A 72089-nucleotide genomic window follows, 5' to 3' on the forward strand; every position below is an offset into this window, starting at 1 on the left:
CATTTGATGTCGTTTGCACTAACACAGCACCGGGCTTCAGGACAAACCGCAGCTCTGCAGAGTAAAGGTCTGGCCCACTCTCCCTGCACCCCCACCCGCCGTGGCTTGGGTCTGCCCTTGTTGTCATGACCTGCCCAAGGTTTCATCATACTTTGTATTCAATAATAGCAAGATGCGAAGAGAGCTCTTCAGCAACGAGAGCCTGGAAGAGGGCCAGCGTATTGGTACTAAAGCGGTGCTGGCCCCAACACAGCTTGCTGGGCCAGACGTGGATGGCAAATGGCTGACAGCCGGATAAACAAGCAGCTCCCTTTTTGGTGAGCTTCAGAGGATGCAGGTGGACAGAATCAAGGCTTCAGGTACGCTTTTCAGAGGCTCTGCCGGGCTGTGGGAGGCTGTATAACAGCACTGGAGATGGTTGTGGTTCTACCCCAGAAAAAGGCACCAGCAAGGAGAATGGCAGATTAGCAAACACTGTGGGCGCACAGTGCAAGGCAGGGGAGAAGCTGTCGGGGTCACATCAACCTGTGAAAGGCAGCTGGTCAGGGACTCCTCGGTTCCCCATTGTCCTGCAGAGACATGGGGGGCAGTGTCCATGCCTCCCTCCCCCACCACCCAAGCTGATCCACAGGAAACTCAGCCCCACTGGGCAAGTAGAGGGAACCAAATGCCTCCAGATGGAGAAGAGCGGAAGGTCTAACTAGCAGTCCCGGGGAAGAGCAACACAGACAAGAGGTGTAGAATTAGCCGGGCAGGGTGTGTGGGCACTCCCGGTGCCGGCGTGCCCAGGAGGAAGTCATTTGTGGAGCTTGGTATAGGTTTTAAGGCAGTTTTGGTGTTTGAGGCTTAATTAGCACACATAAGTCCAAGGTAGCAGTAGAAAGAATGATAAACTTCACGTGACTTTTCAAAACAACCAAATGAGCCCAGTGTTGGCACACAGCAGTCAGCCGAGATAAGCGGCCATTCCAGGAGCAAAGGCCCTTGTGCCAGGAAACAAGAACAAGCACGAGCGAGAAGCAGGGAAATGCAATCCCCAAACACAGTTCATGCTTTACGGCTGTGAGACAATGCTTCTTTTGCTTGGACCTCAGGCTCTGCAAACTACGGCACAGAGGAGGGTAAGTGCAGTGGTCCCTAGAGAAGGGTGGTCAGTAGTAAAACTGCACCCCACGTTACTTGCCCCTTTGTGTTCCTGGGTCACTGCCAGGCCTGTCCCAATCCTGCAATACGTGGAAAGCCAGCGTGTTCAGATGGAATAGTAGGGGATGTGACCTAAAGGGATTACTAGTAAGATTTCCCAGAAAAAGAAAAATAGCTGTTTTAAGCATAAGCGCCGGGGGTAGGGGAGAAAGTTTCTTTGTTTCTAATTGGAAAGCTTTGCAAGCTATTGACTTATTGAGCAAAACCAGGACAATTGGGTACACAGCTTTGACTTGCGGGGATTTCTGACATTTTCCTCGAAAGCCTATTACCCCAAATTGAGAGTCCCAGGATTGGCTGTTTTACAGAAGCTCTTAGGTACTAAGGTCTTGTATGAACTGGACCCATGTAAGATGAGGAGGGGTGGCCGGGCACGGTGGCTCATGCCTATAATCCCAGCACTTTGGCAGGCCGAGGCAGGCGGATCACCTGAGGTCGGGAGTTGAAGACCAGCCTGACCAGCATGGAGAAACCCTGTCTCTACTAAAAATACAAAATTAGCCAGGTGTGGTGGTGCATGCCTGTAATCCCAGCTACTCGGGAGGCTGAGGCAGGAGAATCGCTCGAACCCAAAAGGCGGAGATTGTGGTGAGCCGAGACTGCACAATTGCACTCCAGCCTGGGCAACAAGGGCGAAACTCCGTCTCAGACAAAAGCAGAAACAAAACCGAAATAACAATAAAAAGATGGGGAGGGGTGACAAACACGTTGGCTCAACCTTAATTGCCAGATTATGATTCAAGGTCATTTGCTTAGAGATAGCGAGTCTTCAGAAAATCTTTTGAGTAAAGGCAAATGCAAGGCTTGGGTCTAAAAACAGGCTTCCAAAAGTGGAAATAGGACACAGGAAGTGGAGAGTTGAAAACAAAACAAAACAGATGAGCTGGAATGAAAAAGAGTAAGAGAGAAGTAGGAAGATGGGGAGAGACTCTAAGGAAAGCTGTGAAAGGAGAGGATTGTGGCCTCTTGGCTTTATTTTCAGTTAGTGCCTCGAACGATTTATTTTGCATGAGGTGAGGCTCCTGCACATTCTGCCCTGTTCTCCCCACTTATGGGGGTGGGGAGGTAAGTGAACTACACCCAGACTTCTTGCAGCTGTCACCTTAATATCAGGTATTTGTGAGGTGGGGCGAGAGGTGGGAGGATTGCTAAGGGGCTGTGTAATTACTGGGAACTCCAGCCAGTGTAACATGGGCCTATGTAGTTAGGTTTGACAATATTGATTGTGCCAGACCCTGAACTAAGCACTGGGGATGCCGAGATCAAGAAGGCATGATTCCCGCCCTTAGGAGTGCACCATCGAAGGAGGAGACAGATGAGTAAACTAAACATTTTGATTCAGCATGTTTTGGGATACAGGTAGGAACCAGGGCTGCAGGCCAGGGAAAGGGAGCTTCTCCCCCAGAGGTGAAGCTCCTTTGGGGAGCTTCAGTCCCACAGAACAGTTTATGAGACTCCTCCTCAGGTGCGGCCATCTCCAGCTGTCTCCTACATTGTCTCATTTTCTTACTGGCTCCTTCTATTCTAGGTCTCTCCAATCCCAAACACATCATTTCCAGCTCTGTTATGCCTTCAGGCTACTGGCTGAGCCTTTTTCTTTTACTGCCAAAGCATAGCATGCATTTTCCTACATCTCCTCCCTACCCTCTCATTTTTCACCCACCCCCTTGATGTCAAGTTCCTCTCTATACCACTTTATCATAATCTCCCTGTTGCAGAAGAGCCACCAGTGATTTCCTCGTTACTAAATCCAGTGACCCTCACTGATGTTATTGTACATAGAGCTGAATGGCAACTACCACGCTACAAGCTCAAACTCTCGCCTCTTTCAGCTTCTCAGGTCTCTCTGCCCTTGTTCTTCCTGAGATTCTCCTGTGCTTCCTTCCTTAGCACCAATTCCCTTCCCATCTCATAAGTGGGAGTGTGCCCCAGTAAACAGCCACAGGGAGCGCACCTGCATGCAGAGTTCCAGCTCTTCTCCATGCTGATGACACTCAACTTTATCTCTAGGTCCGATCCTTCACCTTATTTCTGGTTCAGAATTCCTAATTACATACTGGTCAGGTTCACATTCATGGTCATCTGTGTCCCTCAGGGTTCCGAGCACAGTGCATTGCATAGATATGGATATAATAATATTAGCTGAATGATAAGTGAATGAATGAATGAATAAAATATCCCAGTATCCTGCAGAAAATCCCACCTTGTCACTTCTGCCTTTCTTTCCTGACCTTGGTTTCTGGCTGATTATCTTCCAAGAGACAGACAATTTATTGTTATCTTCCTAGAGGAGGCTCATCCCCAAAGCCTGGAAATAGGGCTTTGTATTATCCATCTAAAGATGGGTATTGTTGTCTTTCACCCCTCCATTCTCTTGGCAATGTCTCATTTTCTTTCTTGGTGAAATAGAATGAAAGTGATCGGCCCTTGTGGCAAGTCATATTATTCATGGTAACATCGTTTTGTCTTGTAAGTGACGGACATCAGGACTGACCTATGAAGTGATTTATACCCCAATTTCAACATGCCCTTTCCCAGGATCTTTAACCCCAAAGCAACAGTAACAACTGTACTAACAGCACTTGTGATATGCCAGGCACTGTGCTGCGCTAAGTGCTTTACATGCATTCTTTTTCTGAATCTTTTCAAAAACCTTATAAGGGAGAAACCATTTCCAGAGAAGGAAACAGAGGCTTAGGGAAGTTGGCCTATCTGGCTCAAGGTAAGTGGTAGAGCCAGGGTTCAGGGAGACATGAAAACATCCCCCTTAACCCTTCACCACACAGCCTCTCATGTCCATTGGATTCAGTTACAGGGGGCGGCTTGAGTTGGTTCACGTCTACAAATAATTGAATTTCTGTTACATGCTCAGCATTGTGGGATACAAAGGTTTCAAAAGATCAAGTCCATGATCTCAAGGAGCTTACAGTCTAGAGGAAGAGCACCAAGATGAGACTGCTGCTTGTGAAGTGAAATGAGACTTTTGGATGAAAGGGTTACATTTGCACAAAGCATGCACAGTTCAGTATTACATGTCCCTGCCCTTGAAGAAGATCCCAGCTGCTAGAGTTTTGACTATGCAGTGTTTCAGATTTAGTTTCCCCTCCTCTTTGATCAGGCTCCTCTGTCTTTCTAAAGCTCATACTATACATATAATTTCCATTCAAATTCAAAATCTTTCCAATTATTGTAGTGAATGCAATGTTATTCAAGGATTTTTTTTCCTGAAAGAGCACCTATCTGACATGCATTTTTAATTTTATGTGCAATATGCAAATGTCATCACTGTAGTTGTTAACCGCAGTGCAGGATTGCAATTAACTATGGAGCTGTGCATTTTAGTTATATGCTAATGCTAATGAGATTTTCATAAAGCAAGTCCAATTACCAGCCCTATTTTTTAACTGCAAAAGCTAGTGCAAAGCAAAGGTGTTGACTTTCTTTAGAATAAATTACCCTTTGTCCTTGGCTCCTTCATCATATTCAATCATCCTAAAAAGTAACTCCTGCTACTTTGAATATTGTATCCTGCCTTCCTCTCCAGTACAATATTAATGGAGACTGTGGGCAAGATTGTTTAGAAACCAATTTACACTGCACAGGCAGTGGGAAAACGTCCTCCAAATGTAAACTGCTCCAGCAGAGGAGCAGAGCTTTGAATACTCAAAGTAAACAGGACCTAGAGGAGACTGAAGACCCAGACAGTAAGTTAGCAAAAATAAATCACAAGAGAGCATGTATGTGGTGTAACCTTGCACTGAGGAAACACAAGGGGTGAATGGGTATTTAAACTCAGATTTATGATCAGCTGTGTCACTGGTGGAAGATAAGCCCCTTAGAGGGCTATTCATTCATTCACTCATTTAAGAAACAGTTGTGGGGGCTTCTGTGTTCCAGACACTAAATTAGACTCTGAAGGTTCAAGTATGAATAATATAGGGGAGGAGAGACAGACTTTCATACTTTATTTCTGTACTAATGGATTCTTTTACAAAAAGAAAGTGTTTGTGAATTACTTGGGCAGTGAAAGAATGAATAAGCACAATGCCTGCCTTCAGTGAGCTTATGGTCAAGTAAAAGGATACAAATGTGTAAATTAATTTTAAAAGGATACAAACATGTAAAACGAAGTGTGACACATGAGGTATTTTTAGAAGGAGACAAAATGAAGGCAAAGGTCAGTAAGGTGATGGGGGAAAAAGCTTCTTAAAAGATAAGGAGATTCTTGCACTGAACCATGACGGTGGATGAGTGTTAGCTAGAACAAGGTGGGAGGTCAGTCCAGAAAAGAAGAACCTGAAGAAAGCACAGAAGTATGAAACAGCCAGGTGACTGCAGGCGGTCCAGGGTCCCTGGAAGCATAGGGTGCGTGGCAGAGCTGAGGTGAAAGGTAAAGTTGGAAAGGAGCCACTGAGACGTTTTCAGCAGGAGAATAAACAATCAGACTTGCCTCTTGGGCAGCAAAGTGGAACAGGGTGAAAGGTGAGTGGGTGGGGGCAAGTAAATCACCCACCCACAGGAACCACTTCTGTGTTCAACTCAGATCCCGAGACAAATGATCAGGTTGTATTTTCCCTCAAGATGTTTCCCGTGCCCCTATGGAAGGCTATAAAACAACAAAGTACACTTCTTTTTTTTTTTTTTTTTTTTTGAGACGGAGTCTTGTTTTGACGCCAGGCGCCAGGCTGGAGTGCAGTGGCGCAATCTCGGCTCACGGCATTCTCCGCCTCCTGGGTTCAAGCAATTCTCCTGCCTCAGCCTCTGGAGTAGCTAGGACTGCAGGCGCACGCCACAACGCCCAGCTGATTTTTTTGTACTTTTTAGTAGAGACGGGGTTTCACCATGTTGGCCAGGATAGTCTCGATCTCTTGACCTTGTGATCTGCCCACCTCGGCCTCCCAAAGTGCTGGGATTACAGGCGTGAGCCACCGCGCCCGGCCAGCACTCTTTATTTTTAAAATTTTCTTTTTCCAAAAGCAGAAAGAAAATATGGAAAAGAGGATAAAAAAATTTGATGATGTTGATATACAGCTTAAGTGTCTTTTCTACTCTGGATCAACTTCTAACCAAGGTGAAAGAAGCATAGAAGCAAAAGCACAAGAGAAGAAAAGACGAGACAAATAAGGGGAGAGAGGATGACAAAAATCGTACCGAAAATGAAGTAGAATTAGGTATGGGTGATGGGGATGCCTTTTGTCCTTTTCATACCAACCTGCCCCCCAAAGTCCGACCACCTCTGCCTGGGAGAGGAAAGCCAGGAATTGGGAAAGGAAAGTGGAACATGGAATCTTCTGGAGTTAAGTCAACAGAAGCAGACGCCCATTAGAGGTAGAAGTAGACAGAGTTCCACTTCGTTGCAACAAGGATGGAAGGTTAAAAGTCTCAGAACATAGGCAAATATATTTAGTGGTGGAAAGCTGAGGAGTTTCTCTCAGATGTCTTCTGTTTCAATTGTGAAATACGAAATAAAGTTATCTGCCCTGAGTAGAGAGGTGGGAATGAAGACACTGAAAATTTTGAGCAAGTAAACAGTGGAGTCCATCCAGAAGTGGGGTCCATCCAGAAGTGGGGTCCATCCAGAAGTGGGGTTCATCCAGAATTGGGGCCCATCCAGAAGTGGGGTTCATCCAGAAGTGGGGTTCATCCAGAAGTGGGGTTTTGCTAGATAACTTCACTGGAAGGATCAAGGTTCAAGGGAATTTAGAATATAAGTAATATGTTCTGAATAGGAGGACACTCAAGCTGAGAGTGGCCGGTGGATGGGAAGAAAGGAGAGAGGAGGAGTGATGGGAATGAACAGAGTCAGCTGGAGGGAGAGGAATGTAGCTGGAGGGCAGTTAGCTGTACTTGTTATTTCAGGGGGATGTCCAGGTCTGGGGTGAAGCTGTGAGAATGGAAGGTGGAGATGGAGTGTGGAAGGTCACTGGAAGATGAGGAGGTCAGAGAACTGAGTGGTCGGTGGTTATATAGGTCAGATAGAAAGAATATGAGACAAATGTCAGGCTTCAATGACTGAGGAGGAGTGAGCAGAAAACAAAAGAGAACAACGTCATGGAAGGGCAGTGGGGGCTTGACTGATGACCTGGGCCTTCAGGGAGCAGGAATCCTGAGCCCGATGCTGATGATGTTTAACCTCATCCTCTCATTGTTTTTCTTGCTGATAGAGCCTTCCTTCCCCCATGGAGGTCACATGTATGAGTTCATGATCCAACCCCAGCAATATGCTGGGGGCTTCTGAGAAAGATTTTCCTCCTTCTTAGGAAATTGTAGGTGAGGAGAAATTGCACTTTCCACCTTTTGACATTATAGTGGGTTGAATAATTCCCCTGCGAAATATCAGGTGCTAATCCTTGGAACCTGTAAATGTTACCTTGTATGGGAAAAGGGTCTTCGCTGATATGATTAGGATATCCTCCTTGAGTTGGAGAGGATATCCTGAATTGTCCAGGTGGGTCCTAAATGCAATCACAAAGTGATCTGATAAGAGAAGGGTAGAGGGAGATTTGATATAGACAGGAGAGAAGACACACACACACACACACACACACACACACACACACACACACACACACGAGAAGGTAATATGAAGATGGAGTCAGAGATTGGAGTGATGTGTCCATAAGCCAAAGGATGTTGGCAGCTATCAGAATCTGGAAGAGGCAAGAAACAGATTCTCCTCTAGAGCCTTCAGAGGGGGGATAGCCCTGTTAACACTCTGATGTCAGCCCAGTGACACATTGGACCTCTGGCTTCCAGACCAGTGAGAGAGTAAATTTTTGTTGTTTTAAGAACCAAGTTTGTGGTATTTGTTACAGAAGCCATAGGAAACTAATTCAGATTTAGCAGTGAGGGGTATAATGACTAGAGTGGCAGCAGCTATCTCAAAACCATGAGGACACAAACCTGAGGATAAAATTAAATTCAATATCCTGAAGAAGACAGAGTGGAAATATGGAAAGACCTGTTGAATTAGCCATATATCACTCAACCTTTTGACTTCTTATCATGTAAGATAATAAATGTCTTTATCCTTTGTGGCTCTTCTGGTTGGATATTCTGCTACCTGCAGCCACAAGCATTCTAACTGATACAGGCCTATCTAAAAGGGTGGGAGGGTCCTGGTTGGGAGGCAGCAGTGGATACTAAGGAAGGAATTTGAATCCACTTCCAACTCTGAGAAGAGTACATAAAATGAAAAATGAGCAGCTCCCATTTGAGTGAGGAGCAGAACAGGTAACTTGGGGAGAATCAGAAGGTTAAGAAAATGGTTGGGGAAAAGATTGTAGGGCAAGGGTCATTTGTTAATTATGCAACAGGCCTTTTCAAAGGCAGTAAAAGCTTAGGAAGAGGAGGATAATTGGGAGGTATTCTGAGAATCACTACACTGTATTATTGTGATGAAATTATATAGAGTATAGATGGAGTGGGGAATGAGGAGAGATTCACACTTTGGACAATGACCAAAAAAAAGAAAAGAAAAAAATAGATATAATGCTTGGTAGATTTAACCAGCCCCAGCATTGCCAAGAAAGCATTTCTACCAATGCCGGGACCAAAGTGGCTTTTAAACTTTAATGTTCGTAAGGTTCATGGAGTCTGTTAAAAATCTTAAACATTCCTAGGTCCCAGCACCAAGATCCTGACTCATAGCTCTCAGTAGGGCCCAGAAATTCTGCATTTCTGAGTATCCCAAGTGAATCAACTGAAATTGATTTGGGACCACATTTTGAAACACACTGTCCAGAACACTTGCCTTCACATGTTTTTGACTGAAATCTGCATTAAGAAACAGATGTTGTGGCATAAGCTACATGCATATACCCTCACATAGGTATGCACACACCTACACACACACACGTGTGCACAAAGTAGGTAAAACAATCTGGCTTAACCAAATAGACATTTATTTTTCATTTACACAAAATCCAAAGCTGATGTCCCTGATCAGGTGACTCCATTTGGGTGGCACTCATCCAAATGATGGCTCAGGGTCCAGGATGCTTCTACATGTGCCTCTGAGAGCATGTGGCTTCAAGATGGCCTTGGTATCATCTAGTGGCATATGGAAAGAAGAAAGGGCAGAAGAGCCTCTGTGGGAGGGTTTTCAGGGCCATATCTGACAGTGGAATATATCCCTCCAGACACACTCTATCAGCTGGGTCTCAGTCACATGGCCAGTTGCCGAGGCTGAGAGAGGTAGAGGAGCCCACAGGTCCGGGTAAGCACCATCAGACTCTCCACTGTAGATGACTGAGATGTCTGTATTTAATCAAGACTGAAGTTTCACAAAATAATACTCATCTCACTCCTATCAAATCTACTGATATTTTTCTCTTTTGTTCCATTTCACTGCTTTCTACTTTATTTTTCAAAACATCAGTCTTCACAACTAAATTGATCTCATGTTCAATGAAGCGCAACAATTCACAGTTTGGAAAGCATCATCCTGGAGGATGTTGCCATTTGGCCAATGGGGTAGGCGGCCTCACATTTTGAAGAGCTCTGTTTTCTTCGAATATATATTCAGATCCCCACAGTACGGCCCACTCAGTAATTGGTTACCAGCATTGCTCTCATGATGGTGGTGGTGAAAGATACAATGGCTTCCCCAGAGTTGGCAAATTTTTGTAATTAACAACATATGAAATAGCCTCCTTTTGGTTAAGACTTTAGAACTGAAACTTGCCAGTGGGGCAAGATGAAGGAGGCAAAGGAGCTGGAGGACGTGTGTCTACACTGAGGGCAGGATGGAATCCACGGAGCGCCTCTGCTGCTGTGCTTACCATTTGGTTCCCTTTGTCCCTGCACTTGGACCAGACACGCAAGATTCACCACACGTGCAACCCTTGCCCCATGAGAAAAACCAGAAACCAAAGCCATAGTAGACATTTCCATAGGGATTTCTTACCTCTTTTGGTCTGGACTGACCTGATGGTTAGTTATTGGATTTGACCCTCAGTTGTATTTCTGAAGCTCCAGGTTGGATATGAGGTGAGTAGGTGAGAGGGACCTACCTTGACTCTGGCTCCTCCCAACACCCAAACTCTTCCCGTCCTTCCCAGCGGTCTCAGACATGCGGGGAATGGGAAAGAGAATTAGGAAAAGGTGTGGAGACGGGAGAAGGAAGGGAGAAGAGTGAGAGAGAGGAGAAGGGAAAGCAGGGGACATACTCCAGAGCAGATTTTTACCAGATGACGAGTAAAAAAGATTAAAGGCTCTTTACCTTTCACTCCACCTTACGCAAGGATATAGGAGAATACAACTACAGGACACAGTTTTCGAGACTGTAGCTTCTGGAAGGATTCAGAATTCATTGAATTTCATGAAAAATGAAAAGTACCTGAGGAAAATACTAAATGTTATTCAAGAATCATAGAATAAGAACTGCGCACTTTGGACAGGTTAATGTGTGGCTCTTGGATAAAAATGTAGATGAGGCAGCTGTTTGGAAAGTCTGGGAGGGGCACTGAGCCAGAGGGAGACCTGGAGCGGCTCTCAGCCCAGCCTGACGCTGGAGTAACTTGAGCCCTCAGAGAGTCCGGGGGGTGAGGCTACAGTCCAGCATTCTAGTTTTAATTCACAGCGTGGAGATAAGGGTTAAATATAAAGCAGATTAAGACTTCCCTTAAATCTCCTCTACAAAAGGAAAACTGGAATTAATCTACAGGAGCACTCCATGGATGGCTCAATACCACCATTTTCTCAGAATAAAATTAGAAGCAGAAAACTGTGTCCTTATCCTTTTGACATCCAAGAATTATTGCCATCAAAGTACTACAGCCCATGAAATTACTTTCCAGGTTACACTCATTAGATTTAGCATTTTCATTCCATAGACCTGTGGTTTTAACAGAAAAGAAAAGAAAAAAAAAACTCCTCCCTTCATACTACAACTGTTCCCATATACTGGCCCGTTAATGGGATGCTAATGAATGCGGAAGTCATTGTAAAATCACAAATGCAGAACTGAGAAGCTGATTTCAAACAGTGATAGGCCTGGCCTTGTTTTGGAAATTTGGATCATGAGAACATGGGATTCAGGTAGAGCACTGCAGCCTATGTTCCCTGCACACCGCAGCTAAAGAGGCACTCAATTACTTGTTAATCACATTGTACAATCACCATTATGAGTTAGACATTAAACAGATGCTAACGTAGCTACCGCAGCCTTTGTCCCTGGATGCGTTAACCACGTAACACGGCAGCAGCAGAGTAAGGAGCTTAAGAGTTCAGGCTCTAGAGCAGTCGGTCAGGGTATGAACCCAAGCCCTACCAATTACTCACTGTGTGACCTTAGGCAAGTTGCTTAATCTCTCTGTGCTGGTGTTTCTACTTTTGTAAAAAGGAGATAATCATAGTCCGTGCCTCCAGTAAGGATTAGTTGAGAAAATGTATGCAAAGCACTAAATCAGTTCCTGGCACTGTAGTGTGTGCGCAACAGCAGTTGGTGGTTGTTAGTATTATGTTGTTGGAGACGTGGGAGAAATGAGTCTGAAACGGCTGTGCAATCCGGTGGCTGAGTTCAAGCCTGCTGAGGTGTCTGGTCTTCACGACCTCTCAGGCCTCAAGCTGCTGAGGAAGAGGAACCAGTCAGCTTTCTCTGACAGTCTTCTGTGTATCTGAATCCATTGCCATGCGCTGAGCCTTGCCTGGTGTGTAATGCCTTGGTGTGTGTATTACATCATTCCAGCGAGTCAGGATGCTTTTCTGAACAACTCTCTGTTTGCATGATGCCTTTAAATACACACAAGAATTACAAGGCAATCCTCTGCAACCTGCATGAAGACCAGTTGGAGAGATTTCAAACACCAAGAGATTCAGCACATTCATCATACGGCCTAATAGGAGAAGGAGCTGTATGTTTGAGGAGCTGCTAGGATGCAAAGATGAGTAAGAACTGACCTCTACTTTCAAGTCAACAGTGAGCTGAGGGGCACAGTTAAGACACGAGTGGACTGCCTTATGTGCTAGTCAAACAACACAAACCCACTGTTATGGAGTCTCCAAAGGGGAAACACCAAACAAGACACACTTTAGAAAGCAGCACAGCACTGACTCATTTCACAAATACCCACTGGGCATCATCATTTGCCAGGTTACTATTCCAGGTGCTGGGATAGAGCAGTGAACAAAACAGAGGTCCCTGCCCTTGCAGAGCTGACATTCTAGTGGGCAAAAAGACAATCAGTAGAAAAGCCCAAGAGTATATGTATATACACACACATGCACATGGGTAGTGTGTCAAGGGGTGCTAAGTGTGTGTTTGTTTGTTTGTTTGTTTGTTTGTTGAGATGGACTCTCCCTCTGTTGCCCAGGCTGGGTGCAGTGGTGCGATCTCGGCTCACCACAACCTCTGCCTCCCAGGTTCAAGTGATTCTCCTGCCTCAGCCTCCCGAGTAGCTGGGACTACAGGCCCACGCTACCATGCCCAGCTAATTTTTGTGTTTTTAGTAGAGATAAGGTTTCACTATGTTGGCCAGGCTGGTCTCGAACTCCTGACCTCGTAATCCACCCACCTCAGCTTCTCAAAGTGCTGGGATTACAGGCGTGAGCCATGACACCTGGCATAGGGGTGCTAAGTGTTAAAAAGAAAAACACAGACAGGGTAACAGGTTAGGGAGTGACAGGGAAAGCGGGGGCTGTATGACAAGCTGCTAATCATGAGGTAAAGAAAGTTAGAGAAAGAGAGAAACAGATGGGGACTAAGAGCGTCATGAGAAAATTCTGGGACCTGGGTGGGCAGGAAGGCCATGGTAGAAGGAGTGGGAGGGCAGGTTGTTCCAGGCATGGGATTTAGAGAGAGCAGAGAAAGGCCAGAGACAGGAGGAGGGCCAGAGGAGAGGCAGGCATCCCCAGGGTAGGCACAGCACCTGGTGTCCGGGTTACCCAGGGGCCTGAAGCCAGAGCCACACAGGTCATTAGGTGTAACTCTCAAGAGCGACTGCAAACTGCCTGCGGAAAACATAAGCAGTCCCAGGTTTTATTTCAGCTGGTGAACAGGAACCAGGGCCAAAGGACGGCACCTGCCTGGTAACACCAGACACTTTTTCTAACTCTCATTTTCACTTGTCATAAAGAACCTCCAATACTGCCCGCTCTCACATGTGGAATCTAAACAGGTTGAAATTCTAGAAGCAGAGCGTAGCACGGTGGTTGTTAGGGGCTGGGAGAAATGGGAGGTGTTAGTTAAGACGTGAAACGTCTCATCTATGTAGGATGAAAATGGTCTGCAGATCTAATGTATAGCATGGTGACTGCAGTTAACAATCCTGCATTGTATACTTTGAAATTTGCTGAGAGAGTAGATCCTAAGTGTTCTCATTCACACACACACACAAATATGGTAACTTTGTGAAGTGATGGAGATGTTAGTTGACCATGGTAATCATTACACAAAGTGTATGTATATCAAAACATCGCATTGTACATCTTACATGCATAATATTTTTATTTTAAGAAAAAAGGCCGGGCACACTGGCTCACGCCTATAATCCCAACACTTTGGGAGGCCGAGGTGGGCTGATCACTTGAGGTCAGGAGTTTGATACCAGCCTGACCAACGTGGAGAAACCCTGTCTCTACTAAAACTACAAAATTAGCCAGGCATGGTGGCGCATGCCTGTGGTCCCAGCTACTCCGGAGACTGAGGCAGGAGAATCGCTCAAACCAAGAAGGCAGAGGTTGCCGAGAGCCACGATCATGCCACTGCACTCCAGCCTGGGTAACAAGAGCAAGACTCTGTCTCAAAAAAAAAAAAAAAAAAAGAAGAAGCAGCAGCAAAGAAAAACAAGAACCTGTCTCTCTCTGTGTGCTAGAGAAAGAGCTTTCTGCAGCCACACATTCCCTGTTCCAACCTGGTCACATCTTGGAGCCTCTCCTAGCTCGTGCTCCCCTGTCTCAAGGAAGGCTGCGCATCACTTCTCCGCTCACTCCCGTCGTGGCTGGGCTTGAGGGCGTTATGCGTGGAGTGATGATACCAGAGCCACATGGAGAAGGAGCAGCGTGGCCTCCAAAGGAAAGGAAGCTGGGCTAGGGCAACCGTCCGCCATACGTGGTTGCATGTGTGCGTGAGTTTTGCTGCCCCTTCTTTCAGCAGCATCCAGAAGCCGTCACCTCTCTTGCAGCCTGAGTGCTCACCTCACAGCCTTCTGGGGTTTGCTGCCTCGAACCTCTGTGATCAGGAGACCAAACACATAGGCCTTTTAAAAATACATGGTATATAAGCACAGAACGAGAGCTGAAAGAGGGCCACTCACACCTTGGGCTTTTGCGGGCGTTCTCAGAGACCATTTCTCAGAATTGTGTCTGTGTTTCTGTGGGTTGAAGTGGCTGAAATTCTAATGGGCACCACAAAATGCTCTGTATGAAGTAAAAGTAATTCTTTAATGTGAAATAGAATGGCTGAACATCACGGGAGTGTGCCTGCCTTGCAGACTCACAGGAGGCAGTCCAATCAACAGAATGTACGAGATATGCTTTTCTTTTGTAATCAGGTTAGCTTACAAGTCAGTATCTCTGATACTCAGACTCTACAACAAGCAGCTCCTGTGGAAGCCCACTAGCTTTGCTCAAATTGAACTATTTCATTTCAATAACCAGTACATTCTATGTCTCATTGATAGAAATTGCTGTTTGGAGGTTTGTTAATTTGCTTATTCATTTTTTTTCAGGAAATACGTTGAGCACGTAATATGTGCTAAGTACAACGTTACATGCTAGAGGTTCAAAGGAAGATGGGACAGGTAGGTCCTTGTCCACCCACAGGTGTACGCTACATCTTCTCGGGCTTCTTAAATGGGTTTTTAAAACTCCAGCAAAAAAACTCCTCTGCTTCTGGCAATGCTGTAAGAATTTTGTTTTCATTAGTTCTCTTTTAGACACTGTACCTTATTTTAACAATCAAATCACTGAGCACAGAGTAGAAAAAAAAACAGCAGAAAAAAGTTATATGGAGTTATTCTTTGAAAGGCCTAGATTACAAAATCAGAATATAAGCTGGAAATCATGAATAAGCAAAGCAGCTTTGAAGTTCCCTCATTCAGGTTCCATGATGGAAACAAACACAGACCATGTGTGGGTGACCAAACCCAGTTTGGTTAGGCACTAGATTAAATGGTTGACTTGCATTTAGAGGCAATATTGTTGATAAAAACATACCTTTAAAATGCTAGGATTGCATTCAGTGTCTAATAAACTGGGTCAGAATGACAGTACAACAGACTGATGTGTAGAATATTCCGAGATAGTCACTGATGAATTAAGTTTGCATCTATTCTAATGGCCTTGCAGCTCCGAACCATTATATCAAAGGCATCCATTGCACCCCATGAGGATGGGCCTGAAAGCTACCATCTGCCCTCCTACTCCCTCCTTGTAGAGGAGAAAGGTAGCTGAGGGTTCCTGAGCCCTGCAAGGAGGATTCAGACATCTTGAAGGGACCACTAGACCAGAAGAGGCCTGGGTTGGGTCAGGGTTGGCCAATGTGTAAACTGTGGACTTGGAGCCTGAATTGCCAACCATCAGCAGTGGGATGGTGTCACAGTGCCCACAAACTAGGAAGGAGGAGTCCCGCCTCAACTGAGGTCAGCACAGAAAAGGGAGAGCACGCAGAGCTCAACAGGTGCCTTGAGTCTCCCCTGTGAAGAAAAGCAGGAGGGTGGTGAGGGGAAGAAATCTGTAGTGCTCAAATGTGTACCCAAAGAGACGAAATATTAAACTAGAATGCTTGAGTTATTTTGAAATAATATTTTTACATTGTCTACCAGAAGTAGGGGCTTGGGAGCTAAGCTGTGTTCAGCTATAGAAAAACAAAGCCGCATTTCTACTCATGTATAGTGCTGTATGTTGTAAACCCGATACATATCCCAAACATACCCTTAGTGAGTGAAACGGCAGAATCACCAGCACAATTAAACGAGTTCTCCTTGTGTGCTGAGAGAAATATATATTGAATTTTCATAGCTTAAATGCATATAGAGTATCATCTCCTATCGTCTGGGATCCTACATTCCTATGCCACATACAGCACTAAGCTCAGAGAACATAATAGTTTGCTTGGATATGTAACATATATAGCGTATATCCACTAATACTCACACCCATCACAACTCACCAAAAGCGCAGGAGAAATGAGAAGTCTTGTTTCTTAACTTTGTGCTTAACATCCTTTGGGGTTTTTCTGTTTGTTTTGTTTTGAGATAAGGTCTCACTCTGTCGCCCAGGCTGGAGTGCAGTGGCACAATCTCAGCTCACTGCAATCTCTGCCTCCTGGGCTCAGGTGATTCTTCCACCTCAGCACCCACTCTACCCAGTAGCTGGGACTACAGGTCTGGTAGCTAATTTTTGTTTTTTAATACAGACAGGGTTTCGCCATGTTGCCCAGGCTTATGTCAAACTCCTAGGCTCAAGCAAGTGATTCTCCCACCGTGGCCTCTCAGAGTGCTGGGATTACAGGCTTGACTGGGTTTTAATGAGACTGAATATTTTGTCATTTAGGTTTTAGGCATTTCCAACTCTAAAAACAACTCTAGAATCATATTACATTCTATCTTGTTATCCAATATTAAATGGGGCACAGATGTTCAGTAAATTTTTGTTGATTAATAGATTAAAAGACTATGTTTATAAACTGGATTGGTCGGCAGGAACTGGGGCAGGTTATATATTAATATCTTAATGTGAACTAATATACAGAAATTTATTAGGACAATGTGATATTGACATCCTACCCAACCCTGAAATCCCATGATCTCCAGTTCAAAGTACCTAGCATAACAGTAGTTTATCTTTAGGGATAAAAGACTATTGATTCTCTTGTGGAGAAGCAGCATTCTCTTTTACCATCCTCAATCTAGTTCTCCAAATGCTATTTTTAAGAAGCCCCAGCTAAAAAGGCAAACAGCACAGTGGGTTAGACTTGGTGTTGGAAAGGTGGAAATAGATATCTTTCTTCCACCTTGTTGAGAACTACTCAATTAGGTAGAATAGGAGACAAAAACCATTTGTGCTGCCCAGGGCAGAGCTAAGTGAGGCTGTTAAAGGTAGAAACAGAAAACAAATCTATCATAGAACCTCAATTAGCTTTAGGGGGCAGGGTCTCAGAGCCATCTCCATGGAGAGGAGACCACTTCTCTCAGTGACCAAGACACAATCTCACAGCTGCTTGGGCCTTGAGGGCCTAAGGGGACAAAGTGAGCAGAGGGGAGATCATGTTCTGCAGAGATCTTGGTGCCAGCCAAAGCGCCCCTGTCCTCACACGCTGGCAGGCTGCCTGGAAGGAACCAGCCCAGCTGTTGGGTCTGGTCGCAGTCTATTTAACCTGACGATCCTAGGAGCAAAATCCCGGCTCTCCTGTTAGTGAGGCATTTTCCAGGTGAAAGCTCTTATATTAATTTGGTTCAATGATTATTTGCATATCAGGAAGGGCTGAGAGAAAGGCTGGTAGATAGATCCATCCTTTCAAGGAAGATACACCACCCTTTCAAGGAAGAAAGTTGAATGTTTTATGGCTAGAGACACTATGATACTTGCAATTAGAGTCATAGCTGACAACTAAGACCCTCTAAATCATAATTATCATAAAATTCTAGAGCTGAAAGAGACTTTGGAGATGGTCTAGTTTTCGGAAAGAATCAGGAGCCCAGAGATAAAGAAACTTGTTGAAAATTACACAACTGGCTGGGTGTGGTGGCTCACGCTTGTAATCCCAGCACTTTGGGAGGCCAAGGCGGGAGGCTCACCTGAAGTCAGGAGTTCGAGACCAGCCTGTCCAACATGGTGAAACCGCCTCTACTAAAAATACAAAAATTAGCCAGGCGTGGTGGTGGGTGCCTGTAATCCCAGCTACTTGGGAGGCTCAGTCAGGAGAATCGCTTGATCCCGGGAGGAGGAGGTTGCAGTGAGCCAAAATCGCGTCATTGCGCTCCAGCCTGGGGAACAAGAGCAAGATTCCATCTCAAATTAAAAAAAAAAAAAAAAAAAAAAAAAGACACAGCTATTTCATGGCAAAACCAGGACAGAAACCAAAGTGGACTAACTGCTAATCCAGAGATTTTTCCATCACACCTAACAGCTTTTTTGAGAACATACAGGACAGCTCTCCCTTGCTCACTGCTCTGTCTTCATATCCCTCTTCCCCTAGTGTCTGAAAAGGGTGTGTGGTGGGTAAATACCTGGAGAGCCTCTGCAAATTTTGTTTAGAAGGCCTTTGTTTGCGGTCAACATTCTTCCAGCATTTTGTGACATTTTCCTAAATATATTAATTTTTCTAATTTTTAAGATTTAAAAAATAACTCAGATGATATAGAAATAAAAAATAGAAGTTCTCATAATTTTAAACCTTTGGAGATATCTACATTGAAGATTAGGTGTACATTCTTCCAGATCTTTATGTATATAAAGATTTTACACACACACACACCCCATATGATATGATGTATGAGTTGTTAACAATTTATGAGGCTTTCGCTATTTTAGAAGAAGCATGCTGTTCATTCTTGGTGGATGGGAGATGAGCTATTGAATATCTATTAAGACTGAGATTTCTTACCCAGAAAGTCTTTGGTAATGAAGTCTACCCTTCATTCACCACCCTCTTGTACCCTCATCCTTCACTACCCCACTGTTAACATATTCTTTTGTTTTTCAGCCCCGAAGATGAGAATTTAAGCTGGGTCTTCTAGAGGAGTTGGGATCAAGGCTATATACTTGGAGGATAAGAGAGAAGGACCCAGCCGGGCTCCATGGCTCATGCCCGTAATCCCAGCACTTTGGGAGGCTGAGGTGGGTGGATCACCTGAGATTATGAGCTCCAGACTAGCCTGGCCAACATGGCAAAACCCCATCTCTACTAAAAATACAAAAAATTAGCTGGGTGTGGTGGTGTGTGCCTGTAGTCCCAGCTACTCAGGAGGCTGAGGCAGGAGAATCACTTTAACTTAGGAGGCAGAGGTTGCAGTGAGCTGAGATTGCACCACTGCACTCCAGCCTGGGTGACAGAGCAAGACTCCATCTCAAAAGAGAGAGAAAGAGAGAGAGAGAAAGAGAAACCCAACCTTTGGGACAGGGAGGAGGAGACTTTGTTTCCAGAAGACAGTAGGATGGGATTGAAGCATTTACCCAAAGCCCAGGAGCTGGTAGGAATGCCAATAGCTATGGTTCTGCCTGAACCCAGGCAGGCCAGGAACTCAGCATCCCGAGTGGGATTCTCAGTGAAGATAACACTGCCAAAACCTGGCCATGGAGAACGTAAACACTGCCAGAGCAGTTGCCCATCACAAACGGATTACATGGTCAGGAAGTCCAAGTTCTCCAAAATAAACCCAACTAACTGATAACCAAGGACTTTATCCCCATTATCTTTGACCACTAGGCCCTAGAGTTCTTGTATAATTCCACATGGGTGAGAGGAGCTTCCTGACAAAATGACAGATTGGATTTCTCAGCAACCCTGATGGAGGGGACAGAGTGTATTTGAAATGAATTTAGAAGAATAAAAGCATGTGATAACTCTCTTACCTATGAGCTGTGGAACAAATCAAACATGCAACATATGCATTGCAATATGATGTGATAGGGTTTTATTTACATATCAGGGTGTCCAATGATACAAAAATTGTTTCTTTCTATTTCCACATCTGCCTCACAATAAATAGAAAAATTTAAGAGAGATTAAATATTCAAAAGTAAACAAAGCAAGCAAACAGAATCTCAGAAGAAATTTTAGAATATATGTATAAGTTAGGGATCAGAGAGACTTTTACATGCATTATATCAAAGCAAGAAACTTAGTCCAGGCATAATGGCTCACACCTGTAATCTCAACACTTTGAGAAGCTAAAGCAGGAGGATCACTTGAGTTCAGGAGTTCCAGACCAGCCTGGGCAACATACCAAGTACCCTGTCTCTACAAAAAGTAAAAAAAATAGCCGGGCGTGTAGTCCCAGCTTCTTGGGGGGCTTAGGTGGGAGGATCACTTGAGTCTGGGAGGTCGAGGCTGCAGTGAGCCGTGATTGTGCTGCTGCATTACAGCCTGGGCAAAAGAGTGAGACCCTGTACCAGCCAAAAAGTCCAAACAAACAAACAAAAGAAACTTAAAAGTAATAGAAGAATACGTGGACATATTTGACATATAAAAATGTAAATTTGTTAGTATGGAAAGACATACTGTTGTTCAAGGTAATATACAAATGCTAGATTAGGGAAAAACTGCCATGGATGTGTCATATGAGGCGTTACTATCAGTAAGATGCAAATAACTCCCACAAATTAGTAAGAAATGGATAGACAATGCAACAAACATAATAGCAAATAATATAGATAGAAAATTCACAGATGGGCAAGTCTAAATGTGATTAAACTCATAAAAAGATGCTCTATTTTACTAATTGTCAAGGGAATGTAAATTAAAATAATGATATTTATTCTCATTCATCAGCTAGACAGTTTTTTTGCAAAAGATATTCTCACACATTGGTGTTGGAAATTTAAGTAAGATTGAAATGCACACACATGTGTTTTGTAATCTAGAACTCCTATTTCTAAGAAATCAGTACCATAGAAATATGAAGTCATCTCCTCAAGATATAGGGGTAGGAAAAAGCTCCTTAAAGAAAACAGAGAAGGCCAGGAATGGTGGCTCACGCCTTTAATCCCAGCACTTTGGGAGGCCGAGGAGGGCGAATCACAAGGTCAGGAGTTTGAGACCAGCCTGGCCAACATGGTGAAACCCCGTCTCTACTAAAAATACAAAAAATTAGCTGGGCATAGTGGCTGGTGCCTGCAGTCTCAGCTACTCAGGAGGCTGAGGCAGGAGAATTGCTTGAACCCAGGAGGCAAAGGTTGCAGTGAGCCAAGATTGCACCAGTGCACTCCAGCCCGGGTGACAGAGTAAGACTGACTCAAAAAAAAAAAAAAAAAAAAAAAAAGAGAGAAAACATGAACCATAAAGGAAAATGTTGATAAAAAATTGGCGATATTAGTATTTATTTCTACATGCCAAAATATGTCATAAACACATTAATTTTTTATTTTTTTATTTTTATTTTTTTGAGATGGAGTTTCACTCTTGTTGCCCAGGCTGGGGTGCAATGGCACAATCTCGGCTCACTGCAACCTCTGCCTCCTGGGCTCAAGCGATTCTCCTCTCTCAGCTTCCTGAATAGCTGGGATTACAGGTGCATGCCACCACGTCCAGCTAAGTTTTTATATTTTTAGGAAAGACGGGTTTTCACCATGTTGGTGAGGCTGGTCTCGAACTCCTGACCTCAGGTGATCCACCCAGGTCAGCCTCCCAAAGTGTTGGGATTACAGTTGTGAGCCACCGCTCCCGACTCCATAACACATTTAAAAGAGAAGTCATAAACAGGCAGAAGATAGCTGCTACTCATAAAATGATCAGAATATTAATATCCAGAAATACTTGTTTTTATCTATATGAAATTGCCAATATTCAACAATTTTTGGCCCACAAAAAAGACATCTGACTAAACCTAATACACAAAATGTTTCCATATTCAATAAGAAAAAGACAACCTAAGAGAAAGAAATGGACAAAGCGCATGAATTCACAGACGAGGAAAACCAAATGGCCAACAAACCTTTGAAACTATGCTTAACTCACCAGAAATCTGGGAAATGAAATAGAAGCTATAATGAGATGGCATTTCATCTCATAAGGCTGGCAAAGATTGAAGAGCACTGGTAATAATGTGGGGAAGTGGGAATTCTTATTTATCGTAGAAGTGCATCTAGGTACAAATTTGGCAATACCATGTGAAGTTCATGATCAACACATGATTTAACTCACCTACTTCACTACTGGGTATATGTACCAAAGAACCTCAAGGAGACATGTGTAGCAAGGATTTTTGAAGCATCATTTGTATAGCAATTGGCACCATATGAATGACATTATATTTTCTAGGTAAATATGAGATAGATTTACATCTGTCAAAATTAAAGACTTTACATATGTCGATGTGGTAAGTCTTTAAAAAATATAATGTTATAAACAATAAAAAACAAACTGCAGGAAAATACTTAGAGCATGAGCTCAGTTATGTACATCTTTAAGTTACACAGGACTTTATATCCATAGTAAAATGTGAATGGAGACAATATATAGTTGATATAAGATAATAATTAGAGAAGGAAAGACATGAAATGGAAGCAAAATAAAGAGATCTTTAACTATAATTCCAATCTTTTTTAAAAAAAATTAATATGGCAAAATATTAACAATTGTTTTAAAAAAAAATGTTCCACACTTCTGTATTTTTCAGTTATCGTTTGTTCTTTATGTTTGAAATACTGATACTTTTTAAAAAAAGAAACAAAAGTTCTAATATGTAAGATTCCATGAACGAGGGTGTTTGTTGCTGCGTTCTTTCTAGAAGTAGGAGCCGTCTTAGGGAGTAATGGAAGAAACCGTGGTACATCCATACCATCTGTGGCTTGCGATAGATTGAATTAGGCTTTTGTTTAGTTCATTAAAAACAATTTGGCCGGGCGCGGTGGCTCACGCCTGTAATCCCAGCACTTTGGGAGGCCGAGGCGGGTGGATCACGAGGTCATGAGATCGAGACCATCCCGGTCAACATGGTGAAACCCCGTCTCTACTAAAAATACAAAAAATTAGCTGGACACAGTGGTGCGTGCCTGTAATCCCAGCTACTCAGGAGGCTGAGGCAGGAGAATTGCCTGAACCCAGGAGGCAGAGGTTGCGGTGAGCCGAGATCGCGCCATTGCACTCCAGCCTGGGTAACAAGAGCGAAACTCTGTCTCAAAAAAAAAAAAAATTGACATTAATTTAGTATCTCACATTGTTAAGTAATGAAAAATGGGACGCACAGTGTTCTGAGAGTGGGTATATAATATTTCATCATATAGAAGCAGGTGACATCATAGGTGAATGTTTGCCCACTTGCTCACCCTGTTTACTAATGATACATTTCCTTCCCTCTGCCCCTCTTATGTCTTTGAAGCTTTTGAGTCAGAGCATCATTTACCAACCTCCAACGCCTCTGTGGTTGTGGCTGGAACCTCTGATCACACAATTTTGCAAGAGAATAAATTATGACACCAGGGTCTTTTGGTTTGATTTCTAATCAAATAAAAAGGCCCTTAATAACAAACGCTCTCATCAGTTTATGTGAGTGGCAAATGTCAGGGAGCACCTTGGGATTTCAGCTTTCTTCTTTCCCATCATCATGGAACGTGTCACTCCTCTGACTTATACCTCTCTGTCCACAGCATCTTTCTTCAAGAGCTCAGTTAACCTGTCACTGCACTCCTGAACTCTTAGGTGATGCCAGGCAGAAGACTAAGTTACAGGCATTCTTTTTTTTTTTTTTTGAGATGGAGTCTCGCTCTCTCACCAGGCTGGAGTGCAGTGGCGTAATCTCAGCTCACTGCAACCTCCACCTCCTGGGTTCAAGTGATTCTCCTGCCTCAGCCTCCCAAGCAGCTGAGACTACAGGTGCACGCCACCAGGCCCAGCTAATTTTTTTTTTTTAATTTTCTGTAGAGACGGGGTTTTACCATGTTGGCCAGGATGGTCTCCATCTCTTGACCTTGTGATTCACCTGCCTCGGTCTCCCAAAGTGTCGGGGTTACAGGCGTGAGCCACTGCGCCCAGCCGTTACAGGCATTCTTAAATCATTTCTGCTGAATATCCAGGGGGCTGGAGGAAAAGTGGATAACTTGTGCAGGGCAACGCTAACAATACTAATAATAGAACAATGGCTAACAAAGCGCTCTGCATCGCCAGACCCCCCGTGCTGTCTTCATGAGCTCAGTTCCTTATAAATACAGCTCGTGAAGATTGTTGCTGTATCACAGAGGTTACACCATTATTTGAAAGAATCAATAACATTCACACAGTTCCTTAAAGACATTCTGTTCTCTAAATTCTTCCTTTAGCAGGTATTTTAAGAGCTGCCTCTATACTTTGGATGTGTCGTCTACTGATGTTCAACAGCTATGAAAGGGTCACTCATTACCACACCATGGCCTTCCAAAGCCCTTGTCATCCAGAAATAAAATTTCATTTCTTAGGAGGAAAATGAAAGTTTTGGGGTTTTTTTCCCCTTGTAATGTTGAGAGCTTCTTCTCACCACAGCAAATTGGATCAAAATCTCCCAAAGGGGCACAGAGACAAAGGGAAATGATCTGAAGCTTCCTGGTGAAAGCAGGTCACATTATCCCCTCTTCCTCGCCTTTCCCGTCAACACCTCTGCAGGAGGTGCGCCTTCAGAAGGCCGTGCTGAGGGACTGCACACGCAGGCTTCTCCAGCCTGGGAAATGGGAGTCAAATGGATAACTACCATCAACATGTTAGCCATTTGCAAACTACTTCCCCTCGAGTGTTTAAAAGCATTTTTTGGTCACTTGAGGACAAAGAAAATGCCCTTTTCTGTGCTGGAAGAAAACAAGTTAGTGACTTCAATTGCTTCCCTTGCTGTGGCTAGCTGATTTCCAAAGCCTCCTTTACCCATCATGGTTTGGATGCGAGGGCAGTCTTACTGTGATGCTGACATATCTAGACAGTAGAGCGCTAGTGTCGCACCGTGGGTAGCTAGGGGGCATGGACTTTGCCGAGGGATCTGTGAGACTGAGAATCCAGTTCCCAGAGACAGAATAACATTAAATGTCAAATGCGGCACATTGAAGCAAGTGTTTTTGTTTTAAATTACGTCCAATACATAGCACTAATGCCTATCCAAATATTAAAATTATCCCCCAAGTGGAACACATTTGCTGTTCTTTAAGATGAATTTTTAAACTGCCACTCTATAATAATTCTGGCCTTTTACAGAGTCCAGAAGTCCAAGACCATACATTCTCCTCATCAGCATTCACTGGAGAGGGCCTGTAACCTTTCAGATGAGGAAGCACTACTTTATATTTTTCTCATGCTTTTAGATAAGTCTGCTAAAAGATGTGGTCTCACCTGAGACTGGGGCATATTGACCCCAAAGAATGGGGAAAGGCGACTTCTATGCTACTAAGGACTGAGTTGTATTCCCCCATGCCTCCACCTTCGAAATTCATATGTTGAACCTTAACCCTTAAGGCATGCTTGTCTAACCCACGGCGCACAGGATGCATGAGGCCCAGGACAGCTTTGAATGGGGCCTAACACAAATTTGTAAACTTTCTTATAAGGCCAGCATGGTGGCTCATGCTTGTAATCCCAACACTTTGGGAGGCTGAGGCGGGTGGATCACTTGAGGTCAGGAGTTCAAGACCAACCAAGCCAACACGGTGAAACTGTGTTTCTACTAAAAACACAAAAATTAGCTGGGTGTCGCTGCACATGCCTGTAATCCCAGCTACTCGGGAGGCTGAGGCAGGAGAATTGACTGATCCTGAAAGGCAGAGATTTCAGTGAGCTGAGATGGCACCACTGCGCTACAGCCTGGGCTACAGAATAAGGCCCTGTCTCAAAAAACAAAACGCAAACGAAAAAGGATGAGATTTTCTTTGGCAATTTTTAAATTTTTAGCTCATCAGCTATTGTTAGTGCATTTTATGAGTGGCCCAAGACAATTCTTCTTCTTTCAATGTGGCCCAGGGAAGCCAAAAGATTGGGCACCCCTGCCTTAAGGTGAGCAGAGATAAGACCTATAAGGAAGTGGTAAAGGCTACCTGAGGTGACAAGGGTGGGGCTGTGACATGGTAGGATTAGCATCCCTATAAAAAGAGTCGACAGAGATCTTGTTCTCAAGGACATGTGAGCACAACGTGAGAAAGTGGCCACCTACAAGCCAAAAGAAGAGGCCTGAGAATGAAACCTATCTTTCCAGCACCTTGATATTGAACTTCCTAGCCTCCAGCACTGTGAGAAATAAACATGCGGTCTGTGTTACTTTGTTATGGCAACCCATGCTGACTAATACAGGGACATACCTTCAGACACGTTCACATTTCAATTTAAAATGGCACTGTGGGTGGGCACAGTGGCTCATGCCTGTAATCCCAGCACTTTGGGAGGCCGAGGTGGGCGGATTACCTGAGGTCAGGAGTTCGAGATCAGCCCGGCCAACATGGTGAATCCCCATCTCCACTAAACGTACAAAAAAATTAGCTGGGCATTGTGGTGGGTGCCTGTAATCCTAACTACTCCAGAGGCTGAGACGGGAGAATTGCTTGAACCCCGGTAGGCAAAGGTTGCAGTGAGCCGAGATTGCGCTATTGCAGTCCAGCCTGGGCAACAAGACCAAGACTCCATCTCAAAAAAAAAAAAAAAAAAAAAAAAAGCCACTGTGGCAGTATCTGAGACTTCTTTTTGAATTAGGTTGAAGGAGTTCAGGACATGGCACCCCAAAATATGCCACTTTGGTATATTGATCATTTTGAGCTCAAGGCATTTGAAAAACAGCAAATGCAGAAGCTCTCGCCAAGCTCTTATTACCTGCCTAAAGACAGATCCTCCAAGAGGAACTCAATTGTCATAAATTCCTTCCCCAGGAGTTTCATCAGCCAGGAAAGATTGATTCTTAATCACAGGAGAGGAGACCAGAAGCTGCCACCACACCCAGACACACTTTGTCACAAACCATTATATCTCTCAGCTCTTCTTCTAAGGGTCCATTCATCTTTTCTAAAAATCATTTACTCTCCCCTAAGTGGTCTACATCCTCTCTCTGCTTCTTTTAAGACAGTGTGTATAAGCTCTCAAACCTCACCACTTGTTGGTGTATTCACTTTTTTCCTATGATGCTTCCATGCATGTAATATTAAAAAATACATTAAAAATACTTTATTATTTAAAACATTAGATCATAGATACTTTAAAATATTTAAAATTATAATGAAAAACTTGTATTCCTTTTTTGTTGTTAATCCTCCTGTTAACAGTTTATTTTGTGGACTCAATTACCAAACCTAGGAAGCTAACAAGATTTATTTTACCTAGGAGGGTTACCGGGTTCTGGCTTCAGGATCCGCTCATAGCCTGAGAACCAGGGGCCCTAAGGTATGAGTCTCTTTCTCCTTGAAATTCTCCTACAAGCTTAAAATACATCAGTGCTTTCTGATTTGGTTTTACAGCCTCTCTGATTGTGTTTGGGGAGGCAGAAAATGGAAAGGGTTGGGCACCGAAGATAAAGAGGACGGGTCAAGATTCTCTGAAGGTCATTGTCACAGGTGCTGTGGAGACTTTGTGTGCACCTTGCTTCTCTTTTAGGGGTATCTGTTTCTTACATTCCTTAGACTTTGCCATGGTTCATACTAATCATGCTATCCAGGCATTCGGCCATTTTGCTAGCCTGGACATAACTGACTCGTAACTCAACTGCCCAGGATGACATCAATTTGTGATTTTGTTTATTCAGCACTTTTTTTGTGGAGTAGAGGGAAAAGGAGTCTCTCTAGAAAGTGAGCAGACTCTTATCATCAATTTTCCTGGTAGGCTCTGGTATTCCTTGTTCATTAAAGATAAGTACAAATTGGACTTCCAATCATTAACAAAAATATTTTGGCAGCTTATTCTGATCTTGAATAACAAGAGTTAATTGCACATCCTTGAACTTTTTCTTCCCAATTCCTGGAATTTATGTAAAATTTGTAGAGAAACCCAATACCATGATGCATTCTACTAGAGAGTGTTAGAGCTCAAGACTTTCAGGAATTAAACCAAGTCAGCCACTCTATTCTGTTATCCTCAGACTCCTCACCGAGGGTGGTGGGGAGCCAGGCGTGGGGCTCTTAATACAACAGGAGGACACCAACGGGGGAAATGCCTACTGCCCCCTGCTGGTGAAAAAAGGTCCACAGTTTTATCTTGCATAGCCCTAAAAGGCCTCCTTTAAACATTGTATTGAAACCATGGTATCAGCTTCAAAATGACTTTAAAATAATTTTAAATATTTACCTTTTTTTTTTTCTCTGAGATGGAGTCTTGCTATGTAGCCTAGGCTGGAGTGCAGTGGCGCGATCTCAGCTCACTGCAATCTCCGCCTCCAGGGTCCCAATTCAAGCTATTCTCCTACCTCAGCCTCCCAAGTAGCTAGGATTACAGGCACGAGCCACCATGCCCAGCTAATTTTTATATTTTTTTTAGTAGAGACAGGGCTGCACCATGTGGGCAAGTCTGGTCTTGAACTCCTGACCTCATGATCCACCCACCTTGGCCTCCCAAAGTGCTGGGATTACAGGCATGAGCCACCGTGCCCGGCCAATATTTAGCTTTTTTAAAATAAAACTGAGCAGTAAAAATCTACTGCTTGGTTTTTCTTGAATTATCCTCCATCTTTTCAGTTTCCTTTACAATACGTAGATCATATGTCATTAAATTCTAGGGCATTCTGCACCAAACAATGATTGACCTGTCTTAGGTACCAAACTCCCTTTAATTTGTGATGATACAACTTTTCTTTAAGTGTTCCTTTGAGAACGTAGCTCAAAAGTATTAATAATTACCTGGAAGGTAACTGTGGCTGTAGCAAGTGCTGGAACTTGAGTCGTAAGTTATCATTCTAGTATCAGTTCTGAAACTGATGTAGCTGTAACATTTAGGCAAGTCACCTAATCTCATAGACCTCATTTATGAAAATATAATGATAATAATACATCACACACAGGGTTGTTATGGGGATTAAATGAGATTATTACAATGTAAGTGTTACTCTCAGAGTTATAAAATTGGAAGGTATTACAGCTAAGGGAGTAGGTAACTGCGGGGTTGCCCACTTAACCATTAGCAGACAGGCATTTGGAGTCAAACGCCCTATAGCATAGTGAGGATTAAACATTAAACTACAGATACCTGTAATTGAGATTAGCATTATTACCATGGTTTAATATTTAATTCTCACTGTTCCCTAGGGGACCAGATGGACTCTGTGGAGAATGTAGATTTAGACATTCCTGACTATTTGAATTCCAAACTAAAGTCCATACAAAATAAAAGCACCTCGTAGACGTAACAGAAGAGTCACTCCATGAGGCATTCTAAGAATGCACTTTCTTCATGGTGACTAGTTTTTAACCGGTCAAGTGGATAGGCTCTCAGCAATCTTGCTCCTCTGGGAATAATGAAAACATTACACTGAAGGTTTTGTCTGTGGGTTGTGCTTCTGGGCCTAAGTTTTTCTGCTATAAGGGGTGTATCATTAACAAAACAAACCCAACCAAAAAATTGAAATTCGTGGAAATTCACCAAAATTGCCTGGCTGCTTCAGCCCAACAATTCTTTATTTCTTTTCAATCATCTTTATTTGGATTTAGTTGGGTTCCTTGGTCTTTAATCCAATTTTGAGCATTACACTGTCCCTAATTAAGGCATAAGGAATAGTTTGGAATTTTAAAAGAGCCACAGAATGTCAAACCCAAGATCCTAGTTTTTGGTCTTGTTTGTTTGTAAGGGTGGAAGGATTTTACATCTTATTCTGTACTTACTCTGTTCCCAGCAGCTTTTGCTTTGCTCACATCTCACACAGAGCATACTTAATTCAGCGAATTGATTTGGGTGTATGGCAAGCACTGAGGAGAAGCTAAGAAAAAATGTCACGATTGGGAAGGTGAAAAAGGTCTTCCAAGTATGCACTGAAACTTGCATATACTCTGGGGCCTCTGAGTTTTCTGGGAAAAAACAAAAGCAAAACAGTGGCTGGGAAACTAGCTTAGTACATAGGTACAAAGGATGGAACAGCTTCTTTTGACCATTTTAAGAGAAAGCCATAAAGCACAAGTTCTTGGACTGATGCCAGCGAAAAGTGTAACCCTTTTATTTATAGGTGGCATTCATTAGAACTGGGCCTTTGTGAGCCTATCCCAGACTGTGGTCACTTGGTTTAGTCAACTGCTGGCTCCTCTGGGAGAACACATCCCCTTTTAGCAGAAATAAGGAGCAAGGAGAACCACTGGGTAGCAGCTATCACAGTGATTCCCAGTAGAAACCAACCCTCAAAAGCCCTGTAAAGAATAGCCCTGCTGTATTCCACGCCAGTGAGTAAGACTTACACACAGCTCGGGTGAGGCAACATGGATCCACAAACAGCTGGTTTACTTACGTTGGCCATGACGGTGCCCTCGGGACAAACTGCAGACAGAGATCTGCCCAGGGAATTCCTGGGTTCACAGGCTCACCGTGTCCTTCGATCCCCGCCCAGCCATTTCTGTACGACCGCTGTTGTTGTCCCAGCTGAACCCCATTTCTTCCCTCTCTTCTGTGGTTGTAAGAATGAAAAACTTGACTTCTTCCTCTTCATCGTGGCTACTTCTCAAAGTGTCTTGGTGACCACGTCATTATTGCCTGATTCTACTGATCTAATAAAGTCTATTTCTATCAACAAAATATAACTATGTGTGACCAGGTATTTAGACCTTTTCACAAATGAAACTTCTTAAAAATAGATTTCCCATCTAGATTAATTTATCAAGTAAAATTTCCCTGTATTTTAATAAAATAAGTTTTCCTAATCTTAGCAGATGTTAGTCACAAACATACATCACACGTAGGAAAGGATTACAGTAAAGTTCATTAGTGCTGTTTATTTACCTTTCAAATGCTATTGAATTTTTATATGAGTTTGTCTATAAGTTTATTAGTTGTTCTTAAGAAATAAATATATGATTGAATTTTCCAAATATAGTTGAATTTCATAGTTTAGCATTTCATACGAGAGAAACAATCAGCCAATGTTTTGCCTACTGTTTCCATGAAGATTTTATTTATCTTAGAGGTGATTAATAGAGTGACTATAAATAATATAAGTTTAAATAGAATAGTTTATACATTATTTATTTTTCCTATGTTGTTTGTTAGGCTTTACATGTCGGGGAACAAAAAACAAAACAAAAACTGTAACAATCCTCTCAGCCTGGAATTTTTCTTTACCAAACTTTTCTTCCATTTTCAGAAAGGAACCAATTATCCAGAGGCTTTTAGATTAGTCATTTTTTTTTTTTTTTTTTTTTTTTTTGAGGCGGAGTTTTGCTCTTGTTGCCCAGGCTGGAGTGCAATGGCACAACCTCAGCTCACCGCAACCTCTGCCTCCCAGGTTCAAGCGATTCTCCTGCCTCAGCTTCCCGAGTAGCTGAGATTGCAGGCACATGTCACCACGCCCAGCTAATCTTGTATTTTTAGTAGAGACAGGGTTTCTCCATTCTCATCAGGCCAGTCTCAAACTCTTGATCTCAGGTGATCCGCCTGCCTCAGCCTCCCAAAGTGCTGGGATTACAGGCATGAGCCACTGCGCCCGGCTTAGATTAGTCACTTCTTAAGAAGTTAGATCGAAGCCGGGCGTGGTAGCTCAAGCCTGTAATCCCAGCACTTTGGGAGGCCGAGGCGGGTGGATCACGAGGTCAAGAGATCGAGACCATCCTGGTCAACATGGTGAAACCCCGTCTCTACTAAAAATACAAAAAATTAGCTGGGCATGGTGGCGCATGCCTGTAATCCCAGCTACTCGGGAGGCTGAGGCAGGAGAATTGCTTGAACCCAGGAGGCAGAGGTTGCGGTGAGCCGAGATCGCGCCATTGCACTCCAGCCTGGGTAACAAGAGGGAAACTCCGTCTCAAAAAAAAAAAAAAAAGAAGCTAGATCATCCAGTACTGCATCTTAGCCAACTGTCCAAGGTCCGCAAAATACTGTGGCATGTTCTGTTTGATGGCCCAGGCAGAAAGTCACAGCATTCTCACTATTAATATCTTCTGACCTGTCAACTTACAAATAGAAGCATCCTCGTGGCCTTTTTTTTTTTTTTGTATATTCCTGAAAAACTAAGGATCTAAGGTTTGAGATGAGAAATATTTAATTCATTTTAAACCACAATCCTGGGCTTTTATATAAAAATGCACTGTTTATTTATTTCTTTTTTCTTTTTGAGACAGGATCTCACTCTGTCACTCAGGCTGGAGCACAACGGTGCAATCTGGGCTCACTGCAACCTCTGCATCCTAAGCTCAAATAATCCTCCTGCCTCAATATCCCAAGCAGCAGGGACTACAGGCATGCACCACCATGCCTGGCTAATTGTTGTATTTTGTGTAAAGACAGCGTTTCACCATGTTCCCCAGGCTGGTCTCGAACTCATGACTCAAATGACCCACCCGCCCTAGCCTCTCAAAGTGCTGGGATTACAGACGTGAGGTATCATGCTCGGCCACTGTTTATTTATTTCATAAAATTTTCTTAAACACCAATTATGTGCAAGTTACCAGCCCAGGCCTCTGGGAAACAAAGATGAATCAGTCAGATGTACCCTCAAGGAGCTTATGGTCTAACTGGAGAGAAGATATATAGTAAAATGCTATAACATATGGCAAAAAGCAAGAAATACCACAAGAGACGCATAGACAAGATGATTTGGGGGTTCCAAAAAATAGATTATTAAATTCTGTGGGCTGGAAGCAGAGGGGAGGGAATTGGTAATTAATCTGAGAAGACGACATTTGAGCTTGCCCTTAATGGACAGAATTTACAATGTAGAGAGGAGACGTAAGTGCAGACATTTCAGATTGAGAGAAGAGCATAATTAGGGCATGGAGGTCAGAAAATATGGGGTAATAAAAAAAGATTCAAGTAGTTCAGTTTAGTTAGAGAACAGGGTACATGAATTAAAAAAGCATTGAAACTGAAATCAGAAAATTAGTTTGAGACCAAATCTAGAGAACTATTAATAGCAGATGATAGAATATAGGCTCTATTTTACAGACAGCGGGAGCCCGCTGAAGGGGAATGCCACATTGGACTTGTGCTTCAGTGTTGGACTACGCCAGAAAGGGGGTGGTGACTGTGAGTGAGACCACCAACCCATCAGGCATGCTCTGTAACAGTCTAGAAAGATACGGCTTCGGGTTTCTTGGGAAAAAGAAAAGCCTGAAGCAAGGATTAAAGTGCTGATATTTTATAGGGGAACCACAAGCCCGGGTCAGAGAGGCTGTAGAAAAAGGAAAAGGGGGAAGTGAGTATAGGAAACAATGCGAAGTCACGCCTTGCACAGCTGGCTTCTGCTTCGGGATGAGCCGTCAGAGATGAGGCACGGGAGGCTCAGCAGGTCTGTTCTTTTGGCTTACGGGATATCTTGCAATGGATGCAGAGAGGGACCATGTCTCTAGCGTTCTCTGGGAAGAATAAGGGAGAAGTCTGTCTTCCCACCTACTTCCCGTTGCCTGTTTCTCATTGGTCAAAACTTGTCCCTCTAGGAATTAACTCCCTCACATTTCCAAGTTTACATCATATGACTACTCCAGTTACAAGGGATGCCAAACCCCAGACCTGATGTATGTATGGTGTTCCTGCCTCATTCAGGTCTGGAAGTGAGGGGAAGAGCCAGAATCTCTAGGTGAGTACTAGGTGGTTTGGCTGTGTGTGTGTGTGTGTGTGTGTGTGTGTGTGTGTGTGTGTTTGTGTGTGTCTGTGGTTGAGGGGTGGAGAGTTAAGGGGACCTCTAAGGCAAGTCCCCAGGCAGCCCCAGCCAGTTGAACTGTGCTGGCCATGGTGTCTAAGGAGGCACAGAAGATTTGTGTTGAGATAATGATTCAAGAGAAAAGAAAGACCCTTCATACTTCGGTTAGTGAAGAATTCTTTTGGTGGGCAATCATGCACTTGGGGTTAACTTGTCTTCTCTGCAACGTTATTTAGAAAATCACCTCCCTCTCAACTATGAAGACTGAGCACCACTGGCTTCCAGATATTTCTGTATATTATCTGAGTTCGTAGGGTTTGAGTATCACATTTCTTTCCTTCCAATTCTATGATTTATCATCATAAAGTTCTGGCATATGCAGCCCGGTCTTTGGAAGAGGGGTTGAGAACTGTGTAATATCAGGTTTAGCATTATAAAGTAACATCTACCATCTGAGGATGGGACTATAAACACCAGTCTGGACACAATAGAGCATGCTTAGACCACTCGTTTGGAACTGCGAGGAAAACAAGGTCATACAAAAGAGCCCTCTGCCCTTAAGAAAGAGTTTGCAACTGCAAATCACTTCTGAGTACCAGCGGGGAAATGCAATCATTTATTCTCAAGACTGAAAAGAGAAAAGAGACCTTTTTACCACTTTATGTGTGTGGATGCCGTGTGTGTGAGAGAGAGAGAGAGAAAGAGAGAGAGCAAGAGAGTGTGAGAGAGAAATGTGTGTTTTACCTACCTAAAGCTAATGGTAGCCAAATTTACCCTTTTTTTCTTGGAATTTTTTTCTTAATCTGAAACAGGCTTGGTGCTCTGGAAAAAGAATTAGAATTGCATTCAAATAGTCAGGCTTCAAGTTGCTTCTGCCTCTGTGTAAAGCAAATAGTAACAACTCACTTCGAAACTCAGGCTCCTGGACTGTAAATGCAGATAATGATACTCACCCTACCAACCTCAGGGACTGTTCTAAGAATGAAATGAAATGAGATTGAGCTCTGAAAATGCTTAAATGCTTTTCAAAGTAGAGTGATTGTGCTTTCTGTAGCATCAAAGACAGTCCTCTGTAACTGGGCAAAGTCAAGGCATGGACCGGATCTGACAGCAGAGACTGGCTTGGGGGCTGGAAAAAGAAGAAAATGTCCCGAATCTCTGCTTCCCTTACAGTGTAGAAGCCGCCCCATAGCACACTGCACCAGGTAGGGTTAAATTGATCCCAAATGTCTCAGGAATTTTTAATGCCTTTCGAAGAGACTCAGCCAGTTCTTTATCTGCCGAAAGTAATGCTGCTAACCTACTATCTGTCAGTTTCCTCAGTGCTTTGAAGATTTCTCTAAAGTCATTTGACTTGGTTTCCCTTTGATTTCAAATTCCTGCTTAACCACTTATTATATGTATGACCTTGAGCCTTTTTAACTCATCTGAGCCTCTCAGTTTCCTCATCTATAAATTGTGAATAAAAAGATGTTACTGTAGGATTATTAGAAATTTTAGAAATAATACTTCTAATACTAGCACAGTGCCTGATCCATAGGCATCCAGGAAATGCCAGCTAAGATCACTAATTATTGTCGTCATTTTTAGCATCAGACACTAGACCAGACAATCCCACATTTAAATCTGCTCTGTCACTTATGAAAAGTGTAACCCTGAACGGCTTAAGAAAACTTTTTGAAGTTCAATTTTGAGATAATGATGGATGCTTTCAGAATTCGTGAGAATTTCAGAGGTATCGGCAGTAGGTGGAAATGGCGAACCCTCCAAAAGATATATCTGTTCCAAACTCAGAACCTGTGAATGTGACATTATTTGGGAAAAGGGGGTTTTGCAGATATAATTAAGTTAAGGATCCTGAGATGAGATCATCCTAGATTATCTAGATGGGGCCCAAATCCAATAACGAGTGTCTAAGACAGAGGAAGATACAAAGAAGAGGAGAAGGGAATGTGGCCGCAGGCAGCGACCGGAACAACACAGCTGCGAGCCAAGGAATGCCTGGAGCCACCAGAAGCTGGAAGAGGAAAGGAAGGATTTTTCTTTCCCCTAGAGCCTTGGGAGGGAGCATGGCCCTGATGACAACTTCATTTCCGACTTCTAGATTCCAGAATTATCAGAGAATAAATTTGTATTGTTTTAAACCACTATGTTTGTGGGAATTTGTTCTAGCAGCCCTAGAAAGCCAGTGTAGTATTTAATACAGAGTGCCGGGTACCATGTTGACATGTGACAAGAACTCAGCACATGGTAGTTGCATAGTGGCTTCCCCACCTGTCCTCACCACCTCCTCAATGAGTAAATGCCTGGATAATCCATAGGCAGCCACCTGAGAGTCTGACTCCGGGGAGCACGGGGTACGGTTAGCCTCAGTCCATGCTAAGGGAGAAGCCTGACCTTAGTTTGGTTAACGTCACACTCTACCACAGGCAATTGACACCGGGGCTCTCCCATTTTATAATAGCACAGTCTCATTATGCATTAAAGAGTTCCTTCTCCTGAAACTCTTACTGCCCTTAAAGGTTTGGAATTTAAAAATAACACATCAACAAATCTCTGTTCAAAAAAAATGAGTAATATACTGAAAGGTTCTTCTTGTAACAATAGCCCGCCTCTTCCTGAAGTGCTATAAAAATTCAGGGAGCAACTTCACCCACTTGTGAGAGATAAAAGAATAGCCACTAAAACAGGCAGTCAGACCAAGGCAGGGGGCAGCCTGTTGTCTCTGGGCTGAAAACCACCCTGAATGCTAAAAGAAATCACTCTAAAGAGGGGTGTGTGGGTGCATATTGACAGACTTCAGAAGCTGAGGTTTCTGAGCTTAGCCTCTTGAATGAAGCAGGACTTTTGACACACTACCCCCTGGGGCCTCTGCCTTAGGTGTGATGCCATCAGAGCCAAGTGTCTGTCTGTGACAGGGTCCAAAATTTACACACCATGGATAAGATGGAGCAAACACAGGAGCTTTTTTTTTTTTTTTAGGTTTCTATAACAGATTCCAGCTTCCTTGTGAATCCACATCCTGTAGGGCAATTGTTAAAGCGAACCTTTATACAGTGATTGCTGTGTGTCCCGGGCACTCTTTTCAGTGCTTGAGATATATTAACCATTTAATCCTCACGCTTCCTAGGAGGACGTACTATCAGGATCCCCATTTAGCAGAGGAGCAGCCAGTGACAGAGATTTAACTTGTTTGCCCAAGGCCACATAGCTAGCAAACGGTGCCAATTCAAGAGCAGGTCATCTGACTCAAGACTTTATGCTCTTTGTCACTATACTAAACTGTGAGAAATAAAATTAAACTTGCCAGTTAAAACGATCTGCCCATCTCGGATGTACACTTTCAAATGAAATCAATTTCTTTTGAGTAAATGCACGGTCCAGTCCTCTCACCTATGGGAGCGGGACTTCTGGTGGCCGTGCTGGTCCCCGGACGGTGAGTGGACATCCACTGCTGGCAAGCCCTGTGCCTGTTCTCCGTTGCTCTCTTTCCCTGGCTGGTCTCTGACTGGGCACCATCCTGCCTCTGGCTGCCTCATGCCATGAGAGGGTGGTCATGAGTGTCCATCAGGGTCCCTCTTCCACAGGCATTGGGCAAACCTCCACAGGTCCCCTTCTGCTGGCATTGGGGGTCCTGCGGAGGCATGTCCACACTTCACCCCAGCCATCCTCTCCCTCAGCTTTGGCACTCAGTACCTTCAGCTGGCTGAGCAGGTTTTTTGTCTTCCTTCCAGGACCACTGGAAACCTAGGAGTCCTTCCAAAGCCAACCTTGGCTCCCAGGAGAAGGAAAGGACTACCTTTATCCTTTGCCACCTCACATCATCCTCTCTGGACTCTCCTCAGGGCTACCAAGCCATTCCCAAACTACCACAGACACTGCCCCGCAGGGGTGTGCAGTTTTCTCAGTCTACCCTCAGGGAGGTTGAAATGTAAACATTCCAACTCAAATGTGCAAAAAAAAAAAAATGTAGCTCTTTCTTTCTTCTCTTTTTTTTTTTTTTTTTTGAGACGGAGTCTCGCTCTTACTGCCCAGGCTGGAGTGCAGTGGCGCAATCTCGGTTCACTGCAACCTCCGCCTCCCGGGTTCAAGCGATTCTCCTGCCTCAGCCTCCTGAGTAGCTGGGATTACAGGCATGTGCCACCACGCCTGGCTAATTTTTGTATTTTTAGTAGAGACGGGGTTTCACCATGTTGGTCAGGCTGGTCTTGAACTCCTGACCTCAAGTGATCCACCCGCCTCCACCTCCCAAAGTGCTGGGATTACAGGCGTGAACCACTGCACCCAGCCAGCTCTTTCTTATTTTCTATTATGTAACCCAACTTGCTATGGGGCCCCATTCCCAGTCAGTAGCAGAAACATTTAAAAAAAGACTTAAACCTCAGTCTCTTCTTTTAGGAAAGTCTCTTTCAGTTTAACTCATTCTTTTGGGGGGTAAATATTCAACCAATTCAAAATTAAATTCCTTCTTAGTGCGGATTTTTTCAGATTTTTTTAAGGGGGCCCTTTTTCCCTCTTCCTTTCCAAGACGGCCTCTCAGGAGTGAGGGAGGTTGAGAGTGGGCACATTAGTTCTCTAGAGACGAGGTCTTCAGTGGTCTGGTCTGGTCTCTCATGCCCTCTGCTGGTATCCGCCAAGGTGTGTCTAGTCTTCCCTGGTCCACTGGTGGACTCGGGGGTCCCTGCCATTGCCTCAAGATGTGAAGCCTTCACCCTTTGTGACCACCTTGACTTGTCCCTAGGCCTCTGCACAGTCACTGTTTCAACAAAACTTCTGTGAACCCCTTTCAGGTTCATGTGAAACCCTGGGTTGTCCTACATACCGTTTGGACTGTGGACATACCATTTGGCTAGGAACAAGTGCTAAAGAAAAGTTACCCAGACACTTGTTAAAATGGTAAGACTTTATTCAAGACTGTTGTGGTAGAGATGATGTCTATTGCAATAGGAGAAAGAGATTGGGTTCAACTCTGAATACAGTAGAGACCGCTGAGGATTTATAGTCAATGAGCAGAGTGAAGAAGTTGGTGGGTTAAAAATTACTAAGAAGAGATATTAAGCGTAGGGGGATTTTTGCTAAACTGGCCTTACAGCGTTCTTGCTAAAGGCAGGCTAAGGACTACACATCAAAGTGAGAGATGAGGAACTTGATCAGATATCTAGGGTGGGGAATGATTTAGCAAGATCCTTCATTAAGACTGGGCTAGAGGCCGGGTGCGGTGGCTCACACATGTAATCCCAGCATTTTGGGAGGCCGAGGCAGGTGGATCACCTGAGGTCAGGAGTTCGAGACCAGCCTAACCAACATGGAGAAACCCCATCTCTACTAAAAATACAAAATTAGCTGGGCATGGTGGAGCATGCCTGTAGTCTCAGCTACTCAGGAGGCTGAGGCAGAAGAATTGCTTGAACTCAGGAGGTGGAGGTTGTGCAGTGAGCGAGATTGCACCACTACACTCCAGCCTGGGCAGCAAGAGCAAGACTTTGTCTCAAAAAAAAAAAAAAAATGACTGGGCTAGGGAACTTAAAGTCAGGATGAGACCAAGGTCAAGGCCTAGTCACGAACAGGACTCAGAAGAGCCTGACCAAAATTTGGTCAAAGAGAAAATCTTTATTACCAGACAGTATCTCAGGCAAGTCTATCTGAACATCTATCAGCCTAGACGTTCTCAGACGCTTTTGCACCCACACTATCTGTGGTTTCTATCACCCACCTCTTCTTCACCCTTTGATTAAAATCTGGAGGGTTGGAGGTGCCTTTCCAGGGACCCAAACAGCACCCCACCCTGAGTGAATTCCCTCCAATCTCTCTGCTTTCTACTGCTTCTTTCTTTCTTGCATCTTCCTTTCTCTCTATCCTGTGCTCATAGTAAAACTCTAATCCAAGCTGGATTTTCATATGTAAAAGAGAGGTCTGAGAATAAAAAATAACTCCTTTTCTCTCTCAGTATAGGCTAGCTGAGACAATATTATTGTCTTTCTTTGGATTAAATCCAACTTGGAAAGTCAAAAACCAAACGCTGACACTTTCTTTTCCTTTGTACTTCAACAATATTGATCATTCCTGACATAATAAACACTTCTAACTGGATGAGGAACGTCACACAAAAGGAAGTTCAAAAAAGAAATACATATGAATATATTTCAAAACTACTTTATTCCCATGCAAATCTATAGGAGCTTCCTACGTCCACAGTCTGTGCCTTCCCTTCCTATTCGCCCTGCAGAGCTATGATGATGTATATTTTTCTGATAGTTTGAAAGACATTTGGAGAATTCCACTTTTCTTTCTCCACAATACAGTGATGGACATTGAGGAAGATACTGCACATTTGTTTCCTCAGCACTCATTCCAACCTCTCCCAGTCTGCCTTTCTGTCTACTACAGGCTGGAAGGTAAAAGCACTGTATTTCCCATACTGTCCTGTGCTTAGGATCTGCATGTGACTTAAGCTCTACACCCACTCCCAGCCCACCCCAGTGAGATGCGTGGAGGTGGAAGTGAGTAACCAGCTTGAGGGAATGGCTGAATTCTCAGTGAGGCAGACTTTTCCAATAACCACAGTGAAAGCAGCATGTGGGCTTCCCTGGGGTAGCTGTGGAAGCATATCTGCCATCCAGTCCCTAAGAACAATCCCCTGGTTTAGTCAGTCAGGTCTTCTGGATGTGTTATACTTGGCTGCTCTGTTTGTGGTCATGGAGCTTCTGAGAATGTTTCTGTTCGGAGATTCCGTGAACTATCTAATAGTCTTTAACCTATCCTTTTCTGCTTAGACTGACTCTAGTGGAGCCTATTGTCTGCAACTCAGAAGCCTGACCAATGCAGCAACCCTCTCTCCATTATCCCTGCTCCCCCCTCTTCTCACAACAGAAACAAAAGTGTAAGCATGGAAATAACAATTAAAACAACAACAACCACAACAGGAGGGTGCTTTGTCTTACTCAAAGCTATCTTGGTTTTAAATCAGAGACATCAACTTGAGCTGTCTTTACCTAAAAGGGAAATTCATTAAAAGGATGCCAAGGGCTATGTAGTGCTCTGGAGACTAGAAAACCCTCAGGGGACAAGCAAGCATCTGTCTTTTCTTCTCTCTCTCTTTTTTTTTTACCCTCCATGCAAAATTCCTGAGTTTATATCAAGTTTCAACGACAAGGGCAAACTATTCTCAGTGCCAATTCCAAATTCTTGAAATAAAGATCAAGCCTAGAAGTCAAGTTGTCCACCCCAAGCTAATCACTTCTGGCCAGAGAACTGCATCACACAAAAATATGGCTGTGGAGTGGAGGTGAGTACTCAGAAAATTAGGATAAGATGACAGACACTCCAAACTGTTACCCCTTAGATATCTGTATTTAGAAAACTCACCAGAACTCAAAAATTTCTAGGGTTTAATAATGCTTGAGTGGTAATCAGGTAGTAACAATATAGCGCAATGTACTTTGAAGCTGCTGAAGCCTCCGCAAGGCTTCCCTGACACTTTTGGGAAACCTGTGGACGGGGAATTTTGTGAAACCAGTAGAGACCAGTGGCTTTGCCCTTAATGGCTATAGTGGCCATTATCCTGACTTCCCGGGAGCTTGTCTCATTCACACCACCTTCTTTAATACTTTACTACTAAGTCCATGTGACACGCAGCTTGCCTGGGAGAAAGTCCAAGCCCAAGGGTATTGTTGTGATTTTGCTTTTCGAAATTTTGAAGAAGATCCCAAACATGCCATCGTGCTGTATTATTATTATTATTATTATTTTTGAGACGGAGTTTTGCACTGTTGCCCAGGCTGGAGTGCAGTGTGCATCTCGGCTTACTGCAACCTCCACCTCCTGGGTTCAAGTGATTCTCTACCACAACCTCCCAAGTAGCTGGGATTACAGGCACCCACCACCACACCCAGCTAATTTTTTGTATTTTTTTTTTCAGTAGAGATGGGGTTTCACTATTTGGAAGGATGGTCTCAAACTCCTGACCTCGTGATCTGCCCGCCTTGGCCTCTCGAGGTGCTAGGATCGCAGGCCCAGTTACCGCACCCAGCCCGTGGTGCTATATTCTAAATCCTTAGATCTTATAAAGAGGGTACCAGAAATCTCAAGTCAAACATACAACCAGTTTTATCCAACTACAGTTCTCATCAGACAACTCTATCATGGTAGAATTCAGGTCCTCAGTAGGGCTCGGATTGACTGGCTTAAGTGATGTTGAGAGTTCCTCAATGAGGCTAAGAACTATGAAAACACAAGGGCTCAACCATGCACAGAACAAGAGGGGATGCTCCCTACCATCTTAGAATTTTGACTAAAAGCCCCAAACCTGGGGATGATAAGTACTAAATACTCACACAAAATCTAAAAGACCGAATAACACATGGCAAAAGCAGTCTGACCATTATCATTCTGTCTAGACTATATAAAACTAGAAATTTAAAAATAAGATTATTTGAAGAAACTATGTAGGTATAGAGAAGTCTTTGATACTTTATTTCCAGAGACACATTGATAGGGACAAACAAGCCTGCAATAAAAAGAGTTGGTCATCTTACTCCTTATCTGGGTATTTGCAAAGCTTCTCAAACTCACAGGTCTATCCTCTACTTTCCGGTAGAACAGACTTGGTAATCCAGGGACCCTATAACTATAAAACTATTAGATCATCGACAAAATAAAATTTAAACGACATGGATAGACTCAAATGAAATAGGGAAGAGAGCACCTAGGGTGAAAAACAAAGCCTAACTAAAACAAAACTCTTGATTCGAAACCACAGCAAGTGAATGTGCACAGGTGAAAGATAGAATGCCCCTGAAGGCAGGGGCTACAGATGGTCCAGGCTGGAGAGCAGCTTAGATTCCAAGATAGAGCAGGGCAAAAGGAGCCCAGGCTGAAAGGGTCACAGGTAATAGCCACAGCCTAGGGCCCCGGGAGAGCTCCAAGGATACAGAGATGGAGATTAGAACAAGACTGACAGGTAAGAGGCATTTCCTAATCCCTCCTCCCTGGTGTCACATAGAGAAGGAAGAGAGAACCAGGGGCAACAAATGAGGAACAAGGAAAGAAAAAACAAAAACAAGGAGAGACTGCGCTGCCCTTCCCGACTATGAGGCTGAAGCTGTGGGTGAAGCCTGATATGGGAGCAGGGAGATTTAACTCAGGCAGACCTTAGTACTGCACTTAAAAGCAACTGCAAAATCATGAATGAGGAAGAGAGAGACCCAAGACCATAATTGCAAGCAATGACAGAGGAAGAATAAACTTCGTTGACTTCTGGCCAATCAGTAAACAAGTTACTTCAGACATAATTGTCTCACATGATTGCCTGTAAACTTTGGTGAGATTCCATGAAGATGCCCTAAAAATTAGGCTGGGACAAGGAACTCAGGAAATCTGTTCTCCAAACAAAGGGAAAGCAAATCTCACAGTCTGTGTTTATGTATACTTGTAGATTTCACAACCCAAATCATACCCATAGGAAACATGCTTTAAAAGATGTCTGATGTGACCTATTCAAAGCAAAAGATGCTTCTTCTTTTTTTTTTTTTTTTTTGTCATAAAGAAAATGGCTCTGCTATATTTCCTCCATTTCTGGTAGATTTTTATCTTTATTGATAAGACAATGTATATCTGAACCTCAATAATTTGGAAGCACTGAAAGAAGGGGTGAAGGGCAAGTGAGGAGTTTAACAGAACAATGCAATTATGAGAGAGCTAGTTATAGAATTAGGGGAGTGGGCCGGGCGCGGTGGCTCACGCCTGTAATCCTAGCACTTTGGGAGGCCGAGGTGGGCGGATCACAAGGTCAAGAGATCAAGACTATCCTGGCAACATGATGAAACCCCGTCTCTACTGAAAATACAAAAATTAGCTGGATGTAATGGTGCACACCTGTAGTCCCAGCTACTCAGGAGGCTAAGCCAGGAGAATCGCTTCAACAGGGAGGCAGTGGCTGCAGTGAGCCAAGACCACGCCACTGCACTCTGGCCTGGTGACAGAGCAAGACTCTGTCTCAATTAAAAAAAAAGAATGAGGGGAATGAATCATTTATGTCGTTACTTCTGTGTGATCACAAATGTCAAACAATCCAGCCCATATTTAAAGGAAGGATCAAAACTAAGATTAATGTGAATGAAATGAATAAAACCAATCACAAGTCAGTGGGCCTCAGGATGTGCATAGTAATATGTCATAAGTGCAATATTTTATTTTCTTGGTAGAATTAGATGCTAAACCTAGACGATGAAGCTATTTTCATGAAATCATTTCTGAACTACTGATTTTAGGCAAAATTCCTCTTATAAGTACTTACCATTCTTAAAATAAATCTTCAGGTTGAAGTTATTCTGTAAGAATATGTGCTCACATCTAAATTACCACAAACTTTACGTTTTTTTAAGAAAGATGGGTCTCACTCTGTTGCCTAGGCTGGAATGCAGTGGCATGATCATGGCTCACTGTGCCCTAGAGCTCCTGGGCTCAAGCAACCCACCTGCCTCAGCCTCCCAAGTGGCTGGAACTACAGGCATGTGCTGCCAGGTCTGGCTCATTTATTTTTAAATTTTTTAGAGATAGGGTCTTGCTGTGTTTCTCAAGCTGGTCTTGACCTGGGCTCAAGCAATCCTCCTTCCTCGGCCTCTGGAGTAGGTCAGATTGGATTACAGGCATGAGACACTGTGCCCAACTCACTAACTTTATTTTTATTTATTTATTTTTTTGAGACGGAGTCTTGCCCTGTCACCAGGCTGGACTGCAGTGGCACAATCTCGGCTCACTGCAACCTCCGCCTCCTGGGTTCAAGTGATTCTTCCGCCCCAGCCTCCCGAGTAGCTGGGACCACAGACGCGTGCCACCACGCCTGGCTAATTTTTTTTGTATTATTAGTAGAGACGAGGTTTCACCATGTTGGCCAGGATGGTCTCGATCTCTTGACCTCGTGATCCGCCCACCTCAGCCTCCCAAAGTGCTGGGATTACAGGCGTGACCCATCACGCCCGGCCACTAACTTTATATTCTTAAGGCTTCACATAATGAGGCTAAAAGGTTCTTGTATTTTCTCAGTCACTTGAGAAGAGACAGAGGGAGTTGGCTGAAGGAAAGAGTTCCTCTTACCCTGAAACCTTCATTACAAGCAGACAAAATTCTGGCGTCTTCAGGCTTCCACAGACATCTTACATTTACGTAGCATCTGGCAGTGTTCAAAGGGCTTCAGCAATGGTGCAAGAGCTACAGCCTTGAATCAACTGAGGAGGCAGAATCAACCGGCTCCCAGACTATTACAGACAAGCCTGTGGCCTCCAGCGAGCCATGCAGTCTCTCTGAGCTTTAAGCTCCTCATTTATAAAACAAGGACATTACATATACCATCTCAACATTCTTTCTAGGCCTAGGATTCAGCGGTCTTGCCCTCCTAGCAACGGAGTGATACAATGCCGCCGCTCTGGCAACGGAGCAGAGGTTGGGGAGTTTGGCAAGCTGAAGGACGTGTTTATGAGCTCAGAGCATGGTTAAGGCTGACGCGAGAGTCGTTCAGACAAAGCAGAAAGAAAACCACTTTCAGAATACTCTTTGTGATGTGTATGCAATTTACTTCCTAAAAAAAGACAGAGTATTTTCACGGCTGATGTGAGTCCAAACTTGCCATAGTCTCAGGCAATGCGTCTGGCTATTTTAAAGTGCTGAGAAGTTTAGTGACAAGTGCCCTTCCGCTTTATCTTTCACAGAATTATTAGGCTTTAGGGGTGAGAAGAAGATGCGGGGGAGGGGAAGCTTGAGTAATCCTTTCAGGGGCTGCTTCGTACTTTGCCACACGGATAGTTCTCAAGAGGAAAGAAGATTTTTTTTCAACCATGTAGTTTTCCATGAACAGGAAATTCAGAGCAAAACATTTCCCTTTGTTTTGAGGTAGTCACAAGACCACAACACCCAAGGGCCCTCCCTGAGAGAGTCATCTGTAGATCTTTGCATTTTAGCCAGCATTCCTTGCCATATTGTTTATATAAAACACACACACACCCCTAAACTCATACATCTAAATTCACACACATGCAGGAAACTTAAGTGCAAATATTTTTTCACATACCTCTATATGTATACTAAAAGCAGGTTTATATAACAAGATTAGCCACAAATATGTAATATAAAAATTCTGACCTTGTTTAAGGTACCCTAAGAATGTAGTACCATGACTGTCAGCTAGGGTTCTGGGCACTTTGGTATGTCTGAGAAAGCTCTGTAAGTGTGCTAACAAATTCTGAACAACATGCAAAATTTATCTTGGTGACTTCTGAGTATGAAGCTTGTTCTTACAATGTCCATCAGATGGACCACAGGGCTCAGTGAGCAGAGGCAACATGATGTAGAACAAAGGGGCAACTTCTGGGAATGGGACATAGGTGGTGGACACATCAAACCTTAAGAAAAAGGTGTTTACTGGAACGAGGGGGAACGTTGCCTTCAGAGGCCTGGGGAAAATAAGTAAGATCAATACATTGTTCTATTCAACAGTAGCAAAGATGATCACTTTGATAAAACTGATAAAATTTATTGATGAAAGTGATAATGCTGTTATAGAAATGATTGTTTTATTTTTAATTTTTCTTTTTTTGAGACAGAGTCTCGCTCTATCACTCAGGCTAGAGTGCAGTGGTGTGATCTTGGCTTGCTGCAACCTCTGCCTCCCAGGCTCAATCAATTCTCATGCCTCAGCCTCCCAAGTAGCTAGGACTACAGATATGCATCACCACACCCAGCTAATTTTTGTATTTTTAGTAGAGATGGGGGTTTTGCCATGTTGCCCAGGCTGGTCTCGAACTCCTGGTCTCAAGTGATCCACCCACCTCAGCCTCCCCAGATGCTGGGATTACAGGCGAGAGCCATGGTGCCCAACCAAAATGATTGTTTTATAATTGTTGTTGACTTTTTCATTTTTAATTTCTTCAAATATACTGATAAAAGTCCTAGCATTTGCAAATATGTTATAAACACAAAGAAGGGTAAGAAGCATCATTATAGGAAAGCATTTGGGTTTGGTCTTGACTTTCCTACAGTGTCCCAAACCCCTTATCCTTCGGTACATCTCCTGGAGCTGCTGAGCAACCCAGGTGCCTCCTGAGCTTGCAGAGGTTATAGAATAAGGCTCTGCTAAGGAGGGCTTGAATGTCTGCTAAAGGGGCAGGCATTCCCCATATCTCTTATCCAGGGGAAAGGGGTCCCTGGATGAAAAAAGAGAGCCTAATAAAAAGGGAAGATTTCTCACCCTTTGGGACTTGGCCTATGGCCACTGCCAAGTGGTAGAGGCTGACAATTTCCTCTACTGGAGGCAGAAACACCATTAAGAGCTGAATCTTGCAAATCAGATAGTTTTTATCTTCCCCTTTGTATGTAGTTTTCTTTTGTTATCCCAAACTTTCTGGTGCCTAAAAATTTTGTTTAAAAGTTCCAATTTGCAAGGCACAGTGGCCCATGCCTGTAATCGCAGCCTTTGGGAGGCCAAGGTGGGAGGATTGCTCGAGGCCAGAAGTTCGAGGCCAACCTGGGCAACGTAGTGAGAACCCTTCTCCCCAAAAGATTAGCTGAGTATGGTGGCACATGCCTGTTGTCTCAGCCACTCCGGAAGCAGACATGGGAGGATTGCTTGAGTCTAGTTCAAAACTGTAGTGAGTTATGATTGTGCCACTGTACTCCAGCCTGGGCAACAGAGCAAGACACTGCCTCAAAAAAAAAAAAAAAAAAGTTCCAGTTTGGTCACAGCCATGCTGTGTGTTTTGGAGAATTAAGGAGACAGTTGCATTTACTCTTGGGCTAAACATTATTGGAGGAGTGTTCTGCAGAGATCAGTGTGGAGACAACAGCACCGTAAGCAAGAAATCCCCAGGGGAAAAAGGAGCCCCTGGGAACAAGTGTTGGCCATGATACTTAGCTGTTCCTCCCAAGGTGCAGATTCTTTCTTCATTGCTAAGCCTTAATGGATTAGTCTTCAATTTTACCACCGGGTCTTGCAAGCTCCTTTACACACATATAAGGAAGTACAGGGCATGAGTCGGTAAATTCGGCATCATAAGAAAGTTTGAGCCGGACGTGATGGCTCACACCTGTAATCCCAGCACTTTGGGAGGCCAAGGTGGGCAGATTACGAGATCGTCCTGGCTAACACCAGGATGTTAGACATGAAATCCTGCCTCTACTAAAAATACAAAAAATTAGCCGGGCGTGGTGGCACGCGCCTGTGGTCCCAGCTACTTGGGATGCTGAGGCAGGAGAATCGCTTGACCCGGGAGGTGGAGGTTGCGGTGAGTGGAGACTGCGCCATTGCACTCCAGCCTGGGTGACAGAGTAAGACTTCATCTCAAAAAAAAAGAAAGAGAGAAAGTTTGAACCAAACCTAAAATGTTATCACAACAATAATTAACAAACTCTCAGCATGAGACCCTGATAGAGATTAAACTGCTAAAGAAATAATAATTTATTCATGTTGCACTTTGGCAATTATTTGTAGATCTTGAATATAGTACCTCATCTGGAAATGCCATTTATCCTTTTTTTTTTTTTTTTTTTTTTAGCACTTGAAGAGGATGTTTAATAGGGAAAAATCCTTGATTTCCCAAATCAAGAGTATTAAATTCTACAGCTTAAATTCTTTTATTAAAATGTCTGCAGTGCTGCTTGTGAAAAAAAAAAAAAGTGGCCATAACTCCTAAAACTGAGTTGGGAGTTCAAGTCCAGTAGGATTTTTGTTTCTGGGGACAAGAAGGGAAGCCAAAATGAAAGAGGTGAATGAGAAGAGAATCCAGATTCAGAATTCACTTTCTTAAAAACCAGCAAGAGTGACCCCAAAAGCCATTACAACTGTTGTCTATCAAGGCTGTGTCACTGAATCATGTAGACACATAGGCCAGGCCAGAACTCAAACTTCTCTGAAAATCACTGATTCTAGGCCAGGAGCAGTGACTTACACCTGTAATCCCAGCACTTTAGGAGGCTGAAGCGGGCGGATCACCTGAGGTCGGGAGTTCAAGACCAGCCTGACCAACGTGGAGACACCCCGTCTCTACTAAAAATACAAAAATTAGCCGGGTATGGTAGCACATGCCTGTAATCCCAGCTACTCGGGAGGATGAGGCAGGAGAATCGCTTGAACCTGGGAGGCGGAGGTTACGGTGAGCTGAGATTGTACCATTGCACTCCAGTCTGGGCAACAAGAGCAAAGCTCTGTCTCAAAAAAAAAAAAAAAAAAAGAAAGAAAGAAAAGAAAATCACTGATTCTTTTGTCCTTAACAAGTCTAAAACAACAATCCTCCCAATAGCCAACAACAGTATCACCGTATTTTAATCCCAGTCATCTTCATTGATGCCTATAGTGTAACATGAAGAAGATAGTTTCCATGTAGTGAAGAGCTTGATAATAAAAATCTACAAAATGCATTTCTGTATACTAGCTCCCAGGTTATAACTGATATTTATTCTAAAGTAAGAGGTGGAAACTTTCCTTTTCCTCCTGACCCTGAAGATAGAAAACATTTACAATTTGAGAAACCAAAGAAAATCTTAAAGAAATGTTATAATGTATAAATTATAGCTACTAATACTCAAAATGAGTCAAGAAATAAAAAAGATTGCAAATACATACCATTAATAATGTAATGTCACCTTAATCTTGAAGTTTATGTAATTGACGCTTGTATGTTGAGATTATTTCCCCTAATAACAATAACAGATTTGCATTGATTTGTTAATATTAACGGAAAAATAGCCTACTTTTTAGGGGCCCTTTATAAGCCACAACACACATTTTAAAGATGGTTAAAATTATCTTTAAGTGAGTAGGAACTGACTCAACGGTCACGGCCCCATTAGCATGATGCTCCTTCACCTGAGTTCAGCTGGAGACCTCACATGTGTTTACTGATGTGGTAACAGGAGCAGGGCAAGCCAGTCTCATCCTGTGCATGCCAATGCCCTTGTTCAGACTGCATTGGACACTTGGCATAATTCTTACTTTAATTTGTGTTCAAAACATTATTTGTTAGCAGATGATAGCTTTCTTCTTGACTCATCATTGGCATATCCATTGACAGGGTGGGTGAATGGGCTAGTAAACAGAAATTTGAGGACTCAAAAGCATTTGTTGTTACAGCTGGAAGGAATTGAGTCAAACATCAATACTCTACAGATGAGAAAACTGCAGCATGAGGAGGTTAAGTCTCTTGCCCAAGGTCATGGAGGTATTAAGTGTTGGAGTGGGGACTAGAATTCCATCTTCTGTTTTTGCACTGGTTTTCCACTGGACTCCACACTGGCATGTGGAGGAAATGACTTGCAAGGGTAGAAAGAAAGAAGCTTTGATCTCCCAATGGCTCAGAACTTCTTTTAAAAAATGATGTTTGTTGGCATGGCCGGGAGCACTGCCCTGGCAAGTCTCCATTGTCTGACCTCCTCTATGTAAACCCAAGCCATGGCCAAGGAGCCAGGAGATCTGGCTGTCCAGAGGGTCCACATCTGGGCAGGCACCAGGACAATCGCTCTGAGGCTCAGGCTCCTGACAATTGCACATACACCCAGGGCCTGGATTCAGAATTCTTGTCAGCCGATGAGGTTCAAGGGCCAGCTGTGGGGCCAGATTAGGCCTTGGAGGTCCCCAAAGTGCTGGGCATTAAATCTTTAGTTGCTGGATTTAGAGGAGGCCAGGGAGGAGGTCCTAGAAGTGATGGCCAGGGTACTCTTGGGGTGGTATAGAGTATTCAGTGGGTCCTAGACAGTGATTTACCATGGATAGATATTTCAATATTTAACAACTAGTACATTTTTACCAGCTTATACAGTAGTCCTGAAATGAAACCTGCATATGCCCATTTCAGATGAAATACTCTTAATGAGTTACTCAGTTTGGAAGTATCCCAAGGAGTAAACTCAGTTCTATATGCTATTGCAGGAAATGTTACTCAAAGTATGGGATGTGCCCAAGGAACCTGAGGCCCACAGTGAATCATAGTGTGTACGCCCTCAGTCCACTCACCCCAATCTCTCATTTATAGGCCCCATACCCTCTACCCCTGCCAACTCATCCATCCCTTCAACACACACACACACACACACACACGCACACACATGCACATACACTCATGCATACACAAGGCAAACATCACAAGCAGTTCTGAAAAGGAAATTACAAAAGAACTTGAACCTAAGGGTATATGTGTATAAGTGTCCTTGGCTTACATGAGTCTCTGTCTTTCTCTCAGCTACCTCCCTCACCTAAACATCGCTTAGGAGCCTTGAGATTTTTTAAACCTGCATGAGTGACACCAGGAGAATTACCCCATCCTCAAACAGGTTTGCGCTCTAGGAATGGCTCTGTCCAACAGACCATCCTTCCATCTAGTTGAGATCAAGCAATAAAGTCAAAGAACATTATTTGGTCAAATGTGTTTTGGCCTGGATTTGCTAGAAGAGCTCTTCGGACTTGCTGAAAACACTCAATGACTAAATCTTCTTTCATTTAGCTTTTGTGTTTCCTGGACAGAACTCAAGAGGAAGATATTATTGTAGTGGGGTTAAACAAGGTCACTCTGGTCTGAGTGACAGACAATAATACCTAGCCCCAGAAAGCTACCTGTTTTTCAGGGTGGTGTGATCAGTACTATGCAAGAATCTTGCAAGCCATCTTTTACAAGGAGGCCAGCAAGATCACAGAAGGCAATACCCAGTTTGCTCAGAGACAAGCTGCTTCCTAATCAAGTTTTCTTATACTCAGAACTACGGAAACATTTTCAAAGGTATTATTCTCGGCAGGTTTCCAATAATTCAACATTTTCAGACTTACCCAAATGGCTTCTGAAATATTTGCTGTTTGTTGAGAGCAGCTTTCAGGATGAGGTAATTAAAAGAAACCTATCAATTTGAGATTTTTTTTTCCATGAGTAAATAATGTTGACATACTGTTCAAATAAACCCGCAATTTACTGCAATCTGTTTTTAGACAAACCCTCCACTTTAACCTCCAAATGGGAAAAACGAAGAGACTTTCCTCTTCTCATTTAATCAAGAACATATGTTCAAAGATAATACCGGAGGCTTATTCTGGGAAGCGTTCTGCTCTTCCTCCGACAGCCACGCAGCGAGCTCACGAGGCAGCCTCCACACATAATGAAAGCAAACGCCACCATCAATCTCCCGCTCGGCGGAGGTCACTTCCGAAAAATCGCCCGCTGCTCATATAAGCACCGACTCTGCCCAAGCACACGGAGGGGAAACGCTGCCTGCGATAAACACCAGCAGGTAGGCGCCAAGCAGAGGCCAACCCAGGCAACTCGGAGAGAAGGGAGCTGGGATAAAGCAGGTGTGTGTGCGTGTGTGTGTTTACACACAACAGCCCTGGCCCGGTGTGTTCTGGCGGCCAGAACCAGCAACCGCAGCAACCGCACCACGAGAGGAGCTGCTCTCCCTGCTGCAGGGAGACCTGCGGAGGCACCAATTTTCATTAAACCTAAGAGTACACACAGGGGCAGGAGGCCAAAACAGTCCTCAGAACTGAGGCTTTTAAAAACGTCTGTTGGGAGCTTGGAGATCCTAAGAAAAGAGAGTGAGCAAGACAGAGAGAGAGAGAGAGAGTGAGAGAGAGAGAGAGAGAGAGAGAGAGAGAGGACTCAGAGTCCAGCACTTTAATTTCCAGACTGTGAGTCATAAAAGGGGTAGATAAATCCCTATCGCCAGCATACGCTGACCCAAGTCTGGGTTTTCGAACACCCGAAGTACATTTCACGGGAATTAGCTTTAAATATCAACCTGATCACAAAGCTTGAAAGGCTTTTCTCCCATCTCAGGATGCCAGGAGTCCTCTGGAACCTGGAATGGAGTTTTCTGACAGCAAAGGTTTACAGGAGCGTAACAAAAATTATGGAGATTTCCTCGCCAGGCATAAGGATGTGATCACTATAGGCACCTGTGGGCCCAAGCAGGTTACCCACCAATATCCCTTTAAACACCAAATTATGGACTATTAGGCCACTGCTTCAAGGCTTCTACAAATGTGAAACCTTGACAAATTCCCAAATAAAACCCATAAAACCCATCATTTTTTAAACCTGCATGAGTGACACCAGGAAAATTACAGTAGTGTGGCAGGTCACTGTGAAATAAAGCTGCCAGAAAGAAGCTTATGATGCTGTCATGGAAAAGGCAATTAGAAGGTTACTTGCTCTCAGGTCTAAGATTGTTTTTGTTCTTCCAGCAGCTCCCTCTGCCTTCCACCTCCCTGCTGCAAAATGGATCAATCTATAATAAGTAGTAGTTATATATCACAAGGCAGCAATTCCTTTTAGTTGTTCCACTATAAAAAAGCATCCAGATTTAGAACTTGACAGGAACCAGTATCGCCTGCCCCCCAGAGCCGGCAGAAAGTCTGTGTGTGTCATTCAGCCAGCATGGAGTCTGGGTGTTTTAAAAGCTTTAATTTGAAGGGGATAAAAAACCTGGGCGTTAAGCAATTTGGCTGTGGATATTTAATGCATCAGCCACGCTATGGAATTGGAGCCCTCTATTTAAAATGAGAAATTGAAAACTTACACACTCTGTAGGCAAGGTGTAAGTAAATGTAGGATGGTAAGCAGAAATCAGCTGAGAACCTGCAGAAACGCCATTAGAAGGACTAATGGCATGGTTCAGAAGTGGCCTTAAATAAATGCTACGGTGTCGTTTGTAAGTGTGTAAAACAGGTCTGGCTTTTAATTAGCAGAAGCCACATCTCCCTAATGTGTTTAGGTAAAGACATTACTTTTCAAAGAGAATATCCTAACAGGGTCTACCTAGAGACCAGGAGGAAACAATGGCCTGGGAGTTGAGATTTGCCTCAAGGCACATTCTGCCTCAATGGCTGCATCGAGATTGGAACTCAGTCTCCTGATCTCTAATTTTCACTCTAACACACTTATGGTAGATAGAAGAATGCATTCCAAAGGTGTCTACATCTTAATCCCTGGAACCTGTACATATAGCACCTTACATGGCAAAAGCGACTTTGCAGGTATGATTGAGGTAAGGGTTTTGAGATAGGGAGATTATCAGGTGGCCCAATAGAATCGCAAGGGGCCTGATAAGTATGAGAGGGAGCAGGAGAGTGAGAGTCAGAGTCAGAGAGAGACTGGAAGATGCTATACCACTGGCTTTGAAAATGAAGGAAGGGGCCACAAGCCGAGGAATGCAGGCAGCCTCTAAAAGCAGGAAAAGGTAGGAAACGGGTCCTACAGCCTCCAAAAAATGCAATCCTGCCAATGCCTTGATTTCAGCCCATGAGACCCTTTCAGACTTCTGACCTCTAGAAGTCTAAGAGAATACACTGCGTTGTTTTAAGCCACTAAGTTTGTGATGATTTGTTTTTTTTTGAGACGGAGTCTCGCTCTGTCACCTAGGCTAGAGTGCAGTAGTGTGATCTAGGCTCACTGCAACCTCTGCCTCCTGGGTTCAAGCAATTCTCTGCCTCAGCCTTCTGAGTAGCTGGGATTGCAGGTGCCTGCCACCACACCTGGCTAATTTTTTTGTATTTTTACTGGAGGCAAAGTTTCACCATCTTGGCCAGGCTGGTCTTGAACTCCTGACCTCGTGATCCACCAGCCTTGGACTCCCAAAGTGCTGGGATTACAGGCATGAGCTACCATGCCCAGCAGTTTGTGATGATTTATTACAGTAGCAAGAGGAAATCACTACAGTGTTATAGCTAGGGATCACATTTCCCCACCTCATTTTGATCTACTCAAAGAAGTCCATTACTTCAGTGCTGGTCAGAGTCTTTGTAAAAGCAAAACAACAGAATTCAGATGCTTCTGCAATTCTCTCCGGTACGGAGAGCAGGTGTAATCCCGAAACCCATACCCTGGAGTTGGCCTACCATGTACCAAGTTGGGGTTTGGCAGGAGTGTTTTATCCTTTTGGGAAGAATCATTTTATCACTGACGTTGTTAAGAGTCACCACAGCAGATTTTTAGCGGGTTTTGTTGTTTTTAAAATCTCATAGACAGCGCACCTCCCAGTGCCTGCTCCAGCGTGATCTGCTCCACTGCCCACATCCACCACTAACCTCCACCATTGGTCTTTAGCGTCTTCTACTTACCTTTTTTGATTTTGTTTTGTTTATTTTTTAAAAATTTTAAACTTTCCTTTACGACACTCTCTTGTGGCACCTTATCAGCTCTCTGCTCTGTGTCTCTGTCTCATGTGAATGATTCCTAAAGGGAAAGATTTTTTCTAATTGTCAGCTCTCTGTTAAGAAATTAGTTGGCAAGAACTTAAAGTATGAGAGTTCACCAACTATTTCTCTTATACTAGAATTCTCTATTTCATTTGGGTGTGTTTCATTAATGCCTTCTACCCTCTCATCCCTGCTGCTTCTGTAAAACCTTCAAGCCCCCCCGGAGTTAATATCTACAGGTGAAATTTCAGGTTCCTGGTTTGGGTGGACCTTCTCCAGTGTCTCAGGTACACTCTGTAGAGATAGCTTTTGAGTGAGACAGACCTGGGTTTGACTCCCTGACCCATCATTTACTAGTCATGTGACCTTGAAAAATATTTATTGTTTCACTTTATTTATCTGTAAAATGGAAAACATAACAATTATCCTGCTCCCTAGTGAGAAATTAATGATATTTTATATTCCAAGTATTTAGCACAGAGTATGGCCCGCACAAGCCACAGAAATTGTGGTGGTGGAGAAGTCACAAAGTACCTGGTGCCTACTTCTCAGATTCTGAAACTTCCAGTTCTGTAAGACTTAAAAGCCCATTTACATCCTATGGGATCAGAAGTTTCAGAATCTGAGTGTTGAAAAGAAATATCCACCCACCCAACGTGTAACAGCAGCAAGCATTTACACATGGCTAGCTGGGAACCTTCTTCTCAGCGGGCTCCAACAGGAGCAAGCAATGGTAAGAGATGACCTACAGCCCTGTCGAAAAGAAGCTCATGGTTTAGCAGGGAGAAGGTATAAAGACATAATTACTGAATGACTGGCATGTATCACTCTATACAGAAGTGTTATTACAACTGAAGATGATGAGAAGACCCGGGAGACAAAATCTTCCAGGGGAATCAGGAACAAGGCCACAGAGGTGGTGAACTTTTGAGTTGGGTCCTGGAGCACGAGTAGAAGTTTGCAAAGCAGAAAACAGGAGAAAAATTATACCAGACAGAGAAAAGTGTATAAGAAAAACAAAATAAAAGAATATCAACAGAGAACATCTCCTGAGCATAACAATAATATTGAAACCATGGGTACAAATTAAATCCAGTTCCATGAGTTAAAGCCACGGCCACTTGCTCTGAATCATCAACAACCCAACTTTCTCCTGATCTGCTGCAAAGTGATTTCAGGGTCACCCGAACATTCTTCCTTGACTAAAAACAATGCCTTGAGAATTCACGGATGGCCACAGTGCAATCAATACTAATCAGGTAATATGCACTGGCCCTGAGATAACAGAGCATCTAGAATCCCAATGTCTGAATTCATACCTAATCAATATACTGCCTTATATGATTGAGGATTTGTTCACATTCCAAACCATTTTAGTAAGATGCTAAGAAAAATCAATAACTTATTAAATACTAGTTACCTCATTAAAACAAACTATTAATCACCTTTGTTGCTATTATATTGGTACCACAGATCTGACTTTATGTATTTTTCAGTGGTGTGCATGCTCACAGGTTTACTCCATTCATTAGAGGAAATGACACACAGCAATGCTACTAAGAAGGAAGTCTGAGTTTAAGAACACCTCTGGGCTTGCAGAATGACACACACTGCAGCCAAGATGGTGCTACTATAAGAAATGGAGTCCCCAGCACATTATTGAAGAAAAAAAAAAACCCATAGCAGTCAAAAAAAAGGGGATGGGGCAAAGCTGTAACTCCAGCTGGAAGTGGTGAAAATTAATTGGTGGAAGTAGAAGAGACTTTATGCTACTAAAACAAACAATAATCATCACTTCAAATGTTTCCTGCTCTTGAAATATTTTGTCAGTACCTTGTGACACCAGGAAATAAAGTTACGTTCATTTCCAGTTTTAATGGAAATGGGAGTACACATTAGCATACATACATATTTTGTGAAATGGAAAAATGAGACCCACTGTCAGCCACAATATTAAGTACATTCCTCAAAAAATGAAGACTTCTGGTCCTATTTCGTTGGCCTGTTAGGAATGGTTAACTTTTAAATTTTTTTGGATACAAATTTCTTTTCTTTTCTTTTCTTGAGATGGAGTTTCACTCTTGTTGCCCAAGCTGAAGTGCAATGGTGCAATGTTGGCTCACTGCAACCTCTGTCTCCCAGGTTCAAGCGATTCTTCTGCCTCAGCTTCCTGAGTAGCTTGGATTACAGGCACCTGCCACCACGCCCAGCTAACTTTAATATTTTTTGTAGAGATGGGGATTTCACCATGTTGGCCAGGCTGGTCTTGAACTTCTGACCTCAAGTAATCCACCCACCTTGGCCTCCCAAAGTGCTGGGATTACAAGTGTGAGCCACCATGCCCAGCTGAATACAAATTTCAAGTTGCGTCTTCCACAGCCATTATGTTATCAGTTTCTTAGGAATATAGAGAAAAGCTTGGACTATATGCCTATGAATCTCTGAATAAGTTACTCTTCTTATCTATGGAAACGTCCCCTCCACTTAAAAAGTATGGTCAGCATTATGTAAGCTAAACTGAGAAGTGCTGAGTTAAACAAAATTATCTCACTAAATTATATATGATAGATTTTTTCACCCTAGGAATCTTTGAATAGCATGTCTTAAGAAATTGTGATCATTAGGTCCAAATAATTTAAGGTTGCTGTTTTATTTGGAGATGATTGATTTTTATGTAAATCTTTTGGCAAAGAGCATTCATTTGTGAGTCTTCTCTGCAGGCTGCATGGTGCAGTGGAAAGAAAACAGAAACTGCATTTGTTAGTCTGGATTTGAATCCTAACCACTCTCAGACGGTCTTTGATCAGTAACATTACTTTTCTAAGTATTTTCAGACATTAAATGGAGGTAAATAACATTCTCCTACCCGCCTCACTGGAGTATCATTATGATGAGCTAAAGTCATGTGTATAAAAGAATATGACAAAATCTGGGACCCTAACTGGTTAGTCTTCCTGTGTTGTTGCAATAAAAGAAACACAACAAAAAGAAACCCAGCAACTGAAAGTTAAAGTTATTCTGAAATTTGTTTGTATTTTTAAAGAGTATTAAAAGAGATCAAATGTATTATTTATTTATTTATTTGAGATGGAGTTTTGCTCGTCGCCCAGGCTGGAGTGCAGTGGCACGATCTCAGCTCACTGCAGCCTCTGCCTCCTGGGTTCAAGCAATTCTCCTACCTCAGCCTCCTGAGTAGCTGGGACTACAGGCGTGTGCCAGTACACCCGGCTAATTTTTTAGTATTTTTAGTAGAGATGAGGTTTTACCATTTTGGCCAGTCTAGTCTCAAACTCCTGTCCTCAGGTGATCCTCCCACCTCGCCTCCCAAAGTGCTAGGATTACAAGCGTGAGCCACCATGCCTGACCGAGATCAAATTTATGATTCACAGCACATTTCTGATAGTCCCTCCTTACTGTACCTCTCAAGTTCTCTCACACCGTCACCCGTGGTTGTTTTGGAGCCTCTTTTTTTTAAATTAACTCCTCCCACTCATCTCTCCACCCAACCCCTCTCCAACACTCAGGACTCAAAGCTTGTCTGTAGCTGTCTTCTCCCTCAACCCCTGTGTACTGTCTCTTCGCCTTAAACTCTTATTGCAAATATCATTTTGGCTTTCTGCCTTCCTTCCATATGCTCCAGATTCTCCACCAGAAAAGCCTGGGGGGAATTCAGCAGGCAAGAACCTTCCGTGCAACACTCCTATCTCCAAGCAAGTGGCGTGGAATGAAGAATAGGGAGAACATTCATACATTCATATTTTTCATTTTGGGAGCCTGAACAGGCAGATCACCTGAGGTCAGGGGTTTGAGACCAGTCTGCCCAACATGGTGAAACCCATCTCTACCAAATACAAAAATTAGCCAGGTGTGGTAGCACATGCCTGTAATCCCAGCTACTCGGGAGGCTGAGGCATGAGAATCGGCTGAACCTGGGAGGCAGAGGTTGCAGTGAGCTGAGATCATGCCGCTGCACTCCAGCCTGTGCAATAGAGTGAGACCTGTCTGAAACAAACACACACACACACACACACACAAGTTTAATCCTTTTTGCACATTAATAGTTTCACCCTAGCTGTTGTTCTCTATGCATATTAACAATTATATTGTCTTTTATTTTTTTAGTTTAGGTAATAAGGTCTTTATTTTCAAAATAAGTAAAACAAATCACAAGGAAGTGACCCAGAAATTGATTCAGGATCCCAGAATTAATCAAGGATACAGGTAGAAAGCGAGTTTCATTTTTTTCTACTCTACGGAACAGTGGTTCTCAGAGTATGTTTTAAGATATCCCTAGAGATGCTTCTGAAAAAGAAATCCAAGGCCAAATACAACAGAAAAATGCTGTATTCTGTCTTTGTTCAGGGGGCGCGGGTCCACAATGCATACTAGCAACTGAGGGAAGTCCTGAGTTTGTAAGGAAATCCCTTCACAAAAAGACAGATTAGAGACTTAGTGCGAAAAGCAAGACTATAAAACATTTAGGACAATATCTTTAATCTCTGGTAGGGAAACTTTCTTAAACTGGACTCCAAAAGCACAACCATAACATAAAAGGTTGACACTTTCATCTACATTGGAACATAAAACTTCTCTTCATGAGAAAACATCGTTAAGTGAAAACATGAATCACGAATTGAAAGAAGACATTTTGTAAATACGTAACTTAAGAATTACAATGAAGAAAGCACAAAGAACTCCTAAAAGTCAATAAGAAAAAGACAACCCAGTTAGAAATCGGGCAAGAACATGGATAGTAGCATTTACAGAAGAGGAAGTTCAAACAATAATAATACATGAAAAGGTGCTCAAATTTGCTAGTAATAAAGGAAATGAGAACCAAAATCACTAGAAGGGCAAAAAATTTATGTCTGACAATACCAAGTGTTGGTGGGGATATGGAGCAATGACATTTAAAGCCTGTTAGACTGAATGAAAATGAGAACTGTCACTTTGGATCACAATTTGGTTTATCCTATAAAGGTGAAGATGCGCCTCCCCTCACACCCACTGACTCTGCTCTTAGATATATACCCTAGAGAAATTCTTGCACATGTGCTCTAAAAAACATGTGCCAGAAAGTTCCTAGCACCATTGCTTATAATGGCAAAACACCAAAGCCAAAATAATATTCATCAGTCAAGAAAATGGCAAATAAATTATGTGTAAACAAAATGAATAACAGCAATGAAAATGAACTATAGCTATGTGTATCAACACAGAGAAAGCCCGAAACATAGAATTGAATAAAGAACAAGTCTCAGAAGAATATCCACAGCATGCTTTTATATAAAGCTAATTCAAAAGCTTTTTAAAAAAAAAAAAAACATTTTTTTTTTGAGACAGAGTTTGCTTTGTCATTCAGGCTGGAGTAGAGTGACACCATCTTGGCTCACTGCAGCCTTGACCTCCTGAGCTCAAGTGATCCTCCCTCCTCAGCCTCCCGAGTAACTGGGATGACAGGCATGTGCCACCATGCCTGGCTAATATTTTTTCAAATTTTTTTTTGTAGAGATGTGGTCTCACTATGTCACTCAGGCTGGTGGCCTTGAACTTCTGGCCTCAGGCAATCCTCCCACCTCAGCATCTCAAATGGCTGGGATTACAGGTGTGAGGCACCATGCCCAGCCCAAAAGTATATACGAATTTAAAATATATTATTTAAGGATATATATTTATATACATATAGTAGAACCATTATGAAAAACAAAACTCAAACACAAAATTCAGAATACTGGTTATTCTGGGGAAAGGAGGGGCTATGATCAGAAAGGGGCAACCAGGGGACTCTCTGGGATTGGCAGTATATTTGTTAAGCTGGGTTTTTATTGTTCTTTATACTGTGTGTGTGTGTGTGTACATTTTTTATATGCATTAATATTACATGCATACATTTTAATTTTTAATTTAATTTGTTTAGCTCAGTGTCTGACAGACATTTCCCATGTAATCCTTTTACCTCCTTACACATACACATACTAACACCCAGTCAAGTTCGGTTTGGGAAACACTGCTCTAGGCTTTAAACCTGTCTTTTGGCAAAGACAGTCGCCCCAGCCAAAACCTGGGGCTATTTACCCGCAGGGCCAGGATACCAGAGCAGACGCCTAGCTCTTCCTGGGGCCACGCTGCTCCAGGCTATGCTTGTGCATGTCTTCGTAAGCACACATGAACTATATATACCAGCCTCACCTCAGGTCTTAAAAGTCCTTGTGGAAGTAGCAGGTGGTCCGTTGATGTGTACAAAAGTAATTGATATTCAATTCCCCCATGTCCTCGGAATCCACTTTCCCTCCCCACCCTGTCCAGGTACACATGGCAGGAGAGGCGACACTCCAAGCAAAGGTGCACATTCCTGTAAGAATGAAAATTATTCTGGAGAGCTCAGTGTTTTCTGGGTTTTACCATGGAAGTATCTAGTCAGGCGCAGCATTTTCTGAGGCAATTCCTCTGTACAGATAATGCCTAATAATCTTCAAATATAAACAGCTCCGGCTGGGCTTTTGATGTTCACACCTTGGTGGACTCATTGAGAGATACTTTACAGCTGGTTGCATTGCTGAGAAGTCAACAGATTTTTCCCCATGCCTTTGCTGATAAAGGATTTTTGAATCGATGTGATTGCAGCAATCTTAAACTACCGTGCATGGCCATTACTGTAGTCCTTCATTAGTTTCAGGTTTAATGAGGTCAGGCTAAAAGAAGATTGTATGGTCTTTTTTGTTTTTTGAGATGGAGTTTTACTCTTGTTGCCCGGGCTGGAGCACAATGGTGCAATCTTGGCTCACCACAACGTTCGCCTCCTGGGTTCAAGCAATTCTCCTGCCTCAGCCTCCTGAGTAGCTGAGCTGGGATTACAGGTGCCCGCCACCACACCAGGCTAATTTTGTATTTTTAGTAGAGACGGCGTTTCTCCATGTTGGTCAGGCTAGTCTTGAACTCCCAACCTCAGGTGATCCACCCGCCTCAGCCTCCCAAAGTGCTGGGATTACAGGTGTGAGCCACCGTGCCCTGCTTAATTGTATGGTCTTAAACTGAATTGATATTGTCACTACTGTGGAGCAGCCTGCTGTACTTTAAACCCCTGGTTCGGAGGGAATATTTCATTTTTGCTAACATCGTCTTCCATTGTGAAGATTGATGTCAGCATAATGATCCATCACCTGAGGAGATTCACTCTGCTGCTTCAAAACCCATATCTTGTAACCAGACATTTTATATTCTCTGAGTCTCCCATTCCCAGCTCCCTGGCTTACTGCACCTGCATTTTCACTGCTTGCAGCCCTCTCTCCTTACACAGGATGCCACAAAGATGTTCACCTCTCACTTCTTTTTCTAGAAGCCTTGTCACTTACACACAGTTTCTAGCTCGTGAGCAAGCCATCTATCATCACATGAGGTGGAAGTGGCACGGAGCGGTGTGTGCTGGAGCAGAACCAACATGTAAATGGTGAATTTGTTTTCACACAGTGTCGAATGGACCGAGGTGTCCTCACCACACTGGCTTTACCCCGAAATGGCATTTGGAGGGCAGTCAGCTGATATTTTTCTCAACCCAAGGCCAGTAGGTCAGCTGAGCAGCAAGAAGATACTGGAAATCCATCCCGACTGTCTCCCTGGGTCTCCGTCACACTTTCTCTTTGTACATCTGCTCAGCCTCCTCTCTTTCTCTGCTCACCAGCCTTCTCTGATCCCAGCCCATAGAGCAGAGCTCATGACTGCCCAGGTTTCCTCCTCAGGAGGTTGGACACATAGTCCAACCATACTTCTCTCCAGTCCCAAATCCAAATTGCCAGAGTTGCAATTTCAGTTGCCCCATCTGGGTCAGCTGCCAATCCACTGGGGCCAGAGGTCAGGGGCGCATGCACCCAAATGTTCCTGGGGGCCATTTCCTCTGACTCGGGGGGCCCAATTAAGAGTGTTCTTGAAAGCTGGACAGACATTCCAAAGTGCATCCAATATGTGCACCTGTCCTTAAGAACATAGTACTTTAAAAAATCATGATGATGCATTCTATCACTTATTTCACAAATAGTCAATGAACACCTAATTCGTCAGGTACTGTGCTAGGCTCTGAGAATTCAGACAGATGAGGTCCAGCCCTCTAGTGGGAGAGATAAACAAAAGAACAACCAACTTAGAAACAAAATAATAACAGATTGCAGTAACTGCCACATAGAAAATGGAAGGGGTTGTGTGACAGAGTATTTGAGGGATGCATGTGGAGGCATGCTTATCTGAGGCCCCCTTGAGGAGCTAATGTTAAGTATCTAGGAAGAAGGTGATTTCAGCAGAGGGGATGGGGGCCTTGAACTGGAAAAGAACCTGGGGGATACAGTATGAGTTTAGAGATGTGGACAAGATCCAGTTTACTTGGGGCCTTGTGTGCCTTGCTAGGAGACTGGGATTTTATTCTAAGGGTACGAGGAAGATGTCAATGAAGATCAAGCAGAGGAGAGCTTGATCTGATTTATGGGTTTTTTTGTTTGTTTGTTTGTTTGAGATGGAGTCTCATTCTGTCACTCAGGCTGGTGTGCAGTGGTCCAATCTTGGCTCACCACAACCTCCACCTACCAGGTTCAAGTGATTCTTCTGCCTCAGCCTCCCGAGTAGCCTGAAACTACAGGTGCACACCACCATGCCCAGCTAATTTTTGTATTTTTAGTAGAGACAGGGTTTCACCATATTGGCCAGGTTGGTGATTTATGTTTTTAAAAGATGACTTTGGGGCGGGATTATGTGGAAGCAGGGAGGCCGGGTAAGAAGCCGCTGTGGTAGTTCAGGAGAGAGAGCAGATGAAGCTTTGGGAGAGTGGCAGTCATTAGGATGGACAGATGCTACAGTACAAATGCTTGTGTGCCCTCAAAATTCATACATTGAAATCCAGTCCCCAGTGTGATAATACTAAGAGGTGAGGCCTTTAGGAGATGATTAGGTCATGAGCAGGGAGCTCTCAAGAATGGGATTAGTGCTCTTATAAAAGAGCCTGAGAGGCTTGTTTGCCCATTCCACCAGGTGAGGAAGCAGCGAGAAGGTGCCATCTATGAATCAGAAAGTGGGTCCCAGCCAGACACCAAATATACTGGCACCTTGATGCAGGACTTCCAGCTCTAGAATTGTGAGAAAAAAACGTTTGTTGTTTACAAGCTGCTCAAACTGTGGTCTTTTGTTGTAGCCGCACAAACAAAGACAACAGAAGATCCCAGATTCTAGATGTGTTTTGTAGTAGGACAGCCCAGAACTTGCTGATGTGTAGGATTTGAGGAGGAAGAAAAGAGGAATTTCAGATAGGTTTCAGTGGCTGCATGGATGGTGAGCCATTTTCTGGAATAGAACAGATTGGAATGACTGACCATGTCTTTATCACAGAAGACATCAAAGCAAGAACTCTGCAGCCCCAGACATCAAGGTCCTTGGAAACTGATCTGCTGAGAAACTCTTGATTCTCTCTGTAGTCCAAGGGCTCCAGTTCTCACAGACCATCACTGTAATTCTACCTCAGTCACCCCAACAGCACCTCCTCCCTCAAAACCTACCAATCCATCCTTAGGATGCTTAGAGGAAGAAAGGCTTGGGGTTGACGCAGTGAATTAACCCAAATATCAATTCTCTCCTTTCTAACTCTGTATATTGTTAGGACAGCATTGCTCCAAGTGCTGTATCAGCCTCCTCCTCTATAAGAAGGGCAAGGAGAACATATTTACCTCACAGAGCTTTCATTTTTAAGACTGAAACAAAGCTATATATGTAAAGCACTTACCACAGTGCCTACATTATGTTGAGTGTTTAATGTACATTGAATGTCATTATTCTTAGCATTTCTTTTTTTTTCCCATTTCTTTTACTTTTCTCAAAGTAAATTTATTACCAGGTACAAATTTGCAGCTTATACAGAAAGACTGGAAGTAAGTCTTGTTTGTCTTTAGCTCTACAGATGAAGGATGTTTTGTGGCAGTATAATTATCCAGGCAAAAAATTTCACCACAAGAAAATAGATGTTCAATTGCATTTGCCCAAAATAAAAATTAAGACGGATTAAGACAGAAAATCTTTTCCTGATTTGTGAAATTATTTGTATGAAATGTCTTACCAAGATATAAAATTAAATTACATATATACATTTAATTAATTCCTAATTGAAAAGGATAAAATTACATGAAATGAGAACTATTCCAGAAATTCAGTACATATGGTCATTGTCCAATGTAGATCAATATAATGGGATTTTACTTGCATTTCCTGCCAAAGAATAGCTTTTCTGGCATGTAGACATCACTTGGAGGTTGAAGACAACAAAAGAATGTCTCACTAAGGAGCATTCTCGTATCTCTCTTCCTATAGATTCTCAAGTGCGGCAGACAGAATATGTCCACTAATTAAATGTAATAATCTCTTTCAAGAGGTTAGCACTTGTGCTATCTAACGTGATTCCCTCTATTCCATAGCCCTCAGCCATACTTTTTATCTTGGAAGCCATCTCATCAAACAGGAAGATAATAAACTCTCAAGATTAGGGGGGACCAACCTTAAAGGCCACCTCATCCAACTCTCCATCAGGATAGAAAATAAATGAGATAAAGAAATATTCCCTGCGGTTCCAGTTCTACCCAAAGCATAGAACAGCCAATAGCCTTGGAAAGAATATACAAGGGAATAGCTACTTCTATTGCCACCATCCCACATTCAGCTGCCCTTGTAGGAAATGCAAGCGGTTCTGCCTCATTGATGGGCAGAGCTTCACCATGTTCACAAAGTCAAAGCAATCTCCTACTGAGATTCCCATGATAGGCCTTCTTTTAGTCTTAGTAGTGGCTTTTCCATTTGAAGGAGGTCCCTATGAGCCACAAATATCTGATAAAACCCAATACATCAAAGAAGCAGGGCGTGCTAGGCAGAATAATGAACTCCTACATATGCCCACATCCCAATCCCCAGAACCTGTGAATACCTTCTGTTTGTACATGAGATATGATATTTATATGGTAATATAACATAGAAATGTGTATATATGTATACTTCTGCCCATATATATATATGAAGTATGTTGTTACTAATCAGTGGTTAACCTTGAGACAGGGAGATTTTCCTGTCCTGGATTATCCAGATGGCCCAATGTGATCACAAGGGTCCTTATAAGTGAAAGTGGGAAGCAAGAAAGTGAGGGTCAGAGTCAGAGAGAGATTGGACGAGGCTGCCCAGCTGGCTTTAAAGATGCAGGAAGAGGCCACGGCTAAGAAACTGAGCAGTCTCTAGAAGCTGGGAAAGGTAAGGAAACGATTCTCCCACAGAACCTACCGAAAGAAGCCCAGTCCTGAGGACACATTGTCTTTAAGCCTAATAAGACCCATTTCAGATGTTTGGCCCCAGAATTGTGAGGGAATAAATCCGTGTTTTGAACCATGAAGTTTGTAGTCATTTGTTACAGCAGTAATTGAAAACCAATACATAGGGTGGGTAAACAGGAGAGGGAAACAAGAGACTTCGTTTCCTCCCAAAGCCTCTTGGAAACCTCACAGGAGCAAACGCCCCTGCTGAAGACTGTGTATGTGTGTTCTTGACTCCTAAAGGCCAACCTACAGCTTCTCAGTTACTGATGGCTTTTTATCATGGCAAAATAATTTCAAGGAGAGAGTTAAGGTGGGGAGAAATGAAAGGACATTATAACAGGCCAGGCATGAAGTGGTGCGCATGGAAACAGAGGAGCAGTGATTATAGAAACTCCATGACTTTAGGGTCACTCCACCGCCACCACCAAGTCTTAGCCATCCTGGCTTTCCCTCTGTTCCTGTAACTCACTGTGCTCACGGAGGGCTTGGGCCCGTCTGCCTGAAAAGACCTTTCCCCTGATAGTACATGGACTCAGAGCTCACGTTAAATGGCACCACCTCAGAGAGATTTTCTCTGTCCATCCCATCTATAGCAGCCACCCAGGCAGTATTATATGACTTTGCTTCAGTTCTTTACTGAGCACTTACCCAAATCTCATCATTTTCTTGTTTATATGTTTATACATTTATTTATCATCCATTTTCTCCACCAGGAGCATAAGCTCCATGACAACCAGCACTCTGTCTCGTGCCCACTTACATCCTCAGGGCCTAGATGAGTACCTGGCACATAGGAGGTGCTCAATAAATATATGTAGAAGGAACAAATAAAAGTTCTTAGTTTCACATTGGATAGGTAAGGAAACAGAAGGATGAGTCAGGAGTGCCTGGAAGGGAAGAGCCTGGTCCCTTTAAATGATACAAAAGATGGACAGGGAAGCTGGGTAGAGAAGGGCAGGTCCCTGGCTAGGGCTTCACCCCCACAGATCTGGGTGAGGACAGGCACATCTGCCTACACGCCCAAATATTACACTTCTCAACACCACCCTGGCCCACCACACCCCATCCCGGACCTATAAAAACCCGAGACCCTAGCAAGGCAGAGAGAAGCGACTGGGCGTGAGAGGAACGGGTGGGTGGAAGTAGACGCAAGAGTCCGGACAGCGAGAGGCCGTGGAGGGGAGCTCGCTGGCCGAAGAGGACACCGACAGACCGGCGAGCCTGCAGGCCGTGACTTGAGGGTTGAGGCGGAGTTAGGGTCGGCGTTTGGCGGAGGCAGTCTCTGGAGAGCCGGGGCACCCAGCGACCCAACTCCAGGGGAAAGACCAGCTCCCTTTTGGCTCCTCCATCGGCCGAGAGCTACTTCCACTCAATAAAACTTTGCACTCATTCTCCAAGCCCACGTGTGATCCAATCTTCTGGTACACCAAGGCAAGAAACCCGAGGATACAGAAATCCCTCTGTCCTTGCGACAAGGTTCATGGAGCTGGTTAACACAAGCCGCCTATAGAGGCGAATTCAGAGAGCGCCCAGTAACACACACACACTGGGGCTTCAGGAGCTGTAACCATTCACCCCTAGGCACTGCCATGGGGTCGGAGCCCACAGCCCGCCCGTCTGTATGCTCCCCCACAGGTCTGAGCAGCCGGGCACTGAAGAAGCGGGCCACACCCCCATCACATGCCCTGCGAACCTTTCTTGTTTTAGTATATGGCTTCAACGTGTTTAACCTTCAGTACCTAGAGACCATGGACAGAGATAGGAAAACAGAAAACGTAAATTCAGGACATAAAGCCAAGGATGAGTTCGATTTTCAGTATGTCAGGCATGAAGTAAAAGCAGGAAGTCCTCTGGGCACTTGAACTCATCAACTACCAATTCAACGTGTTTTTTCATCATCTTCCTAAACTGGCTCCTGTTTTCTTCCTCTCTACTTCATTTGGTGATACCACCATTCAAGCAGTTGTCCTAGCTAGAAAGCTAGGAATGTATCCCGGACTCCCTCCTCTCACTCGTTCCAAAATCCAATCAGGCCAATTTTCAAATTGCCAAATTTAAGTAAGAGGCATATTTTTTCTTCCACATATGCTGCCCTTTTCTTTGATGAATCCTATCAGTATGCTATCTTGCAGTTGTTTTTCTTTTAAATAAATACTAGATTGGGCACAGTGGCTCACGCCTGTAATCCCAGCACTTTGGGAGGCTGAGGAGGGCACATCACCTGAGGTCGGGAGTTCAAGATCAGCCTGATCAACATGGAGAAACCCATCTCTACTAAAAATACAAAATTAACTGGGCATGGTGGCACACGCCTGTAATACCAGTTACTCGGGAGGCTGAGGCATGAGAATTGCTTGAACTCGGGAGGCGGAGGTTGCGGTGAGCCAAGATCGTGCCATTGCACTCCAGCCTGGGCAACAAGAATGAAACCCCATCTCAAAAATAAAAAAATTAGGCCGGGCACGGTGGCTCATGGCTCACGCCTGTAATTCCATCACTTTGGGAGGCCAAGGTGGGTGGATCACCCAAGGTCAGGAGTTCAAGATCAGCCTGACCAACATGGTGAAACCCGGTCTCTACCAAAAATACAAAAATTAGCTGGGCATGGTGGCGGGAGACTGTAATCCTAGCTACTCGGGAGGCTGAGGCATGAGACTTGCTTGAATCCAGGAGGCGGAGATTGCCGCGAGCCGAGATCATGTCATTACACTCCAGCCCGGGCGACAATAGTGAAACCCTGTCTCAATAAATAAATAAATACTCTTACTCAATTTCTTCAAGGTAGAGATAACATTTTAACAATGAATGAGAAAATAACTACTTTTCAAAAGAAACCCCTATTGAAAAGAACTTTAAATGTAGACGTTTAAAAATGTTTCCATCATCTTGTGATTTCATTGCCAAAAATAACATAAGGGAGTCATGTCTACACACATGTGTATCAGAACACTTTAAAAGCTTGGCATGCAGACTTTACTAACCTGTTTTACATTTTTAGAAACAAGGTTCAGCAGGTAATGGAAACTATTTGTTAACATGACGAAAAGTACATATCCCTTCCAGTTAGCCTGCAAGAACAACTGATTGATGTCAGGGATAAAAGATATTTACAAACTTAAATTTCATCAAAGACATATGCATCATTACTAATGGAACTGAGCTCAGAGTCTCATGATTAGCAAGTGTGCTTCCATTTGGAGCTTCATAGCTTTATGAGGCCTTTTTCAGCCACACCAACCACTAAAAGCAAGGACTGAAATACACTGAGAACAAGACCCACAAATAACAGTCTCACAAGTATTAAACCAAAACTTAAACAAAATAATTAGGTAATTCAATCATTAGGTTTGTCTATTATAAGTAAATAAAAATTTTAAGTGCTTTAATCTCTTTACTATTTTATCCTTTTACTCTTTATATTCTGGAGTATGTTTTTAAATGGATGTAATATATTAATGGAGCAATAAACATATAATTGATTTGAAATATAAGTACACTGGGAGTGTGTAGCTGAGATTTCCATACCCACAGGATGTTCAATCACTGCCCTGTGGAGCCAGAGGAGCCACCATAAAATGCACATGGCCCACAGCGTGGAAACTTCCATGGCTCCCCATCTGATGCTGCTGCCTCTGTGACTATCAAGATGGTCAATGTACATGTGCAGAGGTGTACTGTCCCCTGGGCATACTTACATTTCATGAAACCTGAAAGCCCTGGTAAGGAAGTACAGTGCAGCAGCAGTTCGTTGATACTGTAGCCACCAGCTTGCTGCTTGGATAAGGTGAACACAGAGTTATGCTCAAGCCCTGGCTTCTAGCCCTAGCTCTATCCCTTTCTCTCTCTAAGAAAGCATATGGAATGCCAGTGGGGGAGAGTCACCATATTCTAGGGATAACCTTGAATCTGCTCTAATTTAGGTTTTTAAAGGAGCAAAGCCATTACAAACCTAACACTTTATTATTAGTAACACATTGTTGGCTGCACCCCGGTGAGTCAGGACTCCCAGGCTGAAAGCCTCTCCCTTACAAAATCACATCTCCGCTTCCCCATCCCTGCCTTCCTCTCAGGCCTCACCTTCTACCACCTTTGTACATATTATACTGTTTCTTACTTTGTTCATACAGTCCTCTTTGCCCAGTGTTTCTTCTACTTGCCATCCACACCTGACTAACGTCTATTCTTACATTAGGATTAAGCTCAATTCCACAACCGGGCATCTACCCAAAGGAAAATAAATCATTGTATTAAAAAGACGCCTGTACTCACATGTTTATCACAGCACTATTCACAACAGCAAAGTCATGGAACCAACCTAAGTGTCCATCAACAGACGACTGGATAAAGAAAATTGTGCGTGTGTGTGTGTGTGTATATAAAATATATATTTGTGTGTGTGTGTATATGAACACACCATGGAATACTATGCAGCCATAAAAAAGAATGAGATCATGTCTTTTGCAGTAATATGAATAGAGCTAGAGGCCATTATCCTAAGTAAAATAACTCAGAAAATCAAATACCACATGTTCTCCCTTGTAAGTGAGAGCTAAACAGTGGGTATGCATGAACACAGAGAGGGAAATAACGGACACTGGGCACTCTAAAAAAGGGGAGAAGAAGAGTGGGTGAGAGCTGAAAATTTACCTGTGGGGTACAATGTTCACTGTTTGGGCAATGGGTACACTAGAAGTCCAGACTTCACCTCTGCACAATAGATCCCTGTAATAAAACTGCACTTGTACTTTCTAAATCTATAAAAGGAAAAAAGAAAGAAAAAAGGCTAAGCTCAAACCACTACTTCCAGGAAATCTTCCCTGACTCACCATGATATACCTCTGCCAACCTTTATGTTCCTATCTTGAGTAGCTCCATGATTGCACCACAATTGTCTATTTATAGGTGGGTCATTCCCTCCCACTAGAGTATGAGCTTTCATTTAAGCTGAGGGGGATAGAGTCTTACCAGCAAGCACAGTGACGGCATGTAGCAGGCATTCCAGGGATGTTTGCTGAATGAGAAAGTGAAGGAGCCGATGAATCAGAGAGCCTCTGGAAGCCCTGGGATGTTTAGGAGGTTTATCTAATGACAAAACATCTACATTTCATTACTGACCTTTCATTGCCTAAAAATATGGCTGAAATGAGAAACTACCAAAGAATGAGAAATTACAAAAGAAGTAGAATTGGGGTAGTATGGGGGGAGGGTAGCGAAAAGCTGTCAAGAGAAGAACGTGGATAGGATTCCGGAGCTGACCCAAAAAGGCCACTTCTCCCCTTCACGAGTATCACCGCAGAGCAACAACCTCTCAGGTAGCTTGGCTGGACAGGTTCTCTCACTGCCGGACATGAACCCTTTAGTTGCTGTACTGCAGGGAGGTCTGAGGAATCCCAGAGGAGGGGCCAAGCAATGCGAACAGTGAATGGGAGGTTCTCAAGGAGCTCCGGGCTGTGGCTATTTTCCAACAAGTACAACATTATATCAGATTCTTTAATAATTGGTGCAGACATGCCAGCAAAATCAACTTAATACCAGCCTGTCTATAGATAAATCAGGTACGTACCCCTGTGTCTTCAAAAAGAGTAACTGACCCTTTAAAAGTCATCAGTTTTCTATCGAGTAAGGACTCCTTCCCTCTTGACTTTTGAGAACACTTTCTTTCTCAGCACTTCGGCGGGTAGAGCAAGCTTTAAACAAGCATTGAGTGATTTTTTTTCCACTGTTTTTATTCTCGTAAGAACTTGCCTGTATAATTGTGTCGGGTAGCTCTGTTCTTCCCCATAGCAATGAAAAGAAAGCTGATTTAGGCCTTACTATGTGGAGGACTTTTAGTCACAACAAGCAATAGCTTTACAGTTATTTGCATTCTTAGCTTCCTCCTTCGTGTAATTGGAAGAGATTTTGATTCAGTCCTTAACCTAGTTTTTACAGAGCCTCTACCAAATGCCTCAGACCCAGACACACTCTGTCACTCATGGCTAAGTAAATGAAATGAGCTTTCATCAGAAAAGATCAGTTCTCCCAGAGAGGGTTTGTATGATTCCC

The 72089-nt window shown here is 43.4% G+C and overlaps 2 long non-coding RNA genes across 5 annotated transcripts; both read left to right on the forward strand.

The window, feature by feature from the left end:
• Positions 1-270: 270 nt before the first annotated feature.
• Positions 271-33472, forward strand: LOC105731375 (uncharacterized). 4 transcript variants are annotated; one of them, XR_010345384.1, is made up of 4 exons: positions 965-1121; positions 14874-14945; positions 18851-18984; positions 33355-33472. It is a non-coding gene; the product is annotated as an uncharacterized LOC105731375 (long non-coding RNA). The 4 variants fall into 4 exon arrangements; XR_001110703.2 differs by lacking the exon at positions 33355-33472 and adding an exon at positions 23187-23442; XR_001110704.2 differs by lacking the exons at positions 965-1121; positions 33355-33472 and adding an exon at positions 271-359 and having other exon boundaries at positions 18851-19807.
• Positions 33473-51626: 18154 nt separating this feature from the next.
• Positions 51627-56590, forward strand: LOC135277746 (uncharacterized). The gene is made up of 3 exons (XR_010345333.1): positions 51627-51815; positions 52771-53762; positions 56235-56590. It is a non-coding gene; the product is annotated as an uncharacterized LOC135277746 (long non-coding RNA).
• The last annotated feature ends 15499 nt before the right edge of the window (positions 56591-72089 follow it).

This window comes from Aotus nancymaae, unplaced genomic scaffold, assembly GCF_030222135.1.
Source record: "Aotus nancymaae isolate 86718 unplaced genomic scaffold, 86718_ANA_hifiasm-v0.15.2.pri h1tg000033l, whole genome shotgun sequence".
NCBI classification, from domain to species: Eukaryota; Metazoa; Chordata; class Mammalia; order Primates; family Aotidae; genus Aotus; species Aotus nancymaae.